Source organism: Panicum virgatum, chromosome 9K, assembly GCF_016808335.1.
Source record: "Panicum virgatum strain AP13 chromosome 9K, P.virgatum_v5, whole genome shotgun sequence".
In the NCBI taxonomy this organism is placed as follows: domain Eukaryota; kingdom Viridiplantae; phylum Streptophyta; class Magnoliopsida; order Poales; family Poaceae; genus Panicum; species Panicum virgatum.
Window position 1 is genome coordinate 25889092 of NC_053144.1, and position 71114 is coordinate 25960205.

The 71114-nt window shown below is 46.8% G+C and overlaps 3 protein-coding genes and 1 pseudogene across 5 annotated transcripts; 2 read left to right on the forward strand and 2 right to left on the reverse strand.

Moving 5' to 3' along the window:
- Positions 1–294: 294 nt before the first annotated feature.
- LOC120647886 lies at positions 295–7922 on the reverse strand (annotated as a pseudogene).
- Positions 7923–19567: 11645 nt separating this feature from the next.
- On the forward strand, positions 19568–26655 carry LOC120650999. Of its 3 annotated transcripts, XM_039928321.1 has the most exons (19): positions 19569–19853; positions 19964–20029; positions 20150–20323; positions 21292–21366; positions 21447–21573; positions 21652–21716; positions 21846–21919; positions 22039–22148; positions 22406–22443; positions 22698–22845; positions 22936–23106; positions 23771–23845; positions 23989–24098; positions 24329–24379; positions 24592–24667; positions 24748–24794; positions 25771–26010; positions 26116–26250; positions 26341–26655. In XM_039928321.1, exons 1-19 carry the CDS (start codon positions 19650–19652, stop codon positions 26476–26478), a joined length of 2124 nt encoding a protein of 707 aa, XP_039784255.1. In that variant the 5' UTR covers positions 19569–19649; the 3' UTR covers positions 26479–26655. The 3 variants fall into 3 exon arrangements, with proteins under 3 accessions (XP_039784257.1, XP_039784255.1, XP_039784256.1); XM_039928322.1 differs by lacking the exon at positions 24329–24379 and having other exon boundaries at positions 19571–19853; XM_039928323.1 differs by lacking the exons at positions 21447–21573; positions 21846–21919 and having other exon boundaries at positions 19568–19853.
- A 6839-nt stretch (positions 26656–33494) lies between these two features.
- LOC120647887 lies at positions 33495–36678 on the reverse strand. Its single transcript, XM_039924701.1, has 4 exons — positions 36398–36678; positions 35279–36320; positions 33617–34842; positions 33495–33519 (listed from the first exon to the last, which is right to left on the reverse strand). Exons 3-4 carry the CDS (start codon positions 34837–34839, stop codon positions 33495–33497), a joined length of 1248 nt encoding a protein of 415 aa, XP_039780635.1. The 5' UTR covers positions 34840–34842; positions 35279–36320; positions 36398–36678.
- A 2003-nt stretch (positions 36679–38681) lies between these two features.
- LOC120651000 (BTB/POZ and MATH domain-containing protein 1-like) lies at positions 38682–40107 on the forward strand. The gene has a single exon (XM_039928324.1). The coding sequence runs from the start codon at positions 38904–38906 to the stop codon at positions 39984–39986; it is 1083 nt and encodes a 360-aa protein (XP_039784258.1). The 5' UTR covers positions 38682–38903; the 3' UTR covers positions 39987–40107.
- Positions 40108–71114: the final 31007 nt, after the last annotated feature.

Below are 71114 nucleotides of genomic sequence, written 5' to 3' on the forward strand. Positions count from 1 at the left end.
TGTGGTGCAGCACTAGTCAACTAGCACCATTTTCTACTTTCCTTTTTCACATTTACAAAACAAGTTACATATCTACAAAGATGCATGCAACTGGTGTCACACTAGAGTAGCGGGCTCGCTCATGCAATTAGCTGGATCCTAAGAGTTCAAATTGATCTAATTGACTCTTCGAGTAGCACTTGTCTCCTTAACCTACACATGCATTTGAAAGGACACACACTTCACATTTACACTTCAGACAAGAAGCTTAACTCTAATAGCATGCACATACAGAGTTACAGACAGACACAACAATAAAATAGAAGTAAGAATTATATATATATGCATAAAAAGATAGACAACAGCTACAATACTTCCAGGCCAATGCAGAGGTTTGCAATGCAAGTAGTACAAATCGTTCATCACATTGCGTCATTGTTCCTAATTCTTGCTTACTAGGTACTAGATTAGAGTCTCACTTAGTAGCTTGTCTTCTCAGGCTCAGAGCACACAAAATGTACTGACCAAACAGAAAACAAGTGAGAGGTACATTGCCTAAAGTTATCAAATTATGCCTACCTCTTGCTTGGGTAGTAGGTGGTCTTCTCAGTGAGTAATTGTACCCATGAAGAATATTTGGTTCCTTTTAAAGATAAGACTAAGGGTAGAATTAGTAGTACTAGTACTCGGTACCAATACTTGGTTCGCCTTCCAGATGAAAACATCCCATGCTGACCCATGTCCACGTCCACCTGACCCTTTTCTCCAGGACCCAAAGGCGCATGAGTAGGAACATTGAACATTAGGTCTTTTAGAACAGAGGGGCAGCTTCTAGCTAAACGCCCAAATCCATCTGTTGCCATGACATCTCTCAGAATCGATGGCGAGCTGAGGAATTGTAAGCATGCCTTCTTAAGCCCACAGCAGTTGTGCTGCTCAGCTAATACCAGGATGGTCGCAACGTTGACCGCATCAATGTGCTTGCACAGCTGCTCTTCGCAAATCAGCTTGAGCCTCTCCAGGTTGTACCTGTCTGCAGCGACAAGTAAATGCTGAGCCATGGCAGCTTCCTTTTGCTGCTTCACACCATGGCAATCCTCCTGTAACGTGTCAGTGTACACGAAATGGAGCAAAGCCCTGAAGACATCAGCCTCCATGTCATCCACTCGTACAACCGCTGTGCTTGTGCCCTCTTTCATAGCCCCATAGAGCTCTGCCTTGAAGACTGGTGACCGTGCCGCAAGAACGCAACTGTGTGCACAGAAAGCCTCACCGGCAACCTGGAAAGGAAAGTGACATCGGCGCCCTCTTTCGCCGCGAGGAGACCACCGAGATGCTGGCGCAGGTCCGACGGTGGCACCGCGACCACGGGGGAGGCTGTACTCTCCTCTCCTCCGTGCGGACCTCCAGTGGAACCACGATGTCAGTACCTCTGGATTAGGGTAACCCCTTTTGCTATGTCAAAACTCATGTAGTTATCCGTAACTATGCCCTATGGGGCTGAGCAGCCGGACCCCTAGGGTCCGAGGTCCTTCTCACCCGGTTAGCGGCCCCGGACCCGTCCCTTGCTAGGGAAGGGTCCGGTGACGCCACGTGTCTCGGATAAGGGAGCACTCAACCAAAACAGCCACGGGTCCCGGACCCTCATATGCTATCCGGACCCCTCAGCGGGGTGGGAACAGGCCACCCGCCTGGGGGGTCCGGAGCCGCCACATATCCGCAGGCGCAGGCACGCGCGCGCGGCCGCGAAGCTTCCCCGGGAAGACTCGCCCACCTACCGCATTCAATGTGGGAGACGTAAGTGCGCTCTGCCACAGCAGAGCCCGAGGAGACTTTTATCAGGCTGTACTATTGACCGCGCGTTACCAAGGCACACAGTGTAGCCTCTGGCGCCGCCTACGCCACGCGCGTCAGTCTGCAACGCCAGTTAGACACGACAGCTCGGCGACGGAGTATCATAACGCCTACGCGGTAGACCCAACAGTCTACGCCGCAACCTATACCGCCTCAACGGGCGCCTCGCCGATGGGACAGGTGAAGACCCCCTCGGTCAGAGAGTCTACAGGGCGATGAAGCGTATCCGGCGAAGAGATTCTCAACCACTGTAGCACCATTAATGTCTTTTTCGTGGTATTCTAAACATCCTTGTTGGGCCCACCTGTCGGGGTCCAACGCCTGTATACGCGTCCTTCTTGCGCTATAAAAGGGGGACGCCCGCTAGAGAAGGTCTCAAGTCTAAAAAGAGACTTGGAGGCAGAGGATAGACTCATCCACGGACACAAGAGCAATAGAACTCTCAGTGGACGTAGGGTATTACGCTCCGGCGGCCCGAACCACTCTAAATCCCCGTGTGTTCTTGTGTTCTTGCTTCTTAAGTAGATCTATTGAATCGCTTGCACTTCTGCATGTGTCAAACAACTAAGTTGTAGTATCATTACTACCATACAAGCGAGTTTGATTGTCCTCTCTATAGTTTTTCTGCTATACAGGGAATAAGTCGCTTGTTCGAATTGCACTCTATGCTACACCTATGCCCAAGGACGCTTGCTCAACCTCATACAGGGTCCGGAGTGTCTTCTCCGGCTCGGATGGCAGATAGGTTCTAACAACTGAACCTATCTGCCAGGGGGCCAGGGCGCCGGGGTGCTGCATACTGCAACGAGCAATTGACAAACAGCTAAGTTGAAATTTTCCTTTATTAAAATTTCAACAACTACAATGTTTGTTACATAACGCAAAAAAGAGAGACAAAAGTACAATGTCCAGCTCAGGAGTCTGCAGGCTCCCGCTTGAAGTAGGCGGCTACGAAGTCGACGACCTCCCGCACGCTTTCCCGAACAGTGGCCTCCGTCTCCGCCACTGGACCATCGACCACGGGGGCCAGCGAGATGGCCGGGTCGTGGCTCCGGAGGCAGGTCAGAATATGCTCCGCCACCATCCAGATCAGCTCGCGGCCCTCGGCTTCAAGCTGGCCAGCAAGGACCGGCTCCAGACGCCGGAGCCTATCCGAAGCGGAGTTCAACACTGGGAGGGCGTCAGCAATCGAAGCTGGCGGCTCCGGCACTTGGATTGGGCTCATTCCAAGTGGCACCAGCGCTAAGCTCGCTTCGCTCGCCCAGTCGACGATCCGCTGGGCCCCCCTGCGCTGGTCCTCCTGCAGGTCCTGGACCGCCTCCTGCACCCGAGTGTCCAGTGCTGCCTTGACTGCCTCCACCTCGCGGGTCCTCTCCTCGAGCTCAGCCTTCTTCTTCTCCGCCAACTCCTTCAGTTTCTTGAGGGACTCGCGCTGGCGCTCGAGCTGGAGCTCCATGTTGGCAGTAAGGGATTCCCGCCTCGCAAGGGACTTCCTATCCTCCTCAAGCTCTAGCTCGGCAACAGCTTGCTTGCTGGTGGCCTCCTGCAGCTGCTCGCGCCATCCTTGCAGGGTCTCAGAGAGCTTGTCGAGCTCCTGCTTGCGGATCTCGAGACCCTGGCTGCGAGTCTCAAGCTCGGACCGCTGAGCCGCGAGGCGAGTCTCCAGGTCGGCCCGCTAAGCCACGAAGCTGGCCACATCCTTGCCAAAAGCCTCCTCCCGCTGCGCCAGGGCCTTTTCCCGATTCGATACCGCGAACTCCCGATCGAACACCTTCCGAAGATTGGCTCGGTAGGTCTCTAGGTCGGCCTTGAGTTCGGACCGGACACGCGCAGCAATGGAGGCTTCAGCTTTTGTGCGCGCCTCCAGGCAGGTGTGCCAGTCGCCGAGGCGCTGGCGCTCGCTCTCCAGGGCAGCCCACTCCCGTCGGAAGGTCACCTCGGCGGTAGAGGTCGCCTCCTCTATCGACTGCCGGACCCGGGCCAGCACCTGGGGGAGGGGAGTCGCTTCCTCCTCCGGGGGACCCTGCAGGAGCCGCCTTCTAGACACCACCTCCAGCTCTTCCTCTGCTGTAGGTTCGGAGCTGGGCGTGGGAACTTCCGGCACAGGCATCAGGACCTCGGCTGCCGGGGTGCTCGCCATTGCTGCGCCCTCTCCCGGTGTGCTCACCGTCGCTGCGCTTGGTGACAGCGCAGCTGCCGCCGAAGCTGGAGCTTCGGGGGCCACCACGTTGGGAGCTTCGGGGCCCACCGCGTCGGGTGCAGCTGCGCCTGGCACTGGCGCATCCGCCGTCGCCGCGTCAGGCGTTGCTACGCCTGGCATTGGCGCACCCGCTGTCGCCACATCGGGTGTTGCTGCGCCTGGCACTGGCGCACCCGCCGCCGCCGCGTCGGGTGTTGTTGTGCCTGATGCTGGCGCACTCGCCATCGCCGCATTGGGTGTCACCAGGCTAGCGGAAGCCGCCGCACCCATGCTCCCCGCACCCGCCGTCGCTCCCGCCAAGGCCCCGGTCGCCTGGGCCCCCGCTGATGAGCCAGCGGCGGTGGAAGAACTGCTTGGGCGAGGGACCCTGGCAAACAAAGAGAAGAAGCCTTCAGCAAAAAGCGGAGCACCAAGAATAAGGGGTGGTGATCGGAATAACACTTACCCTGAAGTGCCGGGTCTCCAGCGTCCACGGAGGCTCGGCGATTGCTTCTGCTGCTGCTGCTCCCGTGGCGGCGGTGGAGGTGCATTCCGTCGCTGCTGCTGCTGCTGCTACCGGGGGGGGGACATCTCTCGGCGGCGGCGGCGGCGGCGGCGGCGGCAGCGGCGGCGGCGACGCGGCTACTCCGGAGGTCTCGCGAGAGCCCGGGGCCCGGGAGCTACCCTGGTCCGCGTCCTCGGCGGTCCTCTGACGCTTCACGGCAGGCTCCGTGACTGGGGTCCCGTCGACACGGTGCAACCTGCGCCGGCCCGCTTCCCCCGACGACGCGCCGGAGCTACTCCGGGCATGGCTGGGACCGCTCGTGGCGGCGCTACCAGCCACGGCCTGCTTGCCCTTGGCAAAGGGGCCGGACCCCGCGGCGCTCGGCACGGCTTCCTCCCCGGACGCACCAGGGATCCGGATCCCGCGGTCCGGGTCGCCTCCAGTCTGCCGCGTTGCCAGCGCACCATCGTCGAGGGTTGGCGAGGTGGCCAGCACCGCAGTCCTCAGGCGTGAGTCCTCGCAGAGGGGGACGACACCCTGAGGAAGGATCAGGTGCTCCGGGATGAAAATCTCCCCGGTCACCGCCCGCACCAGGACCTCCAGGGCCTCCTGGGACAGGTCGCTCCCCTCTCCGCGGTGGGTCCTGCTACAGTCGTTGGGGCCGGTGAAGCTCCAAGCAGGACGCGCCCGCTGCTTCAGGGGGGTGATTCGGCGCTTCAGGAAGTCCCCGAGCACGTGCAGCGAGGTGAGGCCGCTCACCGCCAGCGACCTGATCTTGCTCAGCACGGAGTCGAAATCCGGCGGCAGGGACAACTTGGCCCTCCAGGACAGACGGTCGGAGGCGGGTCCCCCGGTCGACATGACCAGGCACTCGTTGGCTTTGGTGGTGGCGATCACCCACTCCCTGCGACACTCCTCCCACTTCCCGCCAGTGAGCCCAGGGATGCACGACGTCCACAGGTCGCTCCTCGTCTGGAAGTAGTACGCCCCTACTTCGTCTTTGCCCTTCCCGGACTTCACCAGGATGAAGAAGTGGCGGAAGAGGATGACGCAGGGCCACACCCCCACGAACATCTCGCACAGGTGCACGAAGATGGCCGTCAGGAGGATGGAGTGCGGCGTGAGGTGTTGAAGCTGGAGGCCGAAATCTTCCAGCAACAGCAGGAAGAATGAGGAGATCGGCAGCCCCAAGCCGGTGGAGATGTGCGAGATGAACAACACAAACTCCCCGGCACGCAGGTTGCTAAGGGGAACCGAGCCTGCTCGAATCCCCCAGACAGTCTCCTGTGCACTCCACCAAAGCAGGCGGCGCAACGTGCTCAGCTCCTCCTCAGTCTGGAAATGGCGGGGACGAGCAAGGGATGCCATTTCGCTATGGAGGTGTGGAGCAATCTACGCAGAAGAGCAAGGGGAGATGAGGCTCAAAGGCAAGGGGCGCAAAGGTTGGAAGGAAGAAGGCAAATGTGGAAAAGTAACCGCGGTATGCGGTTCGTCCCTTTATGAAGCCTGACCCAACCGGTGCGCCCTGGAACCGTCGCTGCAACCCAAGCGACGCACATGCCTGGTGTTAACCACCCAGCCCATGACAAGGGGGCCCAGGCCCACCTGTCAGGGAGGGCGGGTAACCACAAAGGTGTGAAAGGGCGGGATCTGAACCATCGCCCGCGCGCGAAGCGAGGCGGAAGCTGAGCTGTCGTGCGCGCATTAAGCGCTGGCGTGACCAGGCTTTTCGGGAACTACGCTGGTGGTAAATATCCCGTTTACTCCGGCCGCAACAATGCCGAGCGTCGCGTGCGTGACAAGGTGAACCACTATGCGTGGGGGCCACGAGTCAGTAAGCCGTTGCGATGTGATGAGGCAGCGAAAAACCCGATGGATGGTCAAAGCCGGATAAGACTCCTGCAGTAAGAGGTTTCAAGTTATGCAAGCCACATCACAGTAGTGGCCCCACCTGCGGGTTCGTCACCTCTGCCAAGGTGGGACCGGGGGCCACTGTCGGTACCCTGCAGCAGGGATACCCACTCTTACTGCAGCGGGGCAGGACTCGCATAGTGATCCGTAACTACGCCATAAGGGGCGGAGCAGCCAGGACCCACGGGTCAGGCTCTGACCTCACCGGGCCAACGGCCCCGGACCCACTCCCCGCTCTGGGACGGGTCCGGTGACGCCACGTGTCCCTGAGGAAGGGAAGCTCCGAACCAACAGCCGAGGGCTCGGACCCCCCTTAGGGGTCCGGGACCTCCCGCGTCCACCCGAACCTCCCACGCGCGAAGAGCCAACATACCGCCGGGGGGGGGGTCCGGAGCCACCACGTGTCCCGCATGCGCGGGCGCGGGCGCGGGACTTCTGCTGGAAGACTCGCCCACCCACTGCATTCAATGCGGGTGGTACACAGTGCAGCGCCTGCGCCGCAGCCACGCAGAGCTCATCTGCCGCATTAATTGGATACGACGGCACGACACTTTTCCATCATGCCGCCTACGCCGCAAGCTACACGGCCCGTTCAGCTACACTACAGGCGACGCCGCAAGCTATGCCAGGCGCTGTTTCGACGAGACAGTGCCTGGACATGCTGAACGAAGGATTCCAGGAGCAGGCAAGGGAATCCAGGAATAAAATCTCATTCGCCTGCAACGCCATAATGTATAAACAATATGTTATTTTATACTACACCGTTTGGGCCCACCTGTCGGGGACCCAACGGCCATGTACGCGCCTCCCTTGAGATATAAAGGGGAGGCGCTCGCTGCACAAAACAAGTTTTTTCAGGATCGAGCACAAGCTCACACAGACTCAAGCAATACAGCACACAGTGGACGTAGGGTATTACACTCCGGCGGCCCGAACCACTCTAAACCGGCTGTGTTCATCGTGTTCTTGCAAGGGATCGAACTAGTCATAGCTATCCCCCGAGTACTCACCCTCTGGACTTAGGCGGGTGCATTCCACCACGGTGAAGCGGTCGTCGACAAGATACTCCGATTCCTCCAGCCACGCCCTGTTGATGAAATCATGGAAGGAGATACCAGAAATTTCGGAGAAATCGTGCACCCATGTGCTCTTTATCCGCGAAGGGACCGGCTCCCGGCTCTGGTCGAGCAAGCTAAGGGTGACCCGCGCGCGGATAGCGGTGGATCTGGGGCCGGGCTATTGCTGGTGCATGATGGAGATGGTTATGAAGTCGGCGAACTCGTCGATCTCGTTGTTGGGGTAGTACGCGAGCTGCTAGGAGTGGACCCCGACGCTAAAAGGGGGGAGGACGACAGCATCGCCGGTGGGGAACAGATCCCTGGTGTGCGAGTACCGCTCGATTTCGAGCAGCTGGCTACCAGTCGCTGCGGCGCCGATAATGGCTATGCGCGATTCTGCGCTTGTGCCATCGCCGCCTGGGTCGGATCCAGGCATTGGCGGTGGCATGGCGCACGGAGGAGGACGAGGTGGCAGCGGAGAGGCGAGGGTTTCTAGCTGTTTGGGAATTTGGGGCGACGGCCAACGGGCAAGACGAACTGGGGTGGGGACGAGGAAGCCAAACGGACGTATATCTAGCAGGCGAAGCAAGAAGTGACTGGATGACATGTGGGGACACTATAGTGGAAAAGGGTGCCCTGCAGATGGGCCCGACCTCAGGCCGTTACGTCGGCTTAAATGGCCTGACCCGCACGCCGCACCGCACCTGCTGGAATTTTTTTTATTTTTAACCTTTTTTAATAATATTTTAAGTTTAACCCGTATTGGTTTTTATTTGCAGGGTGTAGCCCATTTGGTCGCGCCAGCCCTCCTGGCGCGACAGATAGCCTCTGTCGGGCCAGTGCATGTGGCGCGATAGGGTGGCCACGCTGGCCCCCCGAGCCAGCGCTGCGCCACGTCGGTGATGACGTGGCCCTCCCTGTCGCGCCACATGCACTGGCGCGACAAGCCTGTCGCGCCATGCGGGCTGGCGCGACAAGGCCAATGTACTGGGACGCCGGCCCCTTCTCCCCCACCCTCCCTTTCCTTCCCTCGCTCCACCCCGACCACAGCGCGTCCAGGGTCGCCGCCGGCCGCCCAGATCCCCCCCAAAATCGGATTTTTTGAGGGGAAAAAGTACGGGGAATCATTCCCCACCCTTCCCTGAAGGTATTGCCCCCTAATATCTCATCGTTTAACCGTGTGCATTAGTAGTTATTTGTTATTTTTTATTAGGGTTAGGTTCTTGATATGAGAAATGGTGGTGGTGTTGATAGTTTTATCATGATTAGGATTTTAGATGATACTTAGATGGTACTCTGCTCTCGATTTGGATGTGATGTAGTACGTGCATGCATCGATTAATATGATTTCTAGGATTGAGTAGTGGGGATGTTAATATGAGTTACATGTAATTTTATTCCATAGGTTTAGGAATGTACATATTATATTTTGAGCGCTGGTATATTGTGCTTAATTAGTATATACTTTGTTTCCATAATTATTTTGTTTTTGTTTCCATAAGTTTTTTTTATTTCACATGGCAATTGAATTTATGTATCTGCAGTGCACATGGCAATGAGCGATGCCCGGTACAAGCTGGTTGGTGGTGGACAGTACCCATCCGAGTGTGATGAGGATGCCCCAGTCCCTCATGCCCTTCCAGTTCCATTCTATCGTTGTGAACCGGGCAATCAGCTGGCAGAGGTGAAGCAATCGAGGCATCCCAAGACGGTCGGTAGAGCATTCTACATATGCAAGTGGAATGATTCATTGAATCCTTGCCACTGCTTTTTTCTTTCAGTGGATCGATGGTCCGGATAAGTTTGATCCTAGATTTCGGCTGTTCCCTTATTATCGGTCAGAGTCGTGGGCGTACAATGAGTTTAGACGATGGGTCCCTCCCCCACCAAATCCACCACCTATGATAGAGGAAGAGAAGCAAGAAGCTGCTATATATCGTGTGAACAATCCTCCCAAATGTCATTGCGATGTTCGTGCCAAACTTCAAAGGCCTAATATTGGTGTCCCTCCAAAGTTCACTCCCTTTTTTAGATGCTCGCTAAAGACTAGAGTAAGTGTCATGTAGCGTAGCATTGATTCTTTAATTTTGCAGGTGTAGATGCTCGCTAATGTTATGTGTCATGCAGGATGGATGGCCGGCATGTGACTTCAATGAGTATATTTATGGTCCCAGATCTCATTGGCCGATAGAAGAGGAAGTGTGAGAATTTGAGAGTGGGAAGAAGCCATGGCCATGTACAACTACTCCTAGTCTTCGATGCAAGTGTGGTATTCTGGCCACAAAAGGCGTAGTTCCTTCTGAGCTTGGCTACGGATATTACTGTGGCAATAGCTACGGAGAGTATTGGATTCGTATATTAACGACAAAGTTGAAACTGCTTATGATTATGTCATTGTGCTAGTACTTGGTACATTAACATTTCTGAATGTTTGGCTCTTAATAATTTTTCAGGAGGGAAGGACATGTGATTGGGAGTGGTTCCAAGGCCGGTATGAGCTAATGTTGCAATTGGGCAGAACAAAAGAGTCTTGGAAATCTAGAGACACTATAAATAGAAAACTGAAGATAAGGAAGGATTACCAAGTTACTTTGCCCCTTGAGTCATTTCTATCAGGGACTATACTCCAAGACCTACGGCGTGAGTATGGAAAGAAGGCAGCAGAAAAAGCAACTCTTGATGATTGCATTGTTCATTGGAGGAGGAACCGAAGCAAGTACCCACGGCCCCCACAGATAGGGAGCTTTTGGCAAATTATGAGAAGAAGAAGGAGGAGGAGGAGATGGAGAGACAGAGGTTAAGGGAGGAAAGAGCAAAGAAAGGTTTTATTGTTGATACGGAAGCTAAATACCCAAAGGGTTCTTGGGAAGAATATTTTCAGAAATTGGAGGCTAACAAGAGGATTGAAGAAATGGAAAAGATGGAGGATTTAGCTAAGGAGGCTTAGATGGAGGCAATGCAGGCCCTAGTTGCCGATCTGCCACACAAGGTGCCCAACGTTGAGAAGGATGTGTCATCCGCGAGCACGGAGGTTTTGGGTGTTAGAGGTACTCAAATGGAGGCAATGAAGTCAAATGTAGGAGACTTACCTGCCCAGGACAAAGGGAAGAGTGTTTCTGAGCATGACCATGTTCCTGATGATGGTGATGATGACGAGTGGTGGGCAATGAATGCAACGGAAGTAGAGGTCATAGTGTCCAAAATTGAGGTGAGAAAGGGGAAAGCTGTAGTCAAAGATGATGGAGATGATGATGATGATGGTTGGGGAGAGCTTTTGATTGAAGGCGACTCTGATTAGCTTGTTTTATTTATACTTGTATGGACTCTATGTATGATTGGAATATGTGTGTGACAGACTTTTTTTATTGCTGGACTATTTATGTGCTTTACCTATTCATGTGGTTGTCGTTTGTGTATGAGACTTTATTTGTAGTTTCGAACATTGTCTGGTTATGAAATTAGGAATTTATTTAGTTTGTATCGTGTGCAATTTAATGATGGGCCATCTCCATTATTGAACAACTATTTTAGATTACAGTCGCAACTACAGATGCATAAATTGTGGCATGAAGCGTGCCAAAGTTTGTTTGTTTTCAACCGATGGTATTATATATAAGTTAAGTATCATTGCAATAATTTTTTTTGGTTCTCCTGCTATTCTAGCTTTTGAAGCTAGAAAAATTGTAATAATTGAAGGATGTGTACGTTAAATCATAGAGGCCGAAAAATTCCATTATCTAAAAAATTTGTTCTAATGCATCTTGGCAGCTGTCCTGCCGCCAGTTATACCTTCCTTGCATGTTCGAACGCCAAAGTTTAAAGCTATACTTTTGCATTGGTGCAGATATTTTTATTTTACACAATCTCTTTAGGGTTCGAATTTGGTGACCAAGATTCCATTAGTACACATTGCAATATCTTGCCTTTCTTTTTCACACGTGTATCAGGTTATAATTGATGCTCTCGTAAAAGATCCTGCAAGGCTATAATTGATTTCAAGCGTTAGCTTCTTAGTTCTCATATGTTGGAACTATGCTCCTCTATGCTAAGAAGTCATTTAAGATGTATCCTGTTGCAAAGAATTATTTTGGAGGTTTTATCCAAGCACATTCATTTTCAGGTTATGTTCCAACTTTTGCTTTTTTTAGATCATGTTGAAATGAAGGGCCGCTCTAAACCTCTAACTCACCCGGAATGCCGCAGCACGAGAAGCAAGCAGCAACGAGAGGCAACAGCAAGGCCGAATTCTGTTCTTGTCGCTTTATTAGTACTGGCGCGACCAAAGGGACCTGCCACGCCACCAAGTCAAAAAATGCAGTCCCTACTGGGCTTGGGCACACAATGGCGCGACAAAGTAGGCTTGTCGCGCCAGTGGTGTTGGCACGACAGATCCCTTCTGTCGCGCCATTCGGAGTGGCGCGACCAAAGGGACCTGCCACGCCACCAAGTCAAAAATGCAGTCCCTGCTGGGCTTGGGCACACAATGGCGCGACAAAGTAGGCTTCTATAGGTTCAGTGGATTGTGGTGGCTTTACTGAAACTCTAGCCACTGAATGAAGCCACCGAAGGTACTCCTTGTAATGGTTGTGCCTATGTGCCGGTCCACTTTCCGGATGCATCCTTTGCCTTTGTTCCCACTGTGCCAGTGGCTGTGCGTGTTTGACATGCCAATCATTCTCAGTGTACCGTTTCTTCCTGTCAATACTGACATAAGAGCAGTGTATTAGTGAAATAATATTGGTAAAGAGAAATGAATTTGAAGGCATAAAATGTACCTATGCAAAGCTTGGGACGTCGAAATTCGCTCCGGATGGAAGTCTTGCAATCTGCCGAACTGTCTCTTGACACAGTGCGGCAAGTGCATCTCGACTACAAAGAAAAAAAATCAAAGGCACGCAAGTCCTCCACAGTTCGGCATCGCGTGTGCAAATATCACTCAGTTCCAACTCGTCCAACTCGGCCCTACTGTACGGTGTCCAGAAGATCTACATACCACGTACGCATTAGAATTCATGTAGACAGAAGCATTTATTTACCGAACGGTATGAAGGTTATAACCTGATTTTGAGTGAGGCAGTCTAGGTCGTCCATGTAACGCATGTAGCGGCGTGCAGGATCCCCTCTTACAGCTCCCACGTTCTTCCAACAGTAAGCAACGGTGGGCCTGGAGTCCTCATCATGGTGTGGCCACAGCTACAAAAGGAGGAAAATTATGGTTATCCAAAAATCATTTAATGTCCCGCCAACGAAAAGTGACATTGCAACGCTAATTAATACCTCTAGTTCGCCTCGGTACGGCCGGCCTACTGGAAAGTGCTCCCAAATCCAGATTTGCAGGAGGTATGCACATCCTCCTAGGTTTGAATCATTAGCAATCCACCGACATGCGTCACAAAGCTGCCGGTACATCCAAGCTAAAGTTGTCGACCCCAACTATACTGAGCAATGTTCTCCCACTGCTGGCCCACAATTGGAAGTATCATCCATGAAATCATGTTTCCCGAACCATCAGGAAACAGAAAACCTCCAAACAGGTGCCACAACCATACGCGAGCATACCGCTCTACAACCCCCTGCGGTGCTCCTTGAGGACAATGGTTAAAATTCTGCCTCAACCAAGCCGAGCTAACCCCTGAGGTCTTCCTGTCCTTGACCCCTCAGGTGGTTCTGGAGGCCGAATCCCAATCAGTGCTTCTACCATATCTCTCCAGCCATCAGTCTGTATAATGCTGATCACTGCAATTCCCTCTAAAGGCAGCCCAAGAATCATCGCCACATCTTGCAAAGTGATGCTAACCTCCCCGCAAGGTAAATGAAAAGAATGTGTCTCCGGCCTCCAACGGTCCACAAAAGTAGTTAGCAGAGGCGCATCCATCACTGGGAGGCCCGCACACACCACTCGAGCAAGAGGAAGCATCCCAGCCCGCCGAAGGTACGGCACATACCGCTCATCCCACCGAAGGGGGGAGTGGGTACGTGCGCGGAGGGGCGCCAACACCTAATATGGGAACAAATGAGTCGTTATAGGCAGCTAAAAAATTAAATTGAACTATTGAGAAACAGTAACACTAACCTCGGCACGGTCAACTAGGACGTGTGCTCGGTGCTTGGAGTCGTACAACGTCTCCAGTAGGAGGAACGTGGGGTGCGCCATCCTGCAATGATGAATCAAAACTTCATGAGTATAAGACAAAAATAAAGACCAAGACAAACCCAAATAATAATGATAAGCAAAACACTGTATGTATATATTAATATTTGTGCTAAGCACAAACTACTGTACCTCTCTCCGTGTGATATGCCAAGTCCTCTTTCTAACGCTTGTTGTGGACGTTCTTTTTCATTTAGATTTTTTTTCTTCTTACACTTGCACTGAGAACAAAATCTATGGCACCTGGAGCAATGGTTCTGGCTCCTGTCCTCATCGAAATCACCGGTGCCATAGTCCGCACTAGCCCGACCTTGCGACTCGTCCATGTCACCTTTGAGCCTTTTCTTCCACCTCCTTCCTTTTTTAGGTTTCAATAGCGACGCATCTGGCACGTACTCTAGTCCCTTGTACTCGGGCCATTGGGACGGATCGAGATAAGGCTCAAAACTGGACTCCCATATGTTGATTGTGTTAGACCGACCGTAGTACGGGCTCAAATAAGTGGGGCTTTTGAAACAAAGTCCTCGAGCTCTACATGTCGTTATTAGGTGCGAGCATGGAAGGTGTAACAACTGTGGTGTCATGCAAGTGCACTCGCCAGATCTGAGGTCCACTTTGTAATGGCGTCCTCCATGACTCTCTCCTCCTATATTTGTACCACCTGCACCTCTAACACTATAAATCATTCTTTCACGGCCGTAAGGCGCTGCAAGTTGGTTCACCGATCTATCCTCAGCATCCTTCAGGTGTTCCTCCGCTATTAGTCCCCATTGTCCACCCTTATCCAACAAACTCCTGCCTTTACCCCATCTATCGACGAAGTACTCGTTCAACTTCTCAAAGGAGTACTCTATAATGCCTGCAACAGGTCTTGACCGAATACCCCTAAAAATATTATTTAATGACTCAGCATTGTTTGTGGTCATGATACCATACCGCTTCCCCCCTTGGTCATAAGCAAGAGCACATTTATCCTTGTCCACCATCTCGCCTTTCAGCCACTCCTTGGCCGTGTCATTAATTTCCTTTTCTAAATCAGCAAGTTTTTCTTCAAAAGCTTTCTCCGTGCGCACTGAACACAATAACTTTAGTTTCCCAATTAGTTCCTTCTTTTCTGATGCCTCCACATGTTTGCTGCAAAATGTCGCATGCACCACCTATGCACAAGAGGGGGGAATCCATCCATGTGCTCTTTAACACAGTTTAAGAGGCCATGATGCCGGTCAGAGATCATACAAACTTGTCTGGAGGGACCCAAGACATACTGCCGCACCAGCTTCATGTACCAGGACCAGCTGTCGTTGTTTTTTCCTTCGGTCAAAGCAAATGCTAACGGAACTAGTTCCCTCTCTGGATCCACGGCAACTGCCATCATTAGTGTCCCCTTGTATTTACCCGTCAAGAATATGGCATCCACGAGGATCACAGGTCGACAATGCTGGAATGATTCAGCACACTGGGGAAAGCACCAGAACACCCTTTGTAAAACATGTTTGTACACTCCATTGTGAGGAAGCATCAGGTTTCCCGTGTGTACGAACCATGTAATCCCTGGATTGTATAGGGACATGCCCGTCAAGACTCTGGGCACCCTTGCATATGACTCAAGACAATCTCCCCAACAAAGAGCTATAGTATGTTGTTTTGCACGCCAAGCTTTCGAGTACTTCACCCTATAAGAACACATGCCGAAAATTGACTCCATAAGCGAAGGAATGGATGTGTCGCTGTCCTTCTGAACAATACCAAGAATGCGATGTGCTAGGTAACGTGCCGTGCACTGTGCATGAACTTGCTTCGGTCTGGAGGATGCACATGTGTGAGGCTGTCTGACTTTGGTGATTTTCCACTGACCCGTGCCCCTAACAATCCGTGCTCATACACCCCATAGGCACCCCTGCTTGCATAGCACATCGTACCATACGCTCTTTTCCGAATGAACCACATTAAATGGACGATGATGACGCACTGCATAATCAGCTAACAAAAACTGCAACTCTGGAAGTGAATTGAACTTCATGCCCTGGCGAATCTCTGGACTGTCACTATCAATTACAGACTCGCTTTCAAAGACATATGAGTCACAAATTGCTCTATGAATCCTACTAAGATCCTTATCATTTGAAACCGCCGGTACTTCAACGTGGGCTAGCTTCATCATGCGCAACTCTTCAGCGGTATAACTAAATCGTGCCTCAGCATTATTAACAGCTCGACCCATTGCCCCATCCCTACACTCCTCATCACCACTTATTTCCTCATGACTAGGGCTCGATCCGTCTCCATCATCATTTTCCTGCTCTGCTTGGGGCGCCCTAGCATTACCCTCTGGTTCTTCTTCCCCAGTGCTTTCATCATCGTCCTCATCATCACTACTAGTGTATTCATTGTCCTTTGAACCTAAAGAAACATCATCCTCCTCTCCAGCACCCCTCTCATCCTCCTCCTCGAAGGTACCACTGTCGAAATGATCGCAAGCGACAACCATATCATAATCCGCAACAAATTCACTAGGACAAGTGAGATTTGGGACATCTTCTACAACAGTTAACTCTTGAGTTATATTCTCAATACGAAATGAAACTTCATCTACTATCCCAACTGGTTCTTCTAATCTTGTTCTACGGGTTATTTCAACAACCACCTCTAAACAAACCACATTTGCACGAGCTACTATATCCTTGTACTTTCTCCAATGCATCTCACATTCCAATGTCATCAAAACATAATGTGCTTTAGCTTTACCACAATCAAATCTACCCCTCAGAGGTATTTCATCAATTCCACATGAATGTTTTGAAACCACCCGGTCTACTAAATCCTTTAACAATGGAGGACTATCGAACAGTTCGATATCCTCTACCATATTCTCAAACTCTCCAGTTTCCTTAACCATACCACCATGAAAAACCCGAACTAATTCGTCCATCTACAACAAAAAAATAGGAGTACCTTCATCACTTATACAAAGAAATGAACTACAAAAACAATTCTTCACGGTGCCTAGTATCCATGAGTGAAACCCATATTAACATCCCCACTACTCAATCCAACTTTGACCGAATTCATAATATATTCACATATAGATGTCTCAAAATCTATACTACCAAATATATGTCTCAAAATATATTCCATAATAGATTCAATGAAACAAATTTGGTATTGTAGATGCTATTATATCTTTCCTATAAATTTGGTCAAAGTTAGATAAGTTTGATTTAGGACAAACCTAATATGATGTGTAAAAAAAATGGAGGGAGGATAAGTAAACAACCATCCATTATTAGCTAAGACTTTGGTAGATGTTCTAATCTAATAACCCTACTTTTGCCTCGCAACCCTTGGATCTTGAAACAATATTACGAGTATTACATCACATGAGCTTGCACCTTATCCTAAGAACAACTACATGGATCTTGAATCAACCATGACAAGATGATCAGATTTTTACGAACCTGACTGCAAATTTAATAAGCTCAACTCCAAAGGAGTACAAGTAATTATTTCTCTCTCAAAACTCTACTTGTCATCATACTAGGATTTGGACCAGGTAGCAATGCTAATAGATGGCTGTGGTAACACCAATCTAGATGAACTACAAAAACAATTCCTCAGGGTGCCTAGTATCCATGAGTGAAAGCAAAATTAACATCACCACTACTCAATTCTAGATATCATATTAATCGATGCATGCACGTACTACCTCACGTCCAAATCGAGAGCAGAGTACCATCTACGCATCATCTAAAGCCCTAATCATGAGAAAACTATCAACTACGACATGATTTTTCAAATCAACAACCAAACCCTAATCACCAAGAATCCCTAATATCTATAAATGTGCACGGTTAAAGGAGGAAAAAATTGGAACAATACCTTCGGAGAAGGGTGGGGAACGTTTCCCCCAACTTTTCTCCCCCCAAAAGGCCGGATTTGGGGGGATCGGGGGGGGGGGGGGGGGTACGGCGGCCGGCGGTGACCCCGGGACGAGCTCTGAGGAGTGAGGGAAAGAAAGGGAGGGTGGGGGAGAGGAGGCCGGCGCGGGCCCAGGACATTGGCCTTGTCGCGCCAGCCCGCATGGCGCGACAGGCTTGTCGCGCCAGTGCATGTGGCGCGACAGGGAGGGCCACGTCATCACCATCGCGGCGCTGCGCTGGCTTGGGCCGCCAGCGTGGCCACACTGTCGCGCCACATGTACTGGCGCGACAAAGTCTATCTGTCGCGCCATGCGGGATGGCGTGACCAAACGGGCTACGCTCTGCAAATAAAAACCAATACGGGTTAAACTTAAAATATTATTTAAAAATGGTTAAAAATAAAAAAATTCCACCTGCTGCCCGTGCACCGTGCTCGTGCAAAATGGCTAGGCCAAATACATTGCTACACGTAGTGGTGAAACTAAAGAAAAATAGTGGGAGGTGTGACAAGTCTATTGCTGTGCTACGAAGTCTGTAGAGTGTGCAGAATATTTGATCGATGGACTAGTTATAAAATCAAAGTCAAAATTTCACAGCTGATTTTTCTTTTTTTATTAGATAGCAGAGAGAGAGTGGGGACCGAGAATAAGATGGTTGTTTTGCAAAATAATCGTCTCATAGGCTAAAATTTAGAAATATAAAATTATTTTCTCACTGTTATGAGTTGTTGTTGTTGTTATTGTCATGCAACTCATAATATTTTTCTTTTTCTATACACAAATTATGAAATTATGTTTGTACTATAAGACAACTCAGTATATATATTGCCTTTTGTATGGTCTCAAAATGATGTGACAATGTATAAGATTGTCTATTAGACTAGACAATGTACTCGCTTTTTGACATTGCTCATAGACAGCGTGTGCGCTGCTCGTCTCAACGGCCGGAGCTCCCCGGAATCAGACCGCGGTCGCCTGTTGGGTAGGGCAGTCTCAGGAGAATGGACAGACAGGGCCACTGCAGTCCAAGACCATATAAGTAATTAGTATTTACTACCTCCGTTTTAAATTATAGTTCATTTCATTTTTTGATCCCAAATTTGACCGCTTGTTTTATTCAAAAAAATTGTACAAGCATTGCCAAATTTTAGTCATTCTTGAAGATCTTGTATTGATAAAACAACCCATAACAAAAGAAGAGGTATTTTGTATAAATTTTTGAATAAGATGAGTGGTCAAATTTGAGTTAAAAAAATCAAACGATCTACAATTAGATAATATATTTTTAATTTGGCATAACAATATGATAAATCTCGCCTCTTGACTGAGTTCTAGTTGCCATTAGAGAGCCACAACGTTCTTGTTCTTCTCTTTTTGTCTAAATCCTACATTTGTACTAATTATTAAGAATGTAACATTTCTGAAGTAATCTTGTTATTATAAAACATGTTTTGTAGCGTACTTAACTCCATGTGTCATTTTCATTACTGATAAGCACCAAGACAATAAACTGGAGGTAGTTGCTAAGTAGCTTTTTGCAAAGAACGAATTGAGGGATGATAGACTTTGCTCCGCATCATTTATGTAATGTTTAGTTTAAAATACTTCCTCCGTTCTATATTGTACGGCATCTTACAAATCTACTAAATACATACTACCTCGGTCCCATAATATAGCTATTTTTAAGTTTTCTTCAAATCAAATCTTTTAAACTTTGATAACAGATGGTAGACAAACTATAAAGATTAGCAACATAAAATTGATATTAGTTTATTTATGATAAAACCAGCTATCGTACATGTAATCTTTCAAAGTAATTATTTTTGAAGATATTATTGATCAAAGATGAAAATATTTTACTCTAAGCCTAAACGTTATTATATTTTGGGACAGTGGCAGTAATTTTATACATGTAAATATATATTATATTTAAATATATAGCAATTTAAATTTATCAAAACGATATATAATTTGATGTACTGTTTAATAAAACCGGGCTGCGTGCTTCTGCCTAGCAAGCTAAAAAATTCGTCGGCGCAGCGCCGCCGAAGCCCCCCGGGAGAGGCCGGGACGAAGCGGAGCAGGTGGAGAAGGCCATGTTCCGCAACAAGGTCCTCGTCCGGGCCGCCGCCTCCGCCTCCTCCCCGCTGGAGCCGTTCCTCCTCCGCCAGCTCTCGCTCTCCGCCGCCGCAGCCCCCATCGCCGCCCTCGACCTCGAGATCCTCTGCTGCCGGCTCTCCCGCCGCCACCGCCTCGCGTGCCTCCCCCAGCCCCCCGCCGACGCGCTCCTCGTCTTCCAGGTGTCGCACCCCCACCGCTCCGCTCCCGCCCCTCAGTCATGACGCTTCCGTTCGTGCGTGGCGACGTGTTTTCAAATTTCAACCCCGCGTGCTCCCGGTCGTTGTTGCAGGGATGCCAGTCCCGCGAGGCGGCCGAGGCGGTCTCCGAGGTCGCGGCCGCGTTCCCCGGCGCCACGGTGAGCGCGTTCTGTACTCCCTCGCCCCTCATCTGCTCGACGTTTCTCCGCAATACAATAGCCACACTTTTGCTCTCCCTTTGTAACGATTTACCGATCGCGCTCGGTCCGGCCTCGTAGGTGGGTGAGGAGGAGGAGCTGGTATGCTCGGGTGAGCTGGTCGCGGAAGCCGTCAGATGCGAGCTGCGCTCCATGATGCTTGAACATGGATGGACCTGCCTGGGACAGAGTATTTACGTGGACTCCAAGTTTCATCAGAGTGAAGAGAGGACTGATCTGTCCGCGGTGAATGTGGTAATGAATTTATTTTGCCTTTTTCTGGAGGCCTGAATAATGAATTGTTGCATGTTTCTATTTGGGCAAATTGATGGCATGGGGCTGCTCCATGTTTGGAAATTTGCATTCATATTGGGATATCACTTGTCAGGATGGTCACTCGAAGTTTATGAAACAAAATGGCTTAGAAATGGTTAATAATGCAGTGTGCATGACCATAGTATTGAAGCACGTGCAAAAGAGCTGGATGATCACAGTTCAGCTTGTGCACAAGCCCAGGTGTTTGGCATTGACTATACCACAAGCATAATGGGTTAGAAATGGTTAACTATGCAGTGCACGTGAGTCAGGATGCAGGTGACCATACCACTGAACCAAGTGCAACAGCTGAATGATCACAGTACAGTATCCACACGCCCATTTGGGGTTAACTAGTATGTTGAAACTCTGATGCAGCTTGAGCTAATGAACTTTTAGTGAAAAATAAATCATAGACTGTTCAGAAACATCGATAGTCTCTAAACTTCAAAATTGAAGTGATTGTTTGTCTTTGATTTCAGTAATATTCACAACCTGATGATTCTTCTCTTCATAACTCTGTACATTTTGGTGCAGTGTCATGATCATGAACCTGTAGCTGCCATCCGATTCCATTTGATCATTGACATGCAAATGCTATAATATCCTCTTATGCAGAAACTAGAAGACTTATATGGTCACTAGATATATAAAAGTTTTTCGTGGTTCAATTATAAAGTTTCAAAATAATGTAGCAGACTGTTTAGAAAATATGAATTTGAAAAACAGGATGCCTTCTGTAGTGTTACATAATTTGTTCTCTGTTACATTCCCTTCAGTTGTTTGCTGCTACTCATTTGTTAAATGCTTTATACCTTTTGTTATTTTATGCTATAAAGCATAAGCTTTTGATATTATGATGCTGGTTGTTACATAATTGTGGTTATTTTCTGGTCAAATTGCTACAGGAAGTCCGATTGGGGAGGAATGATGATTTTGAATTTGTTGTCTCACCTGATGCATTTCGGTATACTAGTCATAAGGTACCCTTCTATTTTCCTTTTCTTTCCACTGTAGAGAAGAAAACTAGTTCCTGCTAACGAATTCTATGTGCTGCTGCTAGATCTCTGATGTTGCTAGCCCCAAAATCATGGAAACGTTTCAGCACAGCAATGAAGTAGTTTTGGACATCCGTAACTTTCTAACAGTCTGTACAACTCTTCCTGCACTTCAGGAAGGCCGTGTGATTGGTAGTTTTGATTTTTCATTTATTTTACTTCTTGGAAATATATTCGTTTTTTTAAAAGATTTGTTTTCCTCTTTTGTAGGATATAGTAAGATGCTCCCCTCAGAACAGTGCTTGGACAAGTTTATGGAGCTTTGCTTATTTAAGGTGACACATTATTTCCCTTAACTTCTGATCTTTGTTCTTATTTAGTATTATGCTTCTTTTTTAAGAGTAGATTTCCGGATGACTCCCTCCCCCCCCCCCCCTCATTTTTACATAATTTCTGCTCTGCAGCATGGGTTAGATACAAACTACAGTTATCATGTAGCAGTCAAACTTACAGATGGAGCTTCATCGGAAATGAAATGGTTATCACTTTTTTAATATCCTCTTTGCATTGTTGCACTGATGATATTAGTATGCTGAACATTTCCACTTCAACTTATCTAAATATGTGCTTGATTTGCTTTCTTTCATTTATATGTAGGTGGCCTTCTTCATTAGTTCTCCAAGGTTCAGGGCTTCAACCAGCCTTAAAATCTGCAAGAGTATCTAAAGCAATGTCTGCCTTGCAGTCCTTTGTAGAATTATTGAAAGGTAAGAGTATGTTGTTGCTTCCTTTTGTGAAATTAGTCATGTGAACTTTCATCTGTCTTCATGCATCTGGTTGTTTAGATTTGTGTACACTGACACAGACAATGACACACTAAAGATGCAATACATTTCCTACTTTTTCTGTTGTTATTATTGGTAGAAACCATTATCTTTACGTTTTAGTGATTATGGGAAATAATGTTTATACACGCTGGAATGGTAGCTTGTTGAATCCTAATTAGCTTTTCTCCCAATTTCAGCTTGGAATTTCTTCGGCCATAATAAACTAATAATTAAGGTACACTTTGAGAAGTTGGTCTTCTGTAACTCGTTGTGTCAGTTTGAGTTCTTTTTCTTCATCATATGGTGGGAGCTAAACATATTTGCATGTTATGCCAAAACATATCTTTGCTGCTAGTAATGGCTTCCTTTCTTCATTTGTCTTGAAGTTAATGCTCTTGCTTAACTATGATAGCCTTTATTTCTTTCTATTTTGTTATGCATAGGGAGCACAGCAAAGCTAATGCTCTTGTTGAACTATGTTGTTTACAGGAACAGGTTGTACTGAACAGCTCTTCAACTTTGCCAACTTGGGATAAGGCTGCAAGTAACCTGATAATACACAGTTCAAAAAATGATAATATCGAGAATGATTTAGGTCATACAAATGTTATGTCCAAAGGTCAATCATTTATTCTAGGTACATTTTCTGGAAGGACTTACATATTTCCATGACTGAAATTTTTGTTTCGTCACCAGCTAAATGCATATATATTTTTTCTTCTACAAGACTTTCGCACCCCAAAACCTGCTGTCCTTTGTTCATTGAGGGCAAAATCGTGGAATATTGAAGTTCACAAGATAGGCCATTCAGCGGGTGATAATGACAACCTCAGTGGCGCAAGTCCTATCAGTGATGGTTTTCAATCACAACTTGTTGCTCCAAACAGTTTATATAAATGTAAGACCAGATTTTGCTCACCTCCAGATTTTTCTTATCATAAAGTGATACAGATAAGTTATGTCAAGTTAATTGATGATGTTTCTCATTGGCAACAGTTCAGTATGCAGGTCCTATCTAAGAAGGGTTGGTTTGTTTATCTTTGTTCCTTTGTTTTAAGGGAACAGTAGGGGAGGAATCTACTGAATATATTCATATGCGACTAGGGTATTTGTTCAGCAGGGCCTTATTTTGAAGGGTAAACAAGGCCCACAGGACTTGAGTACTTAACTGCCCTATTTGATATAACAACAGTTAAGACTACTCTTCAACCAATGTGTTTCAAATTTTTGCCAGCTTTCTGCATGTGCTGAAAACTTTATAGAAACTGTTTTTTAGGAGCACCATATCCGAATCCAACATTCTTTTCCAATGATGCTTGTTAGGAGGCACATTGTCAGAGTCTTATTTCTCTGCGGCCAAATATTCAGTATGCCATGCCAATATAATAAGCTCGCTGAAGACCAGTTTTCCTATTAAAAGTTGTCCCATCTTTTCTCCAATCTTTCAATGATCTGAAGAGGGAGATACAAGCTAACTCCTACAAAATCAGAATATAGTTATGCAGTAATATTGTGTTCCAGACTTAGGACATCTATTCCTTCATTACTAAAATCTTATGCAGCACAAGTTACTCGGTTGAAGCCTTCATTCAGCAGAAGAAAACCATCAGAAAAAAAGAAACTGAGATATTCATCAGGCAAGTACTATCAGTTTATTAAAATTATAAATGCATGCAAATCAACCTTGGGCGCATTGTTGATTCATTTTTCTGAATTCTTTTTTTCCATTAATAAAAGACATTTCTCCTTACATTATTACCTCTAACCATTGTTGCATTAGAACATCCTGATGCTGATAATTCAAACAAATCAAGTCATCGAGATGCTGTTGCAAATCATGCTAATCCTGTTAGTTCATCAAATGCGATTCTTCACATGCCAGTCAATCAGGTATGGCTTAGATCTTGTAAAAAAGAAAAGGTATGACTTAGCCCTTAGCCAGAGGAATAACTTACATGACCAAATATTATTTGCCAAATGAATTACTGTCATATGCGGGCCCCGACAGCGGCCTTTAATTGTAACATGACTGTTCGTGTGGCAGCAGTGGCGTTAGGATTTAAAAGTGTCTTTTTTTGGTTAAGGTTGTTAGTTGCTATAATCTTTTCTTCCTTTTTCAGATCAGGGTTTGTCTGCACTTTGGAATGCAGTCCATTCATGTAGTTTCTCCAGTTCGTACATCAAACTTGCTGTCCATCTGAATGATTCCCTTACATTCCCACATAATGTTTGTACAGTAGTGCTAGACTGTATTTTTGAATTTGATTTTAGCTATAAATCAACTTCTCCAGATTTATCTCAAAGTAACCTTAGAGCTTGTAACAGTCCCAATGTGCATCAGGAAGCATGCATTTTAAGCAGCATGTCTCGATCATCATTACAGGTTTCTGAAAATCTTGGAAGAAATCATGCAGAGTTACTGAAGGCCAGAAGTCAAGGAGGTGGAGGAATTACGAAAAGTATAATTAATATCGAAACTGTTCTGTCTTCTCATATCATTTTAGGACAAAGTATCTAATCTTCCGTATTTACCATGTAGCCCAACAAGATTATTTGGAAACAAAGAATTTGGACTCAAGAAGGAAGATAAGTCATTTTATCTTTTTTATATGTTATCAGAAATGCTGTTAGTTGTAACAGATATTATAAATTGCAAATAGAAAATATGAAACCTTGATCAACAAAAGGTTAAAAAACACTTATATCTCTTGAAAACATCTGAGGTAGAAGGTAACATAGGCTCTTCGGTATCTTGTAATTTAGAGAATCCATGCAACTCAATGTAGTCAATAAGGGAACTGATGCAGACCAACGATTCTGTTTCTTGGTTTTGTCCTTTCTAGTCCATTTTTGTGTTACTCATGATCATCCAGTCGGAATATTGAGTAAAATATAAATTTTAAGGAATGTAGCTGGAAATTGGGAAAGGAAGCGATAGGGCGGGATCCCTTGTTCTTGTAGATAAGGAAGAGCTAATCTGTTGCAAGAATACGAGAGAAGGAAGGCAATTGATCCCCATATCATTCACATTTGTGGTGCATGCATGCGGCCATGCGTGTCGATCCAATTTTGCCAGCTTTTTCGTTTGAATAATAGTGGTGCTGTGAATAATATGTGCTTCAATATTGTAAAATTCATACTAACAAGGGTGTATCTTCCCTCCATTAACCACCTCACCTTCTGGTTTGCTGGTTAGTCACTTGTAGTACTTTGTGAGCTCCAGAATGGCAATTACAAGAGTCAAGATTGGCAGCTTGCATTTGTTTCTTAGCCTTGCATACAGATAACATGAAAATTGAATTCTGGATTTCTTTTGCTCCTTTTTTCCGTAGGTTGTTCCTACTATGTTTTGAATGTCTCAAGTCTGCTCTTCACAATTGTTCCGAAGCTAATTTTGGAATTAAATTTGCAGAAAAACCATTGTTAACTTATTCAAATGTGTTTTGTAATCTAATATCTTGCTTTATAAACGTTTTGCTTCTTGACTAGCATGAGTTAGATATTTATAGTCCAGCATGGTTACTAGTTCTGTAGGGCTAAATTCCATGTTACCTTTCTGCACAGTAAAGGCTACACACCAACACCAAGTATCCAAGAAGTGACGAAAGCAATACCAGACATTGAGAAATATGTGCTTACCACAAAGGTAATGAACACAAAATTGAATTCTGTTGATGCCAAGGATGAGGTAACTGCAGAAGCAAAGAGAAAGGAAAAACAAGATCTGGACAAGAATACGTTGACTGCTGTAACTAAACAGAAAATAGTGCCAGAAGTTGTCAAAAATGAATTTGCTATAAAGGTGATCAATCAAAATTCCCATTGTAAAATATAATCTTTGGTAACTATATAATTATATATCTTTTGATTTGATCAATGAACTAAAATTTGGATTGAATTCCTTCAGGCGAGAGATAACCAGAATGATGACCTTAAGAAAAAGGGTTCAAAGTCGAGGGCAAAAGCAGTTGACAAGGATCTCTTAAATTCAACAAGGACAAAAGCAAAGTCTGATGTTGCCAGTGAAGAGTTGATAGCAAAGGTGACAGCCATTTATTTCGCATTTTCCTTTTATATTACCTAAAGATAGATAATCTGCTGCTTTTGATAGCTTCATTATGAATTTGTTCAGGTGATCGATCATCATAGGAGGGGTGAGCTGCGTTTACTGACGGTGGCTGATCTAAAGTGTTTCCTCGGTGCAAAGAAAGCAAAGGTTGGAGGAACAAAGGAAGTGTTAATACAAAGAGTGACTGAGCTTCTTGCTTGACAGATGTGTTGCTGTTAACAAGTAACTAAGTAAGAAGTTCCAACCTAATATGCAAGTGAACTTTGCACAGTACTTTTTTTTTGGGCTACTTGTTGCACTGAAAATCAGAATATGCATGTGGGCAGCCACCATAAAACCAGAGCGCTTTTTTATAGTCCTTAGGAGATACACATTCTATTCCAATATGTGAGTCGTTTTAGTTTTGTCCTAAATCAACTCTCCAAGTTTGACCAAATTCATAGAAAAATATATTAACATATAAAATACTCCCTCTATTCCAAAATATAAGGCGTGGTCAAATGTATAAGGCATGGTCTCCCACACTAACATTTGTCTCTTTCTTCCATACATCATACTATAATGTTTTTAGCAAAATAATTATAGCCATACTAGCATATAATCTAATGATATTATTATTGTGAGACAAAGGCTTCGTTATACTAAATTAATTTTAGGTATAAATTTCCAAAGTTTGAATCTTTGATTGCGTGTGTGCCTGATATTAAGGGATGTAAAGAGTACCAAACAAATGCACTGATATTCCATGGTAGTTTTAACAAAATTGATTCTGTGCTATAGATGCTGGAGCATTTTTTTTCTATAAACTTGGTTAAAATTGGAGTAGTTTGACTTAGGAGAAAAAACTAAAACGACTTTCATTTTGAAACAGTGGAAGTATTAGGTGGTGCCACCAAATTTTAGTGGGGTACCGAAATTTTATACTAAAACATCATTAATTGCAATGCCTACACAACTGGTATGGGCAAGAAAATTGGGGGCTTCCGGTTGCATTGGTATGTAAAATTGGTTCATCCACATTATCACAACTCTTCATCATTTGCAACAGGAACACGATAGAAGTGTATGTGTTGATTGCACCCTTAGAACTTTAGAAGGTCGTGCATAGAACTGCTAGTACTCACTACCGGACTCAGGTACTTTGCCGAGTGTCACAGACACTCGGCAAAGGCAGAAAAACACTCGGCAAATTGTTGGCCGAGTGTAGCACTCGGCAAAGCGCACACGGCCTTTCTTCTACCGGCGAAGCCGGCTTTGCCGAGTGCCTTTTCTCGGGCACTCGGCAAACCTTTGCCGTGTGCCAAGTCGCACTCGGCAAAAAAAGTTGAAACGGGACGGACGGACGGACAGTTGAACTGGCGAACTGGCGAACGGGACGGCCGAACGGGACGGGTCGAAAACTTTGCCGAGTGCCATATGCTCGGCACTCGGCAAAGATTCAAACTTCGCCGAGTGCCAACCTGGCCGCACTCGGCGAAGTTTGGGTTTTTGCCGAGTGTCAGGCGTCTGGCACTCGGCGAAGTTTGGGTCTTTGCCGAGTGCCAGTCTTCTGGCACTCGGCGAAGTTTGAAACTTCGCCGAGTGCCAAGGTAATTACACTCGGCAAATACGTTTTCCAGGAAATAGAAAAATGATTGCTTTGCCGAGTGTCAGGGTAAAAACACTCGGCAAATTGTTGCTGTTTTTTTATATGTTTTCTGTTTTTATGTATTAACCACATTCATCGTCACAAAAAAAACATATATACATTCCAGACAAAAGTTACATATATATGGCACATCCATCACATAATAACACAAATATCTCACGCTGTGTCGCATGAATATCACAAATAGCATAAGTCCAACATCGATGATATAAGTGTAACGTTCAACAAGCACAAGTCCAACTAATTAAACAAGTCTAGTCCAACAACAACAAGCCCGTAGAACAAATATCATAAACAACTCTAAATCAGCTAGGTGGCCACTACGACGCTGCACGTGCCGGTGAATGCTCGTCCGGAGGCTCATTTGACCCCCAATCAATTGATTCTGCAAAAAAAATATATTTTAACTTTTGGCATGGTGATGCATAGAGCCACTATTTGAACAAGGTAAAATACAATAAAAATGCAGGCTGTATATATTGCATCAAACACAAGTATTATTTGCAATGCATCTGAACCAGTATTAGCTTGATAAAAGAAGGAAAAAATAAAAGGAGTACTGAGATTATACTACTTGTCCATCATGTACGATCGTTCTAAACTTCCACTAATTTTCCAAGTGTGGCTGAAAGATCAGTCCTGGTGCCTCCTAATCATACGTAATTAAACAGCAATATATAGTCACGAATTTACTGTCTAATTTGTGGGAAATTACATTGGCAGCCTAGCTAATCTCTAGTATATAGCACGAGAGATCTTGGGAAGGATCATGTAGCACACGTGTTCGATCAGCCAACCACTAAGTATCTCAACACTCCACTAAGTGAGTCTAGATGTTCTTTCAGATATAACACATGATATATTGACATAAAGTATCTCAAAATTTGAATATATATGTGCAAGCAAAGTAAATCTATATATCATACTCACAGGAGTGCGTGTAGCGCCAGATGGAGGAAAGATAGACGGAATGCCTAGCGGTGGCAGCGGTGGTGGAGGCCAGGCCATCGTTGGCGGCGGTTGATAGTTGATTGTCGCGCCAAGGCCTTGGAGATATGAGAACATGGTCTGCATCTGTTGTTGCGCGGCCTGTCGCTCAGCAAGAAGCGCCTGCTCCATCCTCTGCCGCTCCTGCATCCGCTCTTCCTGCCACCTGCGCTCTTGCTCCTGCCTTAGCGTCCGCTCCTCCTCCAGCCTCGCCTCGATCTCCTCCCGCCTCTTCGTCTCTTCGTCCATCCGAGCCTATAAGATTTCACCCAAATGTTACAATGCGAACAAAATATAACTAACAGCAACGAACGACAAATGGAGCAGAAATAACCTGGATTGCACGCACGCTGGCCACTGAAGTCTCAGGCCGTGGGCGTATTGGCGGAGTCGAGTCGGTGGTCCTTGCCCGAAGCTGAGAGAGAGTCGGCGTACTGGCTGTATCGACAAGGCTGTTGGCGATCCAGTAACGGCCGTGCTTCTTCCCTCCTCCTGCCCTCATGATGGCTTCTCCAGAAAGGGGCTGGGTGGCCGGATCCCATGTGTCCCCATGGAGTGCCTTTCCCATCTCCGTGTACTCAGTGATGCGCGTGTGGACGCTCGGGTTGCTGTACGCCTCGGGTGGATCCGCCGGGTTGTAGGAGACGTCGGACGTCGCCCTGCCCTTGTGCGCCATACAGTATGCCTGGAAGTCATTGCATTCCTGGTCTTCATGTGACCCCGACTGCAAGCAAAGCGAAAGAATACAATGATTAGTGAGAATGCAGAATTTAGAGTTTGAAAGTACCAAAAAGTGTAATGACTTACCCAAGCATCCCTGTACTCGGGAAGGCCTCGGCTGCCTTGATGGTGTGGCGCACCTTGCATCAACAAGCGGCGCTCCCGGCATAAGTTGTGCCGCTGAATCCACTCCTCGCTAAGCCACATGTCCACCATCATTTCCCAGCACGCGCCCTTGCCAGCACACCAGTTCGGAGGCACCTACATGTAATGGAAGCAAAGTGGATGACATTTCCGAAAATGAAATTCAAAATAAATGAGTAGTGATTTCGTCATTTACCCTCAAGTATTGTTCCCGCGTGAGAAACATATTTCTTGCTACGTCCTTGCCGACCTTCCTTTTTTCCACATCGGCGCAGTAGGTAATTACGGCCTGAACACGCGCCTCGTAGTGCATGTCCTTCACTAGTTTGCGACATGCTGTGTCAGCCACCTGAGCCGCTATGGCCTCATATCCTGGCTCGCACCTGAAGAAATCCTGCATAGACTCGATAATTGCAGTCAATATTCAAAGAGTTTCAAATATATGGTAACTATTCACCAATATAGTGCGACGACTTACCCAAAATTCTCCCACCACCCGTCTCGCCTTGTTGCCGAAGGACCTCCCTTCCCGATCTTCTGCATCTGGGACGGCGATGTAGTGGTCCCACGTGTATGCCGGCTCCAGGTTCCCGGCATGCATCACCAGCCCAGGGAAGAGCTCCCTGCATAGGGTTCCCAGGATGCCGTTGAGCTTCCTTTTGTGGGCACCCGCCTGCACGAGCATCCAATACCTGTAAAAGTGTATAACATAAAGTATTAGTATCTTGTCATTTTGAACATATGAATTGAAAAATAAATGCCATTGTGTATAACATAAAGTATTACCTGTCTGGTACCGGTCGAATGATCGGGCGTCTCGCAAGAGGTATCGGCCGCTGCGGCAGTTGCGACGGTCCTCGCAACCACACCGCCCTCGTATCTCCTGCTGCCTCCTCCTCCTCCCCCTGGTCCTCCTCCTCCTCCTGGTCCTCCTCCTCCTGTCTCGGCTCCTCCTGCTCCCGCACCTCCTCCTCCTCCTCCTCCTCTGCCGCCGCCGCCGCCGTCAAATCTGGAGGTGTCCTCTCCCTCCTGCTTCTTCTTGTCCTCCCCTGGTATCCACCACCTGTCTTACCTCCTCTCGTTCTCCCTGGCCCTCGTCCCCAACGCCTCCTGGACCCCTCTGAGACATTGGACCCCCCTGCTGCACTGGACCCCTCAGGAGCCTCTTGCTCTCCACCACTACTCCTGTACAAGGCGCTCAGGAAACCAATCTTGCCCCCGCCTGGCATTTCGAATCAATAACCTGCAATCAATAATTGTAAATGAATCAGCAAAAATGAACAATATGTACTTAACAAATTATGCAAAATAAACAATAAATATATCTACAAATATGCAAAATCAGTTCATAGAATTAAACAATTCGTTTCATAGCAAATTATGCAAAATAAAATAATATATATACATAGAATTAAATAATTCAGTTCATACATGTACTAGAAATAGTCATCATAATCGGGATTAGCTGGATCATAATCCTCATCATCACTATTTGGCTCCTCGACGTAATCAGCATAATTCGAAGGAGGAATGTCATCTTCACTGTCTCTGCCCAAACGCAGCCGCTCGAGTAATTCTAAATCATGAGCATTTTCAACCTCGTCTCCAGCTTCCTCGTCAGCAATCCTTTGATTGTCCACTTCCATTCCCATCACGTCACTTAAGTCTATCTCGAAACTCCCTTCTAGTCCTTCTTCTTGAAAGAACTCTCTGCCATTGCTGTAGTCTTCATTGTTTGGGACAGGAAGTTTGCCGTGTGGCGATACCTTATACACAACATCCCAACCCTGAAGACGTTTGTCGGTTTGGCACGGATATGAGAGATAATAAACTTGTGTGGCCTGTTGAGCCACAATGTAGACATCGTCGCCTGGTAACTTTGAATCCTGACGAATTTCGACTAGGCCAACATTTGGGGTCCGCCTGGTTAATGTAGGATCAAACCAATGGCATTTGAAAATAACGGGAGTCAGTGGTACGTTACCTCGAAACTTGAGTTCGTATATTTCTTCAAGTCTTCCATAATACTCGACCCCATCTTGGCCTAGCGTAAATACTCCAGTATTAGTGGTTTTTCGATTGGGCCGACTTTGCTCGTATCCTGTTGTGTGAAAGCGATATCCATTCACGTCATAAACGTTAAATGACCTAACCCTATAGCTAAATCCATCAGCCACTTGTCTCAACTCGGCACTCATGGACGAATCGGTTTGCCCCTGAAAGCGAAAGGGACAAAGTTCGTCATATGCACTTGAACCTATAGCTATAGCAAAGATCATGTGAACCGGAGTTTACCTTTTGTTGCAACCAATAAATGAAATCGGGCTGAGAATTTCCGGCGCCATTTTTTAGAAGAGACTCCGATTCGTTCTGGGTCGGAGACCTTGAGCGACGCCAGAATAGACGAACAAATTGCCTGTGTGAAATATGATCAAGGGGTTGGATGTTGCTTAGTGCAAACGCAAGAAGATGTTAAATGAGATGCTAAATCGTGGAACATCATGAACACGTTAAATGAGAACTTACCCTATGTACGGCTCCACCTCAGAAAGGTTGGTCAACAAATAAAGCATGATACGACGCCACTCTTCATGGTTCAGGGTCTTGTACCTCGCATCACTTGCACTTCCAAGTTGCCCTCGGAAAATACTGAGACTCGATTCATTATCGCCAGCATTGTAACGAGGAGGTGGATTATGCACGCTGGGAAGCTTCTCACCATAGTATTTAGTCGTGAAGTTTGACACCTCCTCCAAAATGTATGCCTCAGCAATCGAAGCCTCAATTTTGCATTTATTCTTACATTTCGTTCGAAGAACCTTCTGGCATCTTTCAACTGGATAGCACCAACGGAACTGCACAGGCCCTCCCATTCTTGCCTCATAAGGCAGATGCAGAAGCAAATGTTGCATTGGATTGAAGAAGGCTGGTGGAAAGATCTTCTCCAACTTACAGAGCAACACGGGAGCCATTTTTTCCATGTCCGCAATAACAGCCCGAGATAACTCCTTAGCACAAATCTGACGGAAAAAATTGCTCAACTCTGCTAGCACGAGCCATACATTATCAGGTAAGTAGCCTCGAACCATCACCGGAAGAAGCCGCTCAATCCATATATGGTAGTCATGACTCTTTAGCCCGTTGATTCGCATAGTAGTCAAGTTCACACCCCTCCTAAGATTCGTTGCATATCCATCGGGAAATTGTAACTTTTGGATCCACTCTAGTGCTTCTTTCTTCTGGGCCCTCGTGAGGACGAAGTCGGCCTGTGTCTTCTTCCATTTCCTCCCGGGTCCAGGAGTCCTCATTTCGTATCTTGGTCTATCGCACAACATTGCCAGATCCACTCTTGCCTTTACGTTGTCCTTTGTCTTATCAGAAATATCCATGACTGTTCCAAAAAGTGCCTCCCCCCAATTCTTTTCAGTATGCATCACATCAATGTTGTGTGGAAGCAGAATATCATCAATATAAGGGAGCCTCCACAGCCCAGACTTCTGAGTCCAAGCATGTTCCTCACCGTACCCAACAAAACCACCGCCATCGTTGACTCGGAGAGCGTCTATCTGAGCATGAATCGCAGCACCTGTCATGATCGGCGGTGCAAATTCTGTAATTTTTACACCTTTCGTGAAGTTCTTAACGTCTTGTCTAAAAGGATGGTCAGCGGGGAGGAATTGTCGATGTTTGTCAAATGACGAATACTTACCCCCCTTCCTCAACCAGATGAACTGCAGAGCTGCCTTGCATGTTGGACATGGGAACTTCCCGTGAGTACACCAGCCGCAGAATATGCCATACGCGGGTAAGTCATGCAGGGAGAATTGGTACCAAACATACATTCTAAAATTTGTCTTTGTTGCTCGATCATAGGTCCACACCCCTTCGTCCCATGCCTTGACGAAATCATCAATCAGAGGCTCCATGTAAACACTCATTTTATTCCCCGGGTGCTCTGGAATAATCAACGACACGAATATGGACTGTCGTTGAAATAGGACCCCTGGAGGGAGATTCAGAGGGATAACAAACACAGGCCAGCATGAGTACGAGGCGGCCACCATCCCATAAGGATTGAACCCATCTGTTGCAAGCGCAATACGTACATTACGAGCTTCATTAGCCTTGTCACGATGAATCCTATCAAAATTCTTCCATGACTCACCATCGGATGGATGCACCATCTTGTCAGGGTTGTATCGAACACCTTTCTTGTGCCAGGTCATCTGTTGCGCGGATTCCTCGGTCATGAATAGTCGTTGGATCCTCGGAATGAAAGGAAGGTAGCGTAGGATTTTCACGGGAATCGTGAGCTGCTTCTTAGGCTGACCATCACCAGAGTCCACTTCGAGGAACCTAGAGGCTTTACATTTCGGACAGTAAGCAGCTTTCTCATGCTCCTTCCTAAATAAGATACACCCATTTGGACAAGAATGTATCTGCTCATATGGCATCTTAAGTGCACCGAGAATTTTCTGTGCCTGATACATTGACTTTGGCATAATGTGATTTTCTGGAAGCATGCTTCCAAACACGGTCAACAGACTGTCGAAGGCGTCTCGGCTCAGGCTAAACTGAGACTTCAAGGCCATTAGTCGTCCGATGCCATCCAGCTGAGAAACCTTTGTATGACCGTGAAGTGGTTTCTGTGCAGCCTCCAACATCTCGAAATACGCCATTGCGGATGCCTCTGGCTCCTCCTCCTGCAGTCGTTCACCGAAATGTGCTTCATGATAGTCATGTAACATGTCTCCAACCCCACCATCAGCATCACAATCATCGATGCGTTGCCGCACGACCTCGTCCCTCATACGGTGGCCTTCACCATGAAAGATCCACCGGGTATAGTCCGGCGTAAATCCATACTTGCAAAGATGTTGGCCCATAACCTTCTTCGTTTTCCGTTTCTTATTTCCACATATGTTGCACGGACACCACAAGAAACTCGATCCTTCAGCCTGACTCCACGCGGCTTCCAAAAAATCATTGGTCTTTCGAATCCATTCATCGGTCATGGTAGCCTGACTTGGACGGCCCGTGTACATCCAATGACGGTCATCCATCCTCTAAACCGGAGTGAGAATAAAAATCAAATGCATCTACGTGTTGTCCCTACATTCTAATAGGTGAAGGTAGGTCCTAATCCCACCCGAGGATGCGTACATACGGTCAGTTTTCATGGTCCATTACCATCCGAGACAAAATTTCGGCAGCACATCCCCGCTGTTCTCCAAATACACGTCCCGAAAGGGAGATTGTGTATCCGGAGAACAACGGGGAGGTGATGCCGAGACTCTGTCTCGGATGGGAGTTGATCATGGTAACTATCCGTATCTACGCATCCTCGGGCTGTCCAAATAACGTGGACAATTTGAAAGAGATATAATTATAGATATGCAAAGATCCGCATATCTCAATTGTATCTCTTCCGAATGGGAGACGCCTAACTAGGTTACATGAACTACGAGGTGCTAGATATGCAAAGACGGTGGCGGTGCTTACAACGGGTCGGCGGTGTAGGCGTGGCCGGCTTGGTGTGGACTCGCAGTTCAAGCTTCTCGTCGAGCACGTCGCAGGCGGACACCGCTACCAGCCTATATTTTGTGCAGTCAGAACAAATAAAAGGTTAAGCATAATGACTAGCAAGAAAGCAAAATCATCAGCGGAAACTACTAAAGCATTGAGGGCACATTGAACACGACTTTCTCTGTTGACATAATATCCACCTTTGCATTAATTGAACACGACTATCGTATGCATATGAAACAGCAATGATACAAATCAGCGCTTATACATACAAAACAGTACCTTTGCATTAATTGCTCGGTCAGTATTAGTCACTAAGACATGATGTCCTGAGACCTGATGTTGTTAGAATCTGATAAATGCTACTGATTGAGCTAGAGTTTAAAGAAAGTCCCAGGAAGGAGGTGACATCAAAGTTCAACAATTTATAGTAAATCAACAATTTTCAGGATACATGGTTCCTAGTGATGCATGACAGAAGACCGTCTTGGGGCCCGGCCTCGTCTCCTAACTACACTAGACTACTGGAGTATGATGAATCGCAGGTTAGCATCACCTAACCTTAGTGTTGAATACATTCAAGGACAACGACCCTAAGTAGTAAGTAGTAGTAAGTATACCAAATTAAATTGAACTCCAGAAAAGTAGTAATAAGTATAAAATAATCCATATATTCGAGGAATTTGCAGGCTCCACACTGATGTGACACCAACAAATATGCAATACAAACTACTAAAACTCTACCAGATTAGTATTCTAAAGCTTGGACATGGACCTGTATTTACCAAGAGCAAGTATCTGTCACTATGACCAAGAGATCTGACAAATCTTGATTACAATACAAGAAAAGCAAAGCAACAGTAGGTCATTAGCGTTAGTGTAACATTACGAGCTACCAAATCCTGCTCCTCTCGCGAAGGTAAATCTCATTACCTCTCATGATCATGCTTTCTATTCGCTTACTCCAGGCCAGATCCATGCCCTAGACGCCGGCTACCACAGATGATTCAAAGAAAAACTGGATCCACAAACACGGAGCTGTGAGCCAAGAACCCTAGGATATGAGAGAAAGGAGAAGAGCGACGGGAAACTTACCGGTGAGAACGGGGCTACCGGAGTGGACAGCCGCTGCCGGGGAGCCGAATCCGCCAGGCCGCCTCCGCCGCCGCCGCCGCTGGACGGCCGCGCCGCCTTCGCGTGTGCCGCGCCGGCGCCTCCCCTCGAGACTCTGGAAGGAGAAGGAGAGAACGAGGATTCGTTCCGGACCTAATGAGGTGGGGTTTCGTTCCGGGCCGGAAAGGGGGAGGAAAGGTCCGGGGCGTGGAGGCGGCGGGGCAGTGCACGGCGCGCCGGGGCGGGGCGTGAAGGCGGCGGGGCAGTGCGCGGCGCGCCGGGGCGGGGCGTGGAGGCGGCGGGGCAGTGCGCGGCGCGCCGGGGCGGGGCGTGGAGGCGGCGGCGCGGCGGAGTGGAGGCGGCGGCGTGAGTACGGGTGTGTGCGGCGTGAGTGAGTGCGCGTGTGTGCGGGCCGGTCACTTAGCTGGGGGCGGGGGCAGAAACTTTGCCGAGTGCCAGATCACGGCACTCGGCAAAGACACGACCGCTTTGCCGAGTGCCCTGATCTGGCACTCGGCAAAGCCGCTACCGCTTTGCCGAGTGCCGTGCTGGCAGCACTCGGCAAAGCCAGGATTTCATTTCAAAATCCTTCAATTCAAAATTTATTTAAACATATTTCTTTGATTATAATTTAACATTTCATTACTAAACTTATATTTCAGACAAATATATCATGCTTCAATGATAAAAATTATATTATTTCAATCACTTTTAGCTATATTTCAATTTGTATGAACTAATTCACTACATTTTTCAAAAAAAATAAAAAATACGAAAACATTTCGAAAAATAACCAAACTTTAACATAAACCAATTTATGAGGTCTATTGCGTATATAAAAAATTTAACATACTTTAGCCAAAAAAATTCCATTATTTCATGCAGTATAAGTTCAAATTCAATTTACATAGTACTAAAAAAACTTTAATATTATCAAATGGGCTCAAAAAATAATGAATATTTACCATAAACCTATACATCATGTCCATTGCCTACACAAAAAATTTTGAAGTCAAAACTCAATTGGATGGTCCGTTGGACTCAAAAACTTAACTGACTCATTCAAATGTCTTTGGATCCTCTTCAGGATTTCTCATCCTGTAACCAACGTATGTGATAACTTTTTTGAAATCTTATCAAATTTTTTCCATAGCCTCTACTTATGATATCATGCTTTCACTACAAATTTCATAATTTTCGGACTTCATTTGTGTTTTATAGAATTTAAAATCTATTCGGCCACAAATTCATTGCTATGTTTCCTGAATAAGATATTTGATTTTTTTTCTTTAAATTCTTGTACAAACCCTCAAATTTGACTCAATAACATGAATATAATTTTTCCATTAATTATCAACACTTTTGACAACATTTGGCAGTTCAAATTTGAATTATACACAAAATATTCTTGTAATCAAATAAATAATCTAAATATAGTAAACATAAAGGATAATTTGCCAAATTTAAATATGATGTCTTTCACATAGTATGAGAACGGAGGAAAAAGTTTGGAGGTCGTTGGAGAAAGTTTTTGTATTTGTTTGCCGAGTGCCAAAGACGACACTCGGCAAAGTTTATTAAATGCCGAGTGGCTGTTCCATTACACTCGGTATTACAATATGTTTGCCGAGTGCCCCAATTTAGCACTCGGCGAAGCATAACGGTAACGGCCGTGGAAAAATGGGAACGTTCGTGGCAATAGCGTAACGGCCTTGGGGAGCTGGCGGGTGCGGTGCACGTGACAGCGTTTGCCGAGTGTCGACTGTAGGGCACTCGGCAAAGATCTTGTTGCCGAGTGTCCCCATGTAGGCACTCGGCAAAGATCTTTTTGCCGAGTGTCCCCATGTAGGCACTCGGCAAACAAAAGCATCGCCACCGTAACGGTCGTCTGCGGGTCGTCTGTTGGTGCAAGTGACGCTCTTTGCCGAGTGTCAACTGACTAGCACTCGGCAAAGTGTGTCTTTGCCGAGTGCCATATGGCTGGCACTCGGCAAAGAGATAGTCCGCCGAGTGTTATTTATTCGCCGAGTGCATGTTTTTTGGCACTCGGCAAATAGTATCTTTGCCGAGTGCTCGAGATTATGCACTCGGCAAATATCCGGGCACTCGGCATATGTCGGTTTTCCGGTAGTGACTGGAACATGGCGTTGTGGGCGCAATCGATGAAAACATCTGATCCCACTGAAACGGAGAACTCTCAATTGCACTTGTACATATTTAGGGCGTGTTTGGGAGCTAATTTTTGCAGAGTGGAATGCTCAAACAGGATTGGAGCGAGGGTTTTGATCGGAGAGGCGGACGGTGGGACGGAAGCCAATCTGGTGGCGTGCGTGGCTTTCCTTCGCTCGATCGCGTTTGGAAATGTTCGAGCGTAGACAGGCACGTCACACGTGAAAAGCCTCGCGCCGCCTGGACATTGCTTTCGCCTCCCCGGCTTCAAAACCACCAAAAACCCTAGCTTGGATCCAATCCATTGACTCCGGCCGCCATGCCGCCCCTGCCAGCGCCCCCGTGCACCACCGCCACGCGCTCCGCCATCGTCGCCGGCACGGTGACCGGGCACCACCTGCTGGACGTCGAGGGGTACTCGCGCACCAAGGAGCTGTTCTCCAACGGCGCCTGCACCAACTCCCTCCCTTTCACCGTCGGCGGCCGATCCTGGCACATCTCCTACTACCCCAACGGCCGCGACCCCGGGAGCGCCGACTTCGTCTCCATCTTCGTCGGTCTCGAGGTCGACCAGCTCTGCGCCGAGCCCGTGGCGGCGCGGGTCCAGTTCGGCCTGCTCGATCGAGCCGGGAAGGCGGCGCCGTCGCACACCCTGCACGCGCTGTTCCGCTCCACCGACGGCTTCTGCTTCGGCTTCCCTAAGTTCATCAAGAGGGCCGACCTGGAGAACTCGGAGTATCTCAAGGACGACCGCTTCACTATCAGGTGCGACATCACCACCGCCAAGAAGCTCCGCAAGGAGTGGAGGAGAGCGTCGTCGTCCCGGTTCCTTGATGTGCCGCCGTCTGACCTGCACCGACACCTCGGCGACCTCCTCGCGTCCAAGGAAGGCGCCGACGTCACGTTCCACGTCGCCGGCGAGACGTTCCAAGCGCACAGGAGCGTCCTCGCGTCCCGGTCGCCGGTCTTCAGGGCGGAGCTCTTCAGCCCGATGACGGAGGGCGGCGCCGCGGCCGTTGTCGAGATAGACGACATGGATGGGCAGGCGTTCAGGGCCCTGCTCGAGTTCGTGTACACCGATGCCTTGCCGGAGGACATGACCCCGGAGGAGGAAGCTGTGATGTGCCAGCATCTGCTGGTTGCTGCGGACAGGTACGGCATGGAGAGGCTCAAGCTAGTGTGCGAGGACAGGCTTTGCCGGCATGTCACCGTGGGCTCCGCCGCGACCATCCTGGCTTTGGCCGAGCAGCACCGGTGCCATGGCCTCAAGGACGCGTGCTTCCGGTTCCTCGAGCCCCCGGCTGTTCTCAATGCCGTAGCAGCAGCCGAAGGCTTTGAGCATTTGGCTAGAAGCTGCCCCTCTGTTGTGAAAGATCTAATCTTTAAGATCACTGACTGTTAAATTCTGGGGAACACACAGGTTAGTCGAGCTGAAAGGCAAACTACAGTTAAAAAGGAGCTATAGTTTGCAGGAAAGATGGTTCTTGTATACTGGTAATATATATGCATGCATTATATATTTATTATGCTAGTTTTAATTTGCGTAGATAGATCTAGCTTTCAGAAGTTCCTGTATTTCCTCTTTGAAAATCTATCCAAGGTCTGAATTCACCTTTCGCTGTCCCTATTGGCCATTTTTTCTAGCTCCAACAGTACTTCTTGCAAGGTGACCGTGCTTAATTATCTGACGGCAGCAAGGCTGTAAGGACATGGCTCAATTAGCTCATTGTTTGTGATTTTGGTGATTATGTGCCAACATAATTAATGGGCTAATAAGTTTGTGAGATCACATTTTGCATGATTTTTAGGTTCCATGAATGTAATTTGATGTGTTCAATTCGCTGGCGAGATACCCAAACCATATTGAAAAATCAAAGATAGAATAAATGACCGCCGCGACGATTTGGACAAGTGACAGCAGAATGAGCAGCACCGGTTAAACAGACGTTTAGCGATCGGTCAAACCGATGGTCATCGAATAAACTAACACAATGGTGTCGGTGCCTTGGGCAGTGCTTTTTGAAGATCAACTAAAGAACTCAGTAGCCCCGGTTAAACCGACGGTATCAAATCAAGCGTCGGTACATTCAACATGGTATTATTCAGAGAGCATGTCAATCAGCGAGAAGTCAAGTCTTCAGCACCGGTTGAATCGGTGACACGTCGGAGCAAGGCATCGGTTCAATGACATTAGCAGAAGAAGATGAAGTGCAATGACTATGTGACAGGTCCAGTGTGACCGGTTAAACTGGTACCCTAGCATCGGTTTAACCGATGACAGTGCAGTGCATATCAGAAGAATCAACGGCTAGTTTCGGCCTATGTATGACCAGTTAAATCGACGATATCCACCGGTTTAACCGATGCCTACGTAGAAAAAAGCATAACAGCTAGCAACGGCTCTATGTACTTGGTGGCCTATATATATGCCATCCTCCGGCCATTTTGGAGTTACTGGAGTCTAGAGGAACCCCATGCATATTGAAAAAACATCTCCAACCCATCCAAGTGCAAATTGATCAAATTCTTAGGCTTAGCATATACTTTGTGAGTGTTAGTGCTAGGATTAGCTCTTGAGAGAGGGTGAGAACAAGGTGTTGCGCCTTATGAGCTAATTCTTGAGTGAACCAACATGTATCTTGGTGCGTTGTCCATCCTTGGAGTCTTGGTGGCTCGTCGGCATGTCTTCGACCCTCCGGCTTGGTGTGGAGCGGCATCGACGACTTTGTGTGGGGGACGTGGAGACCCCCATTCTTTATGGAGAAGCTTCTTAGCGGAAAAGCGGGATCAAAATGACCGTGGTTACTTGACATAGCCTTGGTGGCGAAGTCAAGAAGAGTCCCGGAAGAGATTTGATTGCCGAGAAGCGATACTCTTAGTGAGTGCTTAAACAATGTGGAGTAGAAGTGGCTTTGTGCCTAACCGAATCACGGGATAAATCTCGCGTCAAGAGTTTCATTCCTCTCATTCCTATTTAAGCTTCTACATTTCATTCTTGCAACTTTTGTGCCTTTACGTTCATAGTGTAGACCAAGTTAGGATTGACTGTAGGTTGCAAAAAATTTTTGGAATGAGGGTTTCATATTAGTTGAACCGTAGTTGCACATTTAGATAGTATGTTTTAGTTTAAATTTTTGTGCAAATTAGTTGGAGTCATAAGCTAAGATTTTAAGTTGTCTAGTTCGCCCCTCGGCTTCTCAGGATACGAACACTCGATTACTTTTAAGGCCGCATTGGCCTGCATGGTAGGCTGTGCTTGACGCTCCAAGTTGTTGGACGTACTTAATTATATGGAAAAAGTGACAATTCCTGATATTCGTACTGTAGCATCACTGTTGCAAACCATAGATTAATTAGACTCATTAGATTCATCTCGCGAATTAGCACTCATCTATAAAAAAATTATAAACAGATTTAATTTAATACTCTTAAATAGCAAGATTCTTTTTTATGTGATAGAGACTAAAGTTTAGTTCCATGAAACAAACAAGCCCTTTCTAGTACGTGGGGTCCAATTAGCTAATGTTCTATTTGTATGGGATAAAATTAAAGTTTAGCCATAGCTAAAGTTTAGACGTCTGAATTTTGGCCGGCTAAAATTAGCCATCTTTTTCTAAATAGGCTTTGTTTGCTGGAGCTGCAACTTTAGAGCTTTTTTAAGAAGCTACTGCTCATTTTTCTTCCAAAAAGCCAATAATAGCATTTACTCTATGCTTTTAAATTTTTAGAAGAAAAAAACTACAAAAGCTCAGAAAATAGAGTTTTTCAACTTTCCACGTAAACTTAGTTTTTCTAGGGTTTTTTTTCGAAAGCTAAAGTTCAATATTTGTTTGAGCTTCTAGCTTTTCACGCTGAAAAGCTGCCAAAAACTCAAACAAACGAACAAACAGCCTCTCAGACTAAATTATATTTGCAGCATCAAGAAAGATCATTTATACTCCTATACCAAGCCTGCGTTACGATAGGATAACATTTGGGGTGGATAGTTTGATATTCGTGTGTTACAATAGGATAATATTTGGGAGGATAGTTTGATATTTGGGGAATTGTTGTTTTTAGCTGAACTCTGAAAGCTAATTGTTATTTTACCTTCACTTTCCGTAACTTTGTGATTTTACCACTATTTTTTTTTGAAAACGAAGCTTTCGTTTGTCTCTACCGATGGAATCTCAAATAAACGAATAAAAAAAGAAAGCTCCTTTGTAATAGGGTGGAAAGACAGTAATACACCTTCTCCGTTCACCCCTCGAGAACGGAACCGGTTCCTTGTAGTACTGCAGAGGGACTCGGTGCCACTGACCTGCGGGCCCCATGGTGCAGGGGACCACAGGTCAGCGGGAGAGTCTCCCTGCAGTAGTGCAGAGGAGACTCATCCCTCGAGAACCTCTCACGACCCTTCTCCTCTCTCTCTCCCGTTTCTTTCTATTCTCCCAATTCAACTGCCGCCGACGGCAGCAGGCAGGGGCAGCGACGGGGCCAGGCACGGGCTGGCGGCTCGGCGGCTCCTAGGCGCTGGCGAGCTGCCCGGCTAGGGGCGCGGCCGCGACCGCACAAGTCTTGGGCGCCGCGACCGCGCGGGCTCGGCCAGGAGCGAGGGCGCGGGCTTAGCGATATAGATTTCCAAATGGGCCGCCCGGCCCTAGCCTGATGTGGCCCATCGGGTCATCATGCCGAATTGGCGGCCTAGGCCCGACACTAAGACCTTTTTATAGGGCCGGGCCGGCACGGCGGCCCGACTGGCCCATCGGGCTCCGGCGGCCCATCTAACCATCTGGAGGAGTAGGCGGAGGCGGCGCTAGCCGTCTCGGGGGGCCGAAGGCGGAGGTGGAGGCCGCGCCGGCCATGGGCGCGCAGGGGGCCGGACGCGGAAACGGAGGCGGCGCCGACCGTGGGCGTGCGGGGGACCGGAGGCGGCGACAGCCGAGGGGGACACCAGGTCGTGGGCGTATGGGAACTGGAGGCAGGTGGCGGCCATCGAGGGCGCTGCCCAGGGGCGGCGGCGGGCAGCGCGAGCGTTGGTCGGATGTGGGCGACGGGCATGTGGTGATGTGGAGGATTTGAGCAGAGGGAGTGCCGGCTGGGTTGGGAAGAAAGAAGAGAGGGTAGGAATTAGGGTTTGATGATTTTATATGTGGGAGGGGAAAAGGGAAGAGGAGGTGGGGTGTTGGGCCATTGAATGTCATGGGCCGCTATCGGGCCGGCTCATTATCGTGCCGTGCTTCGTGCTGGGCCAGCCCGCGGCCCGATCGATCGTGCCTAGGGCTAGGCTAGTGCCGTGCTTTTTAGGGCCGGGCCTCGGGCCGCCCATCGTGCCCGGCCCATTTGGAAATCTATACTCGGCAACCCGGCCAGCCATCGGCGCGCGCGCGTGTCCCGACTAGGGTCGGCTGCCAGGGGCCAGTTCGGATCCTCCTCGATGCAGCGCTGGGAGGTGCAGAAGGGGTGGCACTGCCGTAGGGATTGTTGATTGCTGTCAGCATGACCAGTTCGAGGAATTTCGATATTTGACATCAGACACGCACGCCTCACATGATTTGATATTAAATTCGTAAACCTTTCAAAATATGACATCGGGCATGCGAATTTCAAAATGAGGGATTTCAGCTATTTTTTGATTTCGCGAGTTTCTATAAACTGCCTGTTTTGGCCCTAATCCAAATTGATTGGATCCAAATGGATCTGTGCCTCCCTCTCTCCCGTGTTCTTGTTCTCCCATCTCTCTCGGTCTCAACTCTCTCGCAGGCTGAGTTCAAAAAAAAAAATCTCTCTCTCGCAGGCCATGGTCAAGATGACGTACTAGAAGAGCACGGCAGCCTCGTACGTCAAGAAGAAGCCGCGCTCCTCGAGGCGGTGTAAGAGCTCCTCGCCGGCTCAGAGCTCCATGACAAGGTCTTGGGCTCAGCACGTCTTGACCTCAGCACGGCATCTCCCTTGGGCTCAGCACGTCTTGACGCGAGGAGACGGAGAGACAAGAACGGTGTCCCCGCCTCGTTCTTGACCTCAGCCCGAGAGGAGAGACGGAGAGACAAGGGAGAAGAAGAACAGTGAGAGAGAGGAGGGAGGCACGGACAGATCCAATTGGTTCCAATTGATTTGGATCAGGGGCAAAACGGATAGTTTAGGGGCCCAATGAAAAAGAAAACCATATAGAAATTTGTGAAATCGAAAAAGGAGCTGAAATCTCTCGTTTTGAAACAATTTGCATGTCCAGTGTCATATTTTGAAAAGCTCGCAAATTTAATGTCAAATCGTTTGAGGGGTGCGTATCTGATGTCAAAGATTGAAATTCCTCGACTAGTCCACAGTCCTGCTTGATTAACATGTCGTCGATGGCGGGCGTGGGGAGCAGTATGGCCGCCGCTGACCGGTGGGTTGTCCGAGACGGTGGTGCCCTCGGCGGCCGTGGTCTGCTGGCCAGCGACAGGTTGACAGGTGCGGGGCGCTGCGGAGGAGAGTGCCTTGATCTCGTAGGTCACGAGACGAGGCTTGGGGTTCTGATTGGAGAAATTTAAATATTTGCCAATGTTACGAGTGGCTATGGACCAGTTGTCCTTTTTAGAATGCGACTGACAAATTTGCCGTCCGAGAGAAACCGGGAGGGTGTGTTTCTAATTTTTGCCACTTTTAGACTCGTGCCAGTCCAGGTCACCTTGACAGCATGGATTCTCATAGGAAATGACCGTGCTGCCCCTCCCTTGGATCCCTTTACCCCCTCGGCTAGGCTCGCTCGTCAGCTCCATCACCTCACCGCTTCACTCCCTCTCTTCTCCCTCCGCCCGCGACACGGCGGCAGGCTTCTCCAGCGAATCCGAGCCCTATCGCCCATGCTCAGAACTGGCTCTGCCCCGCCGTGGCTTGGCCGTCACCTCCGCCTCTGCGCGGAGCTGCTGCTATCGCCGCGCGTTGCCCATAACTGCTGCTGCCGTGGGCGCTACCGCCACCCTAGGCTGCTGCTACTGCGAGCGCCGCCGCCGCCCAGAGCTGCTGCCGCGCACACTGCCGCCCGAAGCTGCGGTCCGGCTGAGGAGGGAGGAGGGTGAAAGCATCTAGGCCCCTAATTCGAGTTTTGGTAATTAATGACAACGGTTTGTGGATTAACGATTTTGTTTGAGATAATGAGTATAGGTTGATCCACGGATGAAAGAGATTTGGTTGTGAACGTATGGAGTTTTGGAGATGATGAGCAAAGCTCGGGCTCAAGGCAAAGGTATAAAATAGGGCTTTTGTATTTTACCGGTCACAAGGCATTTAGTGGATGTAAAGTGACCGGATTTGTTGGATAGATAGCCGTACTATCAAGAGGGGTTGTGTACTCATGCTTGACGGGTCTTTAGTGCCATTTTGCTCAAAATATCTAGATGCATGCATGAGGGCTAACGACGTTTTGAAAAGATTTGAAAAACAACAAGTTTGAGAGCTGACTGCACAAGCGCAGACAGTCCGCCCCCTGGGGTGCGGACGGTCCGCAATCGTTCCAGAAAGCATGTTTGGCTCTGGTGGTTTTTAGAGGTGACTGGCGGACAGTCCGGCCCAGGTGGGCGGACGGTCCGCATCTCTAACTCAAATTGTACCAGAGAGGGTGTTTTCTCTGGTTGGGCTTATGATCTGTGCGGCGGAGATGGTGCTGATATGGAGATGATATGGATGCTGAAGCACAGGGGCAAGATGGTGCTGATGATAGTGATGATGATGCTCACATGGGAGCAGCTGCAGCTCAGCATGTCATGCCACCACTGCATCCTCCAGTACAGCAGCAGTGGGCTCCTCTAGCTGGCTACTTTGACCCTTACTTTGCATCCATGCAGGAGAGCATATCCTCTCAGATTGCGGGGTTGGCTAGTCAGATGCGGAATCAAAATGAACCTCAACTTCCAGAACATGCAGCAGCAGATGTTCCAGCCCATGATGGCTCAGATGCAGGGGGTTCAGGAGAGTTTACACTCAGACATAGCAGCTCTTCACTCACGCTTTGAGGATTTGCCCTCTTCTGAGCAGTTTGAGCAGCTTGAGCAGAGGCAGGAGCAGCTAGAGCAGCGCTTTGATACGTTCAGCACAGCTTTCACCGGGTTTTCTGGCCACTTCTACTCAGTATTTCCGGCTCCAGTGCCGCCTCCAGAGTTCTACCCGCACCAGCCGTTCTACCCACCACCACCTCCTCCACCGCCGATGGATTGACTTTCTTGGTAATTGATGCCAAAGGGGGAGAAGGAGCTTTGGAGTGCTTGGATCTAGGGGGAGCTCATGGAGATCATTCGCTTTCGGCTTCCGCTTGCTACTCGTGTTTATTTGTGTTGAACTATTGCATTACTTGTTCATGATTTGTGTCTTGCATGAACTCGATTTGAGACTTGTGTTTGGATTTGAATATTTGGTTTGTAATGTGTGATGAACTATGTTGGTTTGTGTTACTCTTATCTATTTATGTTCATCTTGTGGTTGTGAGGTTGTGCTAACCAAGCTAAAATTCATATCATATATATCTTGTATCTTGTATGCCTCGATTTCCATTTGTAGGGAAAACTCCATCAAAAGTTTCAAATATATATATGTGTACTTGGTATTCATGCAAATTTATATGCTCATATCAAGGGGAAGTTCTCTCTATTCATCGAACTTGGTGAATTTATTCATACCATATTCGGAAATTTTCAAGAAAATGAGTAAGTTCTTCCAAAGTTAAATTCCAAGTCCACCTTATGCCTAGTGTATAAAGTTGACTTGAACACTTTTATCACTCCAAAATTTAGTGTTGTCATCAATTACCAAAAAGGGGAGATTGAAAGCATCTAGGCCCCTAATTCGAGTTTTGGTAATTAATGATAACGGTTTGTGGATTAGCGATTTCGTTTGAGATAATGAGTATAGGTTGATCCACGGATGAAAGATATTTGGTTGTGAACGTATGGAGTTTTGGAGATGATGAGCAAAGCTCGGTGTAAGGATCACCGGGGTGTCCGACCCTAGAGGGGGAGGGGGTGAATAGGGTCGCTGATCGCTTTTCTATCCTAGGGCTCAATCTAATTGCATAAGATAAACCTAACACGTCCTACACATGCTAGTTATGACTAAGGTTTATCTATGCTACCCTCTACTTACCCCAAAAGACTTGCAACCTATAGTCAATCCTATTCAAACTAACTAGGAAAGTAAAGGTAAGCAAGAAAGAGTAAATGCGGAAACGTAATGCGGTAAGTAAAACGGTAAGGGAGAGGATATGCAAACTCCCGTGAAAACACCAAGACACACGATTTAACGTGGTTCGGTTAGGACACCAAAGTCCCTCCCTACGTCCACGGCCACTTGCTCACAAAGAACAAGTGTGATACCGAGTCTCTTCGCTTGATCACCGTCTTGCCACGCCTCCAAGGCTCCCGACAAGCAAAGGCTAAGTGACACCAAGTCACAAAGACGAGGTCACCGCCACCGTCTATCTCGAAGCGTCACCACGGCACCGTCTTCACTATCTTGGAGCTTTAACACCAAGTAGGGGCCTCCTTCCCCGCACAAAGTGTCGTTGCCACTCCACACCAAGTCGGAGGGTCACACGACGAGTACAAGTGTTTGCTTGCCGCAGCAAGACTTCTCTCAAGGGAGCTCTCGTAAGAACTAATCCCTAATCAAGCACTAAGCACTCTAACAAGTGTGCTTAAGCCTATATGATGTACAATGAAGCTCTATGGTGGTTGGAGATGATCTTTAGCTCTAGTATACTTCTTTGAACTCCAGCACACTCAAATGGTGCGGCCTTGGGGGTATATATAGGCAGCACAAGCAAATATAGCCGTTGGAGAAAAGCTGCCAGAAATGTGCTTAACACCGGTTAATCCGATGCTCCCCAAATCGCCATCGTCGGTTTAACCGGTGATACTAAACTGCCCACTGAAAACTAGCCGTTACGTGTACGGGCAATCAACCGACGCAATCGACCGGTGTATGTAATGTTAGCGTCGGTTTAACCGGTGAGTGCAACTGTCCTCTGATCCTTGAAAAACAAACTCTCTGGACAACTGCACCGACGCCATTAACCGGTGCATCATCGGTTCATCCGATGTATGCATTTTCCTTGGTCTGCTTCTGCCATTGCACCGACATATTCAAACTTCCTATCGTCGGTTCATCCGGTGCCAAACCCTAGCCCGCAGGCCATCTCTGTCATTGCACCGATGAGTACATTTTGCCTTACGTCGGTTCATCCGGTGATACTAAAACTCCCAGACGTGCTCAAGTCAATGCACAGACGAGCGGAACCCCTGTAGGGGCGGCCCTTCGGGCCTAGCTTCGCCTCTCTTCTCTTTGTCATCACTTGAACCTAAAAGCCTGAGTATATCATCTAAGCAAACACATTAGTTCAAGTGTTGCGTGTGTCATCAATCGCCAAAACATTATATTGAAATATGGCATGAGAGGTCATTTTCGCTACAATCTCCCCCTTTTTGGTGATTGATGACAACACAACCAAAACAAGCAAGATGAATTTCAAGAATATGAAGTTGATACCAATTTGAAAAGTTAGAAACTACTTAGATTGCTTGGATGACATTTCAATGCTCATTTTAAAGAGCCCTTGATACCAATTGTAGAAAGAATTGTAGACCAAAGGCTTGTGTGTGGTTTGAACTATATGAGCAATGAAAAATTTGTACCTTAGTCCATGGGATCATCAAATTGCACTTCTCCCCCACATTGACTAAGTACCTCCCCCTATCACCATGCATCATTTTGCATTGCATTTTCCATTCCTCCCCCTTGCTAATGGCATCACTTGCTTGCTTTTAGGGTACATTTTCTCCCCCTTTGTCATCAAACACCTAAAAGCTTTATAACCACTAGCAACAAGGATCATTAGTAGCAAAAGAAATTTACTAGTGATAGAGTGTTATACCAACTAGATTAGGCATATCTCCCATTGTTTGAACAAGCTCCCCCTTTTTCAAAACTTGTGGCACCTCCTATCTTGACATCCATTGTAATACCAATTGTGACTTGTAGGGGTAGTGTTCAAAAGAAATTGAATTCATGGAGATAGCTTTAGGTGACTAGCCATGCCTCCCTATATCATTTATCTCTTTAACCTTTTGGGAGTTATGGCTTGGTCTTCTTCCCTTGTCCAATCTTTCTTGATCCATTGATACCAAATGTAAGGTTAATTGCAATGTGTATTATCTTGATATCGAGGGATTGAGTGTATTACCATATGGACAAAAAGGAGTGTGACTACAACAAATAGCACTTGTAAAGCATGTTAGTCACAAAAACTCAAGCTATAGAGTTAGCTCCCCCTAAATGTGTGCATTAGTGTTTGAATCACTTAATCAAATGTATGCACTTGTAATTCACATAATGGGGATCAAACTCTATAACTTGAAAAACATGACACCAAATGAATACCAAGGATAGAATTGATACCAATTATAGACTTTGGTATTTTCTTTCGAAAATATGTGTCATGGTGAAGCAACGGTTTTTGCCCATGTAGGTTGCACTAGATAAGAAGTTAGTACCAAAACAACCTACCATATGATATTTCTAGGAAGGCATAAAAGATACCAAATGTAAATACCAATTGTAAAGATAAGATCATGCATTCCTAGAGAGGCATTGAGCTACAATGATGCATGAAGGATATCAAATGAATTTGAGATCATCCTTTTACCTTGCTCATTACCTCATATGTAGGGGAGGGGAATTTGGGTTACTAATCTTTAATCCATAACTTGGCTTTCCTTTATCTTTGCATGATGCATCCCTACTCATGCATCCCAAACCTTGTCAAGCCTCCAAATTCCCCGTTGCTTGAAAGCTTACTACCATCCAATGATGGCTTGGCCTCCCTCTAAAACCATGATTCCCCTTTGCTTCTCCCTCATGACTTGATTCACTTAGGTATTTCTCCTTGAGAAAATATCTTTCTTTGATCCACATTTCTCTCCCTTTGGAATCAAATCACTTAAAAGTTCTTGTTCCTAAAAAGGTCTTGCAAAACAATATAGCTCAAAAGAAGATTAGTATCCTAGGGAGTTGGTTCATGACTCATGATCCAATTGTATGATATCAATGAAGATACCAATTGAGAATTTACTATGGTGGATCACAAAATCACGAAACTAGCATGACATGAGCCAAGCTTTCCACAAGTATGTGCACAAAAAGATAATGTGAAAATCAAGTGCACAAATAGATGTTATAACTAGAAAGCTTAGATCATATCATGCATGGAGGTAGCTCCAAAAAGGATAAGAAATTGACAATAATACCAATTTAATAAGTTTAGAACCTAGCATACCTCCGGGGGAACAACTTAGTTTACCTTGCATGTACCAAAAAGAAAGTGACTTGCAACCAATTGAAAGTCTTTGAAGGAAGAGTACTTGGTACACCAAGGTTGAGCAAGTGTATGAGCACATAGCCTATGAACTTAGATATGAGCATTTAAGTTCAATAAAGCATGGCTCAACATGCATGAAGGCACAATTTATCTAACCACTCTTATAGAGTTGTTTGTTCACATTGATTGTGAGAAACATTCTCTTAGAGTGTTAACTTCTCGTGAGACTACAAAAGATAAGCTAGCAAACATGTTAGTCTCAAAATCACAAGCTATAAAGTGAACTCCCCCTAAATGTGTGTATTTAGTGTTTGAATCACCAAGCAAATGTATGCACATTGATTTTTATACAATTGGGAAGTTTACCCTATAGCTTGTGTTCATAGTACACATAAGAAATACACACCTCATGAAGTCCGTGTACCATGAAAGGTAACCTTGTGTAGCTTTCTACACACTTATCAAACCATGTAGGTTGCTCATGGGTTAGAGTCATGGCACAAGCAACCCACCATATATAACACTAGGAGATGCAAAACAAGCAAACATCCTAGCAAAAGCAATGGAGCTACATGATGCTTGAATTGAAATCTAGCTACCATTACCTTATGGGGGACTTGGGCAACAAATGTCCAAGTTGTGAGCTTAGCTTGTTTTGGCTTGAACCTTCACTTTAACTTGTAAGCTAAGCATCCAAATCCCCCGTTGCACTTGTTTGGTGCCTAAGTCTTAGGAACCCAAACCTTTTGAGAGCCATCCATGGTATGAATAATATCCTTGGGCACCCAAATAGGTTGGTTCCATCCATATGTTCTCCACCCCATGACATGAGCCACCACCTTGCCATTCTTCTTCTTTTCAAGTATGTAGTGGTTGCTTTTTTGCTTATTCTTGTGGGTGGGCTTGGTGTACATGTAGGACGCCTTCAAGTATGGAGATGTGCTTTTCTTGATCTCCTTAGCCTTCTTGTTCTTGTTCAAGTTCTTGGGCTTGCTATTTTCTTTGCCCTCTTTCTCCTTGCATTGGTAGGACTTGTGGCCTTCTTTGTGACACTTGAAGCAAGTCACGGTTTCTCCCTTCTCAAGCTTCTTCACGCCCGCGGAGGTGTTATCTTGAGAAGGTTGGACTTGCTCTTGAGTGTACTTTCCTTTGAGCCGCCTCAAGTCCGTCATTAGCCTTTCTATCTCTTGTTTAAGCTCATCATTTTCCTTAGCAATGAGATCATCACAAGTTTCTACAATCACATTCTCATTGCAAGGGGTTAGATCACAAGAGGTAGACGCATCTACCTTGTCAAAAGAGATAGCACAATGAATATTGCAAGGAAATGATTTATCCGATGATGATTCACTTTTAGACTCAAGACTCTCATATTTCATTTTAAGTTCTTTATGCTCATTGTCTAACAAATTGAATTTGTTTAGCAAGTTCTCATATCTTGAGACAAATGAAGCATGAAGTTTTTCGTTAGCCTTGAGAGCTTTGATTCCTTTATTTTGTTTAATGAGATATTCTTGTTGATTATGGAGAAGAGTCATCATCTCACACATTTCATTGGTTTCAACATCGGATTCATCATTTGAGGAGGAGTCATCACTTACATCGTTATTACCTAGTGCCATGAGACACATGGGAGGTGGTGATAATCTCCGAGGACGATGGGTGGTTGAGCTCTTGGAATTTTTCTTGTGACTTGAGCTTTCACCACTTTTCTTGGGCTTGTGGATGGCGGAGAGAGCTTGGGCTCTTGACTTGTTCTTTTTCTTTGCCATCTTCTCTATCCCAACCGCACTCCCTTTAATAAGTGTTTTGTACCCAAGCTCATAGAGCTCATGTACATGCTTGGCAATCTTGCGGTTGTGGTATAGCACGGCCCTTGGGTATTCTTCATCACTTGAACTTGATTCATCATCACTATCTTCGTCATCCTCTTCTTCTTGTTCACTTTCACTTGAGCTTGATGAGTCTTGTCGCCTTGGTTGATGCTTGCATGAGTGCTTGGCGGCGAGACTCTTTTTGCTTGAAGGAGAGGTGGACTCTTGCTCTTTCTTCTTTGTCATCCCCATACTATACTCATGGGCGATGATTTGATTGATGACTTGGTTTGGTGTAAGCTTGACCAAGTCTTCTTTTTGCAAGATCGTGTTGATGATGTTGTAGTCGGGTTTGCGAAGGCTTCGGAGAATCTTGCGGTTAATTTCCCCATTATCAACTTGATTGAGACCTAAGGCATTAATTTCATTGACAAGAGTATTTAATCGTGAGTACATGTCATGAGCATTTTCATTCGGAAATTGCTTAAAGCTACTTAGCTCCTCGCCGAGAATATGGTATTTTTGATTGGCCACATCCTTTGTGCCCTCATGATTCTCGACAATTTGCTTCCATAGCTTATGAGCATTTTCATTAGCAAATATACGATTAAACACACTATCACATAGAGATGACAATAGAATAGATTTTGCAATGGCATCATATTGTCTCTCGGCCTTATTCTCATTTTTCTTGCCCTCTTCGGTGACACGCCAAACATCAAGCCCCCGGGCTTGAAGATGTGCTTGCATAAGCACTTTCCAACGTGGAAAACCCGTGCCATCGAAAAATGGAGCCCTATCGGTACTCATCCCTTCCCCGGACATATACTCACTCGACGGTTAAGTCGACGGGTCTCCTACGAGCTTTCTCACAAATTTACCAATAGAATTGGCTAATCCTCGTAAGAGGTGTGAGACCAAGCTCTGATACCAATTGTAAGGATCACCGGGGTGTCCGACCCTAGAGGGGGAGGGGGTGAATAGGGTCGCTAATCGCTTTTCTATCCTAGGGCTCAATCTAATTGCATAAGATAAACCTAACACGTCCTACACATGCTAGTTATGACTAAGGTTTATCTATGCTACCCTCTACTTACCCCAAAAGACTTGCAACCTATAGTCAATCCTAATCAAACTAACTAGGAAAGTAAAGGTAAGCAAGAAAGAGTAAATGCGGAAACGTAATGCGGTAAGTAAAATGGTAAGGGAGAGGATATGCAAACTCCCGTGAAGACACCAAGACACACGATTTAACGTGGTTCGGTTAGGACACCAAAGTCCCTCCCTACGTCCACGGCCACTTGCTCACAAAGAACAAGTGTGATACCGAGTCTCTTCGCTTGATCACCGTCTTGCCACGCCTCCAAGGCTCCCGACAAGCAAAGGCTAAGTGACACCAAGTCACAAAGACGAGGTCACCGCCACCGTCTATCTCGAAGCGTCACCACGGCACCGTCTTCACTATCTTGGAGCTTTAACACCAAGTAGGGGCCTCCTTCCCCGCACAAAGTGTCGTTGCCACTCCACACCAAGTCGGAGGGTCACACGACGAGTACAAGTGTTTGCTTGCCGCAGCAAGACTTCTCTCAAGGGAGCTCTCGCAAGAACTAATCCCTAATCAAGCACTAAGCACTCTAACAAGTGTGCTTAAGCCTATATGATGTACAATGAAGCTCTATGGTGGTTGGAGATGATCTTTAGCTCTAGTATACTTCTTTGAACTCCAGCACACTCAAATGGTGCGGCCTTGGGGGTATATATAGGCAGCACAAGCAAATATAGCCGTTGGAGAAAAGCTGCCAGAAATGTGCTTAACACCGGTTAATCCGATGCTCCCCAAATCGCCATCGTCGGTTTAACCGGTGATACTAAACTGCCCACTGAAAACTAGCCGTTACGTGTACGGGCAATCAACCGACGCAATCGACTGGTGTATGTAATGTTAGCATCGGTTTAACCGGTGAGTGCAACTGTCCTCTGATCCTTGAAAAACAAACTCTCTGGACAACTGCACCGACGCCATTAACCGGTGCATCATCGGTTCATCCGATGTATGCATTTTCCTTGGTCTGCTTCTGCCATTGCACCGACGTATTCAAACTTCCTATCGTCGGTTCATCCGGTGCCAAACCCTAGCCCGCAGGCCATCTCTGTCATTGCACCGATGAGTACATTTTGCCTTACGTCGGTTCATCCGGTGATACTAAAACTCCCAGACGTGCTCAAGTCAATGCACAGACGAGCGGAACACCCGTAGGGGCGGCCCTTCGGGCCTAGCTTCGCCTCTCTTCTCTTTGTCATCACTTGAACCTAAAAGCCTGAGTATATCATCTAAGCAAACACATTAGTTCAAGTGTTGCGTGTGTCATCAATCGCCAAAACATTATATTGAAATATGGCATGAGAGGCCATTTTCGCTACACTCGGGCTCAAGGCAAAGGTATAAAATAGGGCTTTTGTATTTTACCGGTCACAAGGCGTTTAGTGGATGTAAAGTGACCGGATTTGTTGGATAGATAGCCGTACTATCAAGAGGGGTTGTGTACTCATGCTTGACGGGTCTTTAGTGCCATTTTGCTCAAAATATCTAGGCGCATGCATGAGGGCTAACGATGTTTTGAAAAGATTTGAAAAAGAACAAGTTTGAGAGCTGACTACACAAGCGCAGACAGTCCGCCCCCTGGGGCGCGGACGGTCCGCAATTGTTCCAGAGAGCATGTTTGGCTCTGGTGGTTTTTAGAGGTGACTGGCGGACAGTCCGGCCCAGGTGGGCGGGCGGTCCGCATCTCTAACTCAAATTGTACCAGAGAGGGTGTTTTCTCTGGTTGGGCTTATGATCTGTGCGGCGGACGGTCCGCCCCTGGGGCGCGGACGGTCCGCCGGCTATTTGACACTTTGTACCAGAGACATTGTTGTCTCTGGTGGGTTTTCAAGGATGAACTGCGGACGGTCCGCTCCTGAGGCGCGGACGGTCCGCAGGCTAATTTCAAAGTTGTACCAGAGATGATGTTCGTCTCTGGTGGTGTGGAACACTCTCTGCGGACGGTCCGCACCTGGGGCGCGGACGGTCCGTCAGGGCTTAACGGCTAGTTCTGACACACATTAAATACACTCTGACTCACTGGTTTATAACGGCGGACAGTCTGGTTTTTGAAACGCGGACGGTCCGCGACTTCGCAGAAAAGAGTGTAACGACTAGTTTTTGAAGGGGTGTCTATATATACCCAATGCCCGGCCATTGGGTGTCTCTCTTGGCCATTTAGACTGCATACTTTACATCATAGAGCTAAGGCATCCCTCTCGCACACACACTTACATAGAGATTGCATTCTTGAGGGTGTGAGATCTTCCTAGTGCATTGCATCAAGAGTTTGAGCTTTGTGGCATTAGGGAAACTTCAGGCAAGCGTCATCAACTTGTTACTCTTGGGAGTTGCCGCTCCCTAAACGGCTTGGAGAAGAGGATTTCGTGGAGCACCTCCAAGAAGATTGTTGAGGAGCCCCAATTTTGGTTGTGAGAGGTCTTGTGCTCACCTCACCGGAGTAGTGAAGAGCAACTCTAGTGGAATCGATGTGTGGAGCGGTTCCTTGATTCAAACCGGCTCAAGATCAAGAGGTTCTTGATAGAGGAGCGGTTGATTCTTGGAATCCACCTCAACGTGGATTAGGGGTGACCGGCAAGTCATCGACACCACGGGATAAATTCTTGTGTCAAGCTTGGTTACTTCTCTTGCTCACTTTAATTCTTGTTTTTACTTTGAGCAATTTACTTTACTAGAGCTTGTTTTGTATCTTGTCACCCTAGGTTGCAAACCCATCTAAAGATAGTAATAGCATAACATATGGCTTTCCTTTGTTACTAATTAAATTTCTCTAATGTTGTTGGCTTTAGATTTTAAACCGCCTATTCACCCCCCCTCTAGTCGGTGTTCTTGATCCTACAGAGGGGCGCCGGCCGAGGCGAGATGCACGAGCTCGAGGCGTGACGACGAGGGAGGAGGACGGCCTCGCCGTGCGCCGCGACGGCCTTTTCCTACCGCCAGGCGAGGGAGGTGGGAGAGAGAGCGGGCAGGGGGAGAAGAGAGGGAGTGAGCGGGAAGGGGATGGAGCTGACGAGCGGGCCTGGCCGAGGGGTGTAGAGGGGATCCAAGAGGGGGCACTGACATTTTCCATGAGAATCCACAGTCATGGTGACCTAGACTGCCACGAGTCCAAAAGTGGCAAAATTTAGACCCCAGTTTCTCTCGGATCGCAAATTTGTTAGTTGCATTCTAAAAGGAGCAACTGGATTATGGACATTCGTAATTGTGGCAAATATTTTAATTTCCCTCTTGATTGGAGATGGCAGTGCGAGTGTTGCAAAAATCTAGAGTTCATAAAATTATTCTCATATCTGATAAAGTGTTGTTCCTTTGTTTAATGTTAAAATGGAGTAAAATTGTAAAGTGTTTAAAAAATAGAGGTAAAAATATAAGGATAAACTCATCTTTTACCGGCTTATTTACACCGTTAGGTTCTGCTCACGTTCTACTCACGGAGCAAGAGTAAACTCCCTCTTCATTTTCATAAAACAGAGCTAAAATCACAAATTTAGGAAAAAACGAGGTTAAAATTACAGTTGCTGATCAAAATAGAGGTAGGAATACAATAGCCCCTTGATATTTTGGTATCAGTTACTATAAATTAGTCCTCATTAGCTAGGTTTGGAGAGTAACTATATTTTAGTTGAAAGTTGGCTAATTTTTGGTGGGTGTTTAGCCTTCCTGTTTGGATCGTCTAGAAGTAATTTTTAGTTAATTAAAGATTAGCATGTGGATCCAAATATGCACTAATTTATAGCAGGTGGGATTCAATTGGCCGTGTTTAGTTCTTTTGGTAGAAATTTTTTTGAGAATCTTACTATTTCTGAGTACAAAATAAAATCTATTCAAAATTTTTTGCACGGATGAGTTGTAAATCGCAAGATGAATCCAATTAACCTAATTAATTCATAATTAGTGAATGATTACTGTAGTATTATTGGCACACCTTAGCCTAAATGAATTACTCCGCAAGCGTATAGAGACCGATGCAGCCTTCACCAGGGAGTATACCTGGGATATCGAATCCAAGGAACGGTAAAGCTTCGACCAAATCTAGAACTACCCAACCGGACACACCAAGCGAGAAAAGGTAAGAGGGAAGAGGGCCTAACTCCAGATAACCTACTATTGTACCTAGCAATGAGCTAACTACTAACTTGATCTACTTCAACGGCTGGAAGAGGAAGGACTTCAGAAAGGGGTGAGAAGGGAGTCTGATGGCAACCTGCAACTACTGTTATGAAAACACCCGAACTACTGTTATGAAAACACCCGAACGTGGTGGACTACGAGCGACGGACAGGGCTGTTGTAAGGATCGATGGACCAAGAGGGGGGGTGAATTGGGCCTTTTTCAAAATTCTAAAGCAATAAAACAACCTTAACCTATGCAATGCTAGTAAGGCTCAATTCACCAACCGGCTAAACAAAGCAAACTACACAAGCTAACAAAGATATGAAACTAAACAAGGTAGAGCTAAGTTATGATCTCTAATGTCAAGCACATGAAAAGTTGCAAGAAAGTAAATGCTTGAAATGAAAGAGTGGGCAAGAGACAACCGGATTTTTCCCGTGGTGTCGATGTGTTGGCACACACCCCTAATCCACGTTGTGACACTCACTAAGAGTCTTGTCACCTCCCATGTCACCGAGACTTGGGTGCTCACTAAGAGTCTCCGTTCACCATCCCGGCGTGGTGGAGCTCAAGCCACGTACACACTTCTTCGGGCTCCCACAATCCTTGGCAAGCTCCGGAAGAAACACCTTCAATCACCAAGATCGTCTAGGTGCTGCCAAACACCAAGAGTAACAAGCTCCTAAGCCTTCACTTGACCTACACTCAGTTGGCCCTAGCTCAAGCACACTTGCTACACTTGCAAAGGATGAGTTCTTCAAGGTTGAAGCACAAACTAAGCACTAGATCTTCTCTCTTTTGCTCAAAGCTCTTTCTCTTCTTCTCAAGGGTGGCCTCAGGTTTTCAGGGTGTCAAAAGGCAACTGAAATGAGCCAGGGGGTACCCTTATATAGAGTGGAGGAGGTCACATAGCCATTGGAAGCTTTCTGCAGAAAAGCCATGACCACCGGAAGAACCGACGGTATAGAAAATATGGGCATCGGTTCAACCGGTCTCTCTATGTCAAAGAAGTAGCCGTTGGAGTTCTGACACAGTATCCACGCTTGCGTCATTGCACCGGTGCATGCTCCGTAGGGGCATCGGATCAACCGGTGCTGAAGAGGTTCACTGATCAACTCAAACAAGCGTTCTGGAACAAAGTACATCCAATGCACCGGTGCTTTGATTCTGAAGCGTCGGTTCAACCGGTGCTGAAGAGAAGTTGGAGTCCACCAAAATATGCTCCCTGGAACAAAAGACTTTCATTCCACCGGTGCTTTGATTTCGGAGCGTCGGTTCAACCGGTGCTGAAGAGAGGTTGAAGTCCACCAAAACATGCTCTCTGGAACAAAGGACTTTCATTGCACCGGTGCTTATCTTTTTGACCATCGGTTCAACCGGTGCTAAACTTGATTTCTGCCTTCATCCAGAGAAGATAGACCGACAGGTCATCGGTCCTTCCGCCATGCATCGGATGCTCCGATGCTAGGGCACCGGTTCAACCGGTGCTCCTGATTTTCTTTGTTTTCAGCTGTTTTGACTTGGATTTGAATGTGACTTTGATTGTTTCTTCTTCCAAGAGTTGTGTTAACTTCTATTGACCATCTTTTGCTGTTTTTGAGTGAGTATGCAAGATTTCTAAGGCCAACTCAAGTTTGATCAAGCTACTAACTCATGAACCCCTCTTAATAGTACGATCAAGAACTAGAAACTATAAAACCTAACTAAAACAAGTGTCCTTCAACTCCATGTGACACTTGAGACTAGAAAGGTCCTTAATCTTTCAAATTGAGTCCTTGGTACGCATGATTGTTTTGAATTGAGGGGTCTCCTTTCATATTTCATATGAGACTAATCCAGTTATTGAGCTTTCCTTTAAAACACACGTTAGTCACATACGGTTGTCATAAATCACCGAAACTTACCATTAGCATCTATCGGCCTAGATGCGCTACAATCTCCCCCTTTTTGGTGATTGATGACAACACAAAGTAGAGATACATACTATAAGAAAAGGAAAGAGATAAACAAGCATGCATTACTTGAAATAAAGCACATGTAGGGACATGTCAACTCAGAGCATACACAAAGTCCAAATAACATGTCCATACACAAAATCCATGAAGATCCAATCACGCCACAAACCACCAAGCTCCCCTATCTCTACTCCCCCTATCTATCTCCCCCTTTGGCAACAAAGCACCAAAAAGGAAGGCGATCTAGTCCTGAGCTGGAGAAGGCGGGGTCTTCCGGCTGGGTCCGGTGGAGAACTGAGCGGCGGAGTCGTTGGCGTCGTCGTTCGTCCAGTCGTCGTCGACCGAAGAGGACTTCTGCTCGACCGGAGTCATCGGAGCAGCAGAAGTAGCTGGTGTAGCGGTAGAAGCTGGCGCGGCGACGACCGTGGAGTCCGTCGGAGGAGCAGACGTGACGGGAGTCAGGTCTGGCTGAGTGGAGCGCACGACGGACGGACGGAGCACCTCAGGCTGAGAAGGAGAGTCGAACGTGAGTGACTGAGCCGAGGGGTGCTGGAGCTGGTGTAGGATCTGCTACTGTCTATGAAACTCTGCACGCTGCTCGGCAGTCCAAACACTAGGCTGAGGAGCAGGAGCCGGAGCAGCAGTAGGAACAGGACTGGCAAACAACCCGGTCTGAAGAAGTGGTGACATCGGGAAAGATGACAAGGGTGTCTGCACAAATCCGCCAACAGGAGGAGCGGGAGCAGTAGGGTCGAACTGGAGCTGCTGGGGTGTAGGGAGCTGAGGCTCAGGCAGTCCAGTGTGACGATACAGCTGACCGAAGCATCCCGAGAAGAATGTGAACATCTGCTGCTGGATCTGGGACTACTGCTATAGCTGTAGCCTCATGGCCTCCTGCTGCTGCCGAATGCCCTCAAGTACAAGTGTCTGGGCCTCCTGCTGACGAGCCTGCTCAGCCTGCATGCTCAGCTGAGCTGCAGCAAATCTGTCCTGCTGATCTGATAGCCGAGTAAGAATGGTAGCGAGTGCATCGGGCTGAGTGACCTGAGCAGTGGAGACTGGAGGAGCGGGGGCTCGTGCTGCACCAGAAGATCCTGCCTCATCATCATGAGCTCCTCGAGGAACGGTAACAGTGGGAATGAAATCCTCGTCATCCTCTGAGTCTTCTGAGTCAGTGATCAGGTAGTGTGGGAGCTGGGCCTTTGCTGCTGCTAGTGAAGCATCCTCGGCTGCTGTCGGATCATCTGCAACTCTGCCCTCCGCCAAGAAATGCTCATTCAGAACCCGCTGTGCTCGGCGCTGGCCTCTCGAGCCACGACGACCGTCTCGAGGAGTAGCTGGTGAGTAAAAACTGAAGTGTGTCCTCGAGTGCTCCAGCTCATCCATATGCTCATTCTGACTTAGCTGAGCCAGAATCCAGCAGATCCAATGAGCAAATGGATGGCGACGGTGAACTGTCATCCCATCCAGAATCACATCCTCTAGCTCGTAGATAAAGAAGTCGACTAGGTCAAAGTCACAACCTGTCATAATATAAAGTAGAAGCCACTGCTGCAGAGCTGTGATCCCCTCATTGTATCCAATCCGAAACAACAAGCTCTTCCTCAAAGCTAGATGGATAGAGTGTGCCAGGGGAGTCAGCCTGTCCGGAGTCCTCGGTGTGCCAGGCAGGAAAGGCTGCTGAAAGAGAACACTGATCTCGTCAGATGGAACGTGAGACTCATGAGGACGTCGAGGAGGTACCGTGCTGCCATAAGCCTGATAGTGTACGAAGTGTGGCTCCTCGGCAATCTGAACTCCAAGAAAGGTAGCCAGTCGTGCTCGGGTCAAACGATAGTGCCTCTCCTGGAACATGAAGTCAATAAACTGCCGGTCCTCCTCAATGAATAGAGTGGCGTAGAAGACTCGAACCCACTCTCGAATGTACCTGGACCTCTCACTGAGTAGAGCAGGCAATCCAACATATCTCTCGAAAAGAGGAAGCACTGGAGTCCCACCTGCTGCTACACGCATAGCTACCCAGTGGAGCAACTTGTGCTCACTGGTCTTGATGTCCAACTGGCAGTAGGTATGGTAAAAGGACTCCTGAAGCAGAGTGTAAAAACGACGATCAACTCCAACATCCCTCTGCTCGGGAAACCACTGCTTCGGGGTCACATAACGCAGTCTCTTGACCCTAGGTCCTGGAATACCCCAGAGATCAAACAACTCAACCTCGGGCAGCTCCTCACCACTGTCCTGACCACCTGTCTGAGTCTGACTGTCGGTGTACTGCTGCGATGCACGACCTGCTCCCCTCTGTGTGCCACCACCTCGAGTCCGTGGACGTGAGTGGGACTCAGGTGTGGCCTGAGCTGTCTGAGTACGTCCTGAGCGACGTAACTGCTGTTGTGGCTCCCCCTGAGCCTGAGGATCCCTGATCCTAAGTGAGCCCTGCCTGTCAGCTGCGTCTGCTATTGCCTCAGCCTGCTCTCGCTCGCGGTCCTCATGGGTGCGCTTCTTCTTCTTCTGCACAACCATCTTGCTCTTGCCCTTCTTGTCACCAGCCATCTGACATAGAGCCAAAACATGGATTCGATTTGAGCTTATGACAAGAAATCTAGTGGATAACCTTTAAACGTACAAACTAGTAGAGATCACATCGAATCAAGGGCCAAGATGTGTGTGTGATAGGCAAGAGTCATATGTGAACATGTGTGTCAAGGATAAGAAAACTAAGATACATCACATGCTCAATAGTGTGTAGGCCATACCCTTGCAAAACGGGAATGAGAACGATGAAAACTGGCTAAGTGGCAATTCCTCGAACACTTGGCGTGCACTCGGATTAAGAGTGGAGGGAACTCAAATCGATCTTGAATGCTTGAGCGTGGGAGGCTGATCGGAGCAGGGGAGGCTGCGCGTGTGTGGAGAGGGGCCGTCGATAGCGGTGAGCGGCGACGCGTGGGTGGCACAGGCGCGGCGTGGGCGCGCGAGCGACTGCGGAGCAGCAGCGCAGGAGAGGTGGGGTTGCGCGCGGGCGGCGGCGCAGTGGAGAGCTCGGGCGCGGCGGCGGCTTGGAGTGACGAGCAGGCGGCGCGCGAGCGGCGGCGGAGGGACAGCACAGTAGTGGCGGCGGCGGAGCGGTTTACGGGCGCGGGTGTAGGGGCGGCGGTTTCGCGAGGAGGAAGAGACAAACGTGAGAGACTGACGCGTGGGACCCGCGGAAGAGTTAAGAGAAAACAGAACGAGCGGGCCCGCCAACCCTAAGCACCGGAAGTTCCGATGGTTCAGAGAAAAGAGCATCGGTGTAATCACCGGTGTAACTTTGACCAGATCTGAACGAAAATGAAACGTGGTCAACAGGGTCACCGGAAGATCCGCCACTGAGGCACCGGAACATCCGACGGGTGTCGGTGCATCGGCAGGAGTAAGGTCCAGAGGCTATGTAAGGGCCATTTACTCCACGCAGTAGCACCGGTTGAACCGATGCTGAAGCGTCGGTTCATCCGCCAACCATCGGAAGCACCGGTGGCCATCGGTGTAAAAGTCGGAGGTTGTTCCAGAGGCGATGCAGAAACCGAGCCACGAAGGCTTTAAGCACCGGTTGAACCGATGCAGAGAAAAACCAGGCGTCGGTTTAACCGGTGGTTAAGGAAATTTTCTGCTGAACTACCAACTCTACTTATGATCCAAATTTCCAAAACCAAAGCCATAAACACTCAATTTGGATCATTTTCGAGAGACAACCTCACCCCTTAAACACTCATTCTAAGTGCTCACAAGCTTTTATATTAACATAGGCAAATTAAGAACCAAGCGAGGTTTAAACACAAAAACCAAATGTATGAGCCACTTTGCCTATGAACTTAGAGATAGAAACTTTAAGTTCGATAGGGCGTGACTCAATAGGCATGAAAGCACAACATTGATCTTATCACGCTTGTAGAGATGATATATCATATTTAGCATGAATATCTTTCTCGAAGTGTGATTTGCTCCCTTGTGATGCTACTAACGAGATGCAATGCCAGTGCAAAGCGAGAAATTAAACATGGATGCATTCTATATGACAAGCACATGCATTGCAAAATTTAAATCTATCTTGTCAAGTTTGAACCCTTGTTAAGCTTCTTCATGATGAACCATTCTTCATGCCATGAGCGAAACCAAGACCACCGGCTCATGCAAGACCCATGTTCATCACTATCTTAACAAGGTTAGACAAGCCCCTAGCATATGTACATATGAAATGCATCTATATGACAAGGCAATTACATGACGTTAGAAGCATCTAGAACGTTAAGCTCACTCCTTAGCCTAACAAAAGTACTCTCGTCTAAAGGTTTTGTGAAAATATCCGTCAATTGCTCCTCGGATCTCACACCTTGAAGAGATATATCTCCTTTGGCTTCGTGGTCATGCAAGAAGTGATGGCGAATATCATTGTGCTTTGTGCGAGAGTGTTGAACCGGATTTTTGGCAATTTTTACGGCACTTTCATTGTCACAAAGGAGCGGGATCCTATCTAGTTTCACACCAAAGTCCAAAAGGGTTTGCTTCATATATAGGATTTGGGCACAACATGCACCGGCCGCTATATATTCCGCTTCCGCGGTGGACAAAGCCACGGAATTTTGCTTCTTACTCGACCAAGAAACTAGAGAACGCCCAAGCAAGTGGCAACCCCCGGAGGTACTCTTGCGATCCACACGGCTTCCGGCAAAATCCGAATCCGAGTATCCCAAGAGATCTAAACTAGCGCCTTTGGGGTACCACAAGCCTATGCTAGGGGTGTGCTTGAGATACCGAAGGATCCTATTCACAGCCGAAAGGTGTGATTCCTTTGGGTTAGCTTGAAAGTGGGCACACAAGCACACACTAAACATTATATCGGGCCTAGATGCGGTAAGGTAAAGCAAAGACCCTATCATAGAACGATAGAGGGTTTGATCAACCGATTTACCGTCCACATCCAAGTCGAGATGCCCATTGGTTGCCATGGGTGTCTTGATTGGCTTGCACTCATCCATCTTGAACTTCTTCAAGATATCTTTAGTATACTTTTCTTGATGGATGAATGTCCCTTCCTTCTTTTGTTTGACTTGAAAACCAAGGAAGAAGGTCAATTCGTCAATCATGGACATCTCGAATTCCCTAGACATCATGGTAGCAAACTCATGGCTTAGTAAATCATTAGTTGAGCCAAAGATAATATCGTCAACATAAATTTGACAAATGAAAAGATCCCCGTTGACGTCTTTTGTGAACAAAGTGGTGTCCACCCTCCCGATCTTGAAGCCTTGCATGATTAGGAAGTCACGAAGCCTCTCATACCAAGCCCTTGGAGCTTGTTTGAGCCCATAGAGTGCCTTGTGCAACCTATAAACATGGTTAGGATTCCTCGGATCTTCAAACCCGGGAGGTTGCTCAACATAAACAAGTTCGTTAATAACGCCATTTAAGAATGCACTTTTCACATCCATTTGATACAACTTAATGTTATGATGTGAAGAGTAAGCAAGAAGGATACGGATAGCTTCAAGTCTTGCGACCGGAGCAAAAGTTTCACCAAAATCCAAACCTTCGACTTGAGAGAACCCTTTTGTCACAAGTCTTGCTTTGTTGCGTATCACCACCCCATGTTCATCTTGCTTGTTTCGAAAGACCCACTTGGTGCCAATGATGTTCTTGTCTTTCGGAGGAGCTTCGAGGACCCAAACTTCATTGCGGGTGAAATTGTTCAGCTCTTCTTGCATGGCCATCACCCAATCCGAGTCCTCAAGCGCTTCCTCTATGCTAGTGGGTTCAATACAAGAAACAAACGAGTGATGTTCGCAAAATGAAGCATGTTTAGAGCGAGTTCTTACTCCCTTGGAAGGACTACCAATGATTTGACCAATTGGATGATCCATGGAGATGCGACCATGCTTCACTAGCGGTACTTGCGTGGATGCTTGTTGGGGTGGATCATGGGTGACTTGTGCTTGTGGTGGAGCACTTTGCTCTTCTTGTTCTTGAACTTGGGGTGTTGGCGTTGGCACATCTTCTTGAGGTTGTGTATCATCTTTTTCTTGATCTTCATCCACTTGGGGCGCCGTGGAGGTGCTTGGTGTAGATGAGGAAGGTCCTCCCCCTTCATCATTGCCTTCATGCACCTCTTCCGGCTTGATATCCCCAATGGACATATTCTTCAAAACTTCATCAATCTCCTCATCACCTACATTTTCATAGCCAACAACCTCCTCTTGGGAGCCATTAGATTCATCAAACTCCACATCACATGTTTCTTCAACTAACCCGGAGGTTTGATTGAATACTCTATATGCTTTGGAGTTTGATGCATAACCAAGAAAGAAACCTTCATCACATCTACTCTCAAACTTACCGAGCCTTTTCTTCTTATAGATGAAGCATTTGCAACCAAAGACTCGAAAGTATGATATATTTGGTTTCCTCCCGGTGATGAGCTCATATGGAGTTTTCTTGAGGAGTCGGTGAGGATACACTCGGTTGGATGCATGACACGCCGTGTTGATTGCTTCCGCCCAAAACTTCTCGGACGTGCCATAATCATCCAACATTGCTCTAGCTAGGGTGATGAGTGTCTTGTTCTTTCTTTCCACCACTCCATTTTGTTGAGGCGTGTAGGTGGCAGAAAACTCATGCTTAATGCCCTCTTCATCGCACCATTCTTCAATCTTCATGTTCTTGAACTCGGTGCCGTTGTCACTCCGGATCTTCACAATTGGGGAGTTGTACTCCCTTTGAGCTCTTCTTGCAAATGTCTTGAAGATTTCCGGAGTCTCACCCTTATCGCCTAGAAACATAACCCAAGTGTAACGTGAAAAATCATCAACAATTACTAGGCTAAGGTTACCACCAAGGCTCTTGTATGTAGTTGGACCAAAGAGATCCATGTGTAGAAGCTCGAGCGGCTTGGAGGTAGACAACATGGTCTTGATGGGATGATGTGTTGCTACTTGCTTCACGGGGTTTAGGCTTTGCATAATTTGTTCTTGTCAAATGTGACATCCTTCAAGCCGGTGATCATCCCTCTCTTGTGGGCTTTCTTGAGGTTGCTCATGCCAATATGAGCAATTCTTCTATGCCAAAGCCACCCAAGAGAAGACTTGGTGAAGAGGCATGTCATGGTGCTTGTTTGCTTTGAAGAGAAGTCCACTAAATAGATGTTGCCATGCCTAAACCCCGTGAATACCATTGACTTGTCTTCTTCAAGAGTTACTACAACACCATTCTTGTCAAAGGTACACGTTAGTCCAAGATCACACAATTGAGCAATAGAAATGAGATTAAAACTAAGTGCTTCTACAAACAAGACATTAGAAATAGATAAATCTTTAGAGATTGCTATTCTACCCAAACCTAGGACTTTCCCCCTTGAGTTATCACCATAGGTGACATGTTCATGATCGCCGGGGTCTTCAAGAGAGGTGAACATGCTATCATTGCCGGTCATGTGTTGAGAGCAACCGCTATCAAGTACCCAATGTTTTCCACCGGCTTTGTAGTTCACCTACACACATGAGAATTCACTTTTGACTTTTAGGAAACCAAACAAGCTTTGGGCCTTGCACATGTGTGACAAGAGCTTTTGGGACCCAAAGTTGCTTGGGGAGCTTCTTCTTTGACTCCTTAGCAATTTTGCCAATAAATTTGGCCTTCACCTTGCCCTTCACTTTGCTCAAGAGAAAATGGTTATTTTGAAACATTGATGAGTAATTCTTAAGTAAAGTGGGAAGAGGACGTGATGGTAAGGTGCACTCCCTAGTGTGGTGCCCGGTGACTTGGCAATGTTGGCAATATGAACCAACTTCCTTGATGAAGCTAATCTTGATCTCCGGAGAAGGAGTAGTGCCTTGATTTGGCTCCGGAAATGAACCAAGACCTCTCTTGCCATAGTCACGTGCATTGTTGAAGAGAATTTCCTTGTGGATGTATTCTCCTCTTGAGAGCTTCTCCACACTACTCTTGAGGCTTGCTACTTGATCCATCAACTCCTTTTCCCTAGAAGGAGCAAGCTTGGACACAATATTAGTGGCATTTGCATTAATGAGTAGGTCATCACATGAGGTAGAAGCATTGACCTTTTCAATAGTTTCATGAGCAAAGTTCTCAAGACTTGGGTCAATTGCTTCATAGGCAAATTCAAGTTCTTGATATTTGTGAGCCAACTCCCTATGCTCTTGTTTAAGTTTTTTGTGGCTCTCTTCAACTTGCTTAGCAAGTACAAGTGACTCATTGTGCTTTTTGAGCAAGTCATTGTATTTGCCAAGCAAATCGGAGTGGGCAAGCTCTAACTTGGCATGAGTGCTCTCAAGAACTTTGACTTTGCCATTTTCCCTCTTGATGACGGATGTATACTCATTAATGAGGTTAGTGAATTCATAAGGATTAAGCTCTTCATCACTATCATCTTCACTATCTACCTCACATACCTTGATGTTACCTTTTGCCATTAGGCACATAGGAGGCGGAGGTAGTGGTGGTTCTTCATTGGTGAGGGCGATGGTGACGATGTCTTCTTCGTCACTTGAATCTTCGCTTGATGAGACATCGGTCACCCATTCTTGTTTTTCCACCAAGAAGCTTCTCTTGGTGTGCCCTTTCTTCTTTGGGAAGAGCTTGGTCTTCTTGTCATGGCTCTTCTTCTTCCCAAGCTTCTTGTTCTTGTTCTTCTTCTCATCTTCTTCATCATCGCTTGAATCATGGCGATGTTTGCCTTTGTTGTCCTTCTTTCTTTTGTCCGGCTTGGGGCAATCGGGAGAGATGTGGCCTTTTTCTCTACAATTATAGCAAGTTTTGTTCTTGACATCTCCCCATGGCCTGAACATTCTCCTTTTGGGGTCAAAGTTGAAACCCTTCTTGTTGATCTTGTCACTCAAGCGTGTGAAATTTCTCATCATGAGAGCAAGTTCTCCATCATCTTCTTCATCGGATGAGCTCTCATGATGATCTTCTTCTTCATTGCTTGAGCTTGAATCTTGCTTGACCATCTTGAGCTTGCGGTGCTTGTTGGCCTTGGTTTTGAGAGCAATTGACTTGCTTGTTGTTGGCTCTTCGGTCATACCAAGGATACTCATTTCATGAGCGCGAATTTCGCCCACAAGCTCTCCCACTTCCATTGTATCAAGATTCTCCTTTTGAAGCATAGCATTGATAATGTTGTACTTGGGCTTCGGAAGGAGCATGAGAATCTTGCGGTTGATGGAGCCACTGTCAATTTTGGAAACTTCAAGAGCATTAATGTCCTTGACAATGACATTCAAGCGGGAATACATATCATTGCAATTTTCATGAGCAAGCATTTTAAAAGAATCATATTTTGCTCTAAACAAGTGATATTTTTGTTCACGGACTTTTGTAGAGCCTTCATGAATTTCAATTAGCTCTTTCCATATATCACTTGCTAAGTCCATGCCATTTACTCTAGCAAAGACTTCCTCACTAATGGCTTCGAAAATTGCATTTCTAGCCTTTGCATTCCATTTTAATTGCTCCGTGGTGGGAGTTCCGGTGAACCCGGTCTTTGTTGCCAACCACACTTCGGGGGCAATCGCATCAAGGTATGCGGCCATACGAACTTTCCAATAGGCAAAGTTCTTGCCCTCGAAGTGAGGCGGCGAACCTCCCATCTTGGCCATAGCTCTAGGCGGTGAAGCCTAATGATCCAAATGAGCAACGAGGCTCTGATATCAATTGTAAGGATCGATGGACCAAGAGGGGGGTGAATTGGGCCTTTTTCAAAATTCTAAAGCAATAAAACAACCTTAACCTATGCAATGCTAGTAAGGCTCAATTCACCAACCGGCTAAACAAAGCAAACTACACAAGCTAACAAAGATATGAAACTAAACAAGGTAGAGCTAAGTTATGATCTCTAATGTCAAGCACATGAAAAGTTGCAAGAAAGTAAATGCTTGAAATGAAAGAGTGGGCAAGAGTCAACCGGATTTTTCCCGTGGTGTCGATGTGTTGGCACACACCCCTAATCCACGTTGTGACACTCACTAAGAGTCTTGTCACCTCCCATGTCACCGAGACTTGGGCGCTCACTAAGAGTCTCCGTTCACCATCCCGGCGTGGTGGAGCTCAAGCCACGTACACACTTCTTCGGGCTCCCACAATCCTTGGCAAGCTCCGGAAGAAACACCTTCAATCACCAAGATCGTCTAGGTGCTGCCAAACACCAAGAGTAACAAGCTCCTAAGCCTTCACTTGACCTACACTCAGTTGGCCCTAGCTCAAGCACACTTGCTACACTTGCAAAGGATGAGTTCTTCAAGGTTGAAGCACAAACTAAGCACTAGATCTTCTCTCTTTTGCTCAAAGCTCTTTCTCTTCTTCTCAAGGGTGGCCTCAGGTTTTCAGGGTGTCAAAAGGCAACTGAAATGAGCCAGGGGGTACCCTTATATAGAGTGGAGGAGGTCACATAGCCGTTGGAAGCTTTCTGCAGAAAAGCCGTGACCACCGGAAGAACCGACGGTATAGAAAATATGGGCATCGGTTCAACCGGTCTCTCTGTGTCAAAGAAGTAGCCGTTGGAGTTCTGACACAGTATCCACGCTTGCGTCATTGCACCGGTGCATGCTCCGTAGGGGCATCGGATCAACCGGTGCTGAAGAGGTTCACTGATCAACTCAAACAAGCGTTCTGGAACAAAGTACATCCAATGCACCGGTGCTTTGATTCTGAAGCATCGGTTCAACCGGTGCTGAAGAGAAGTTGGAGTCCACCAAAATATGCTCCCTGGAACAAAAGACTTTCATTGCACCGGTGCTTTGATTTCGGAGCGTCGGTTCAACCGGTGCTGAAGAGAGGTTGAAGTCCACCAAAACATGCTCTCTGGAACAAAGGACTTTCATTGCACCGGTGCTTATCTTTTTGACCATCGGTTCAACCGGTGCTAAACTTGATTTCTGCCTTCATCCAGAGAAGATAGACCGACAGGTCATCGGTCCTTCCGCCATGCATCGGATGCTCCGATGCTAGGGCACCGGTTCAACCGGTGCTCCTGATTTTCTTTGTTTTCAGCTGTTTTGACTTGGATTTGAATGTGACTTTGATTGTTTCTTCTTCCAAGAGTTGTGTTGACTTCTATTGACCATCTTTTGCTGTTTTTGAGTGAGTGTGCAAGATTTCTAAGGCCAACTCAAGTTTGATCAAGCTACTAACTCATGAACCCCTCTTAATAGTACGATCAAGAACTAGAAACTATAAA

What these genes read in the sequence shown, in the direction of transcription:
- LOC120650999 (XM_039928321.1), top strand. Translation starts at nt 19,650, where the DNA reads ATGTTCCGCAACAAGGTCCTCGTCCGGGCCGCCGCCTCCGCCTCCTCC. An exon ending in CCGCGTTCCCCGGCGCCACG is followed by an intron (nt 20,030 to 20,149) that starts GTGAGCGCGTTC and finishes CCGGCCTCGTAG; the next exon opens with GTGGGTGAGGAGGAGGAGCT. An exon ending in ATCTGTCCGCGGTGAATGTG is followed by an intron (nt 20,324 to 21,291) that starts GTAATGAATTTA and finishes AAATTGCTACAG; the next exon opens with GAAGTCCGATTGGGGAGGAA.
- LOC120647887 (XM_039924701.1), bottom strand. Translation starts at nt 34,839, where the DNA reads ATGGATGACCGTCATTGGATGTACACGGGCCGTCCAAGTCAGGCTACC. An exon ending in ACAAAGACAAATTTTAGAAT is followed by an intron (nt 33,520 to 33,616) that starts GTATGTTTGGTA and finishes CCAACATGCAAG; the next exon opens with GCAGCTCTGCAGTTCATCTG.
- LOC120651000 (XM_039928324.1), top strand. Translation starts at nt 38,904, where the DNA reads ATGCCGCCCCTGCCAGCGCCCCCGTGCACCACCGCCACGCGCTCCGCC.